General features: G+C 44.4%; 2 protein-coding genes across 2 annotated transcripts in view; one reads left to right on the top strand and one right to left on the bottom strand.

The window, feature by feature from the left end:
* LOC125449529 (serine protease FAM111A-like) overlaps positions 1 to 1,070 on the bottom strand; it is a 1,686-nt gene extending 616 nt beyond the window's left edge. The window contains 2 exon segments of the mRNA XM_048525348.2: positions 1 to 586; positions 588 to 1,070. The exon segment at positions 1 to 586 is cut by the window's left edge and continues 616 nt beyond it. Coding sequence (XP_048381305.2) covers positions 1 to 586; positions 588 to 1,006 — 1,005 coding nt within the window. The 5' untranslated portion in view covers positions 1,007 to 1,070.
* Positions 1,071 to 14,811: 13,741 nt separating this feature from the next.
* Positions 14,812 to 63,854, top strand: LOC125449576 (centromere protein Q-like). Its single transcript, XM_048525398.2, has 9 exons — positions 14,812 to 15,111; positions 42,133 to 42,281; positions 47,518 to 47,572; positions 48,725 to 48,833; positions 52,991 to 53,059; positions 54,418 to 54,547; positions 55,329 to 55,448; positions 59,976 to 60,044; positions 63,615 to 63,854. The coding sequence occupies exons 1-9, from the start codon at positions 15,078 to 15,080 to the stop codon at positions 63,756 to 63,758; spliced, it is 879 nt and encodes a 292-aa protein (XP_048381355.1). The 5' UTR covers positions 14,812 to 15,077; the 3' UTR covers positions 63,759 to 63,854.
* The last annotated feature ends 8,235 nt before the right edge of the window (positions 63,855 to 72,089 follow it).

Below are 72,089 nucleotides of genomic sequence, written 5' to 3'. Positions count from 1 at the left end.
TATAATGGTCTTCCAATCATTGTCAGGCACACCATCTCCTACCATCATCTTCACCACGTGGCAACATGTCAGAATGTAACTATTACCAAGGTAAAAGCAAGTGGCACAGCCTTGATTCCCGTTGTTATCCCATTTAACAAATCCAACAGACTCACTCAATCGCACTAGCATTTCATAGACTGTAATGGGAACTCCATCAGCTGTGATCTTCCCAAATTCTTTCTTGAGCAGATTCCATTTTTTAAGGACATGCTTCTTGCCTTTTTGCTTTCCTAAATATTCATCAACCTGCTTTCCCAGCTTACAATGCAGTGTATTCCCTTCTCCTGGCACACTGTTCTGCTCCTGTCTCTCCCTGGGGCCAGCATTTTCATTATTATCATCATTCTTGTTTCTTGCCTTATAGTTTTCATTGCTCACTTGAACTTCAAAACATTTATCATGGAGGTCATTGACAGTGAGTGTGAACTGCAAACATCTGTGCCCTTCGACAAGGCTCCATACATTCTGTTCAATGATGGATAAGAACCTCCCGTCCTTGCACAGAGCCTCTCGAATGGTCTCACCTTGAAAAGCATAAACGCACGTCATGTCCGTCTTTTCGCAGAGACCCACACTTGATGATACGTTTCGAACCTGTACGAAGTGGGCCTCCTGTCTTTCCAGTGCTCTTGACACAGAATACAACACACTGCTTGCCTGAAGAGTCCTCATCCCAATAGCATACCTCACCTTTAAGCCGGTAAAATATCACTTCGAAATGGGTCTTCTCTGGCAGACATTTACAAGGCATTCCTACATTGATGGCACCCATTAATTCCCTTTTCCCGATTAAATGGAATGTCTTGCCCTCACTTTTCTCTTTTTCTTTCTTGAAAACCGCAGTAGACATGAGAACGGAATAAACACTTTCATTGGGTTTCCCTGTTGCCACATGCTCGGTGCTATTACTCTGGAAGTTGAATGTGAATTCTTTGACTCTGCCCTCATCACTGTTCACTGGCATTCAAAGTCTCTCACCCACAATCGTCCATTTCCTCACTGACTGAACATCCACTGCTCTCTGAGGTAGAGAGGTCCAAAGATTCTCAGTCTCTTATCCTGAGAGTATTACCTTAGTTAGATTAGTGAATGTTTAACTTAGTTAAAATTCCTGACCCATGTTAGGTAGTTGTGGAGGGCTGGAAGGGAGTAGCCTCCCTACCTGTGACAATTTTATACATTTCAATTCGGTCATCTTCCATTCTATTCAACTACCAAAGATAGAGGCCGATTGTACTCTATCTTTCTTCATAGGGTAGCCTTTGCATCCCAGGAATACTATTAGTATTATCATAACTGATTCAGTCTCTTCATACGCCAGTCCTGCCATTCCCTGGAATCAAGCCGGTAAACTGTTGTTGCAGTCCCTCCAGAACAGCCTTCCTCAGATAAGGAGACCAAAACTGCACAAAATATTCCAGGTGCGGTCTCACTCGTGCCCTATAAAAATTCTAGCAAGACATCCCTGCTGCTATACTCAAATCCTCTCACTATGAAAGCGAATACACCATTTGCCTTTTTTACCACCTGCTCTCTTGCATTCTTACCCTCAGCGACTGCTATACATGGACACCCACTCCCATTGCACCTCCCCTTTTCCAATCTACCACCATTCAGCCAATAATCTGCCTTCCTGTTTTTGCTACCAAAGTAGAGAACCTCACATTTATCCACATTAGACTTCATCTACCATGTATTTACCCATGTACTCAAGTTGTTCAAATTTCATTAAAACATCTCTGAATCTTCCTCACAAATTCACCCACCCACCCTGCTTTGTGTCAACTGCGAACTTGGAAATGTTATATTTATTTCCCTCATCTAAAACATTAATATGTATTGTGAATAGCTGGGGTCCTAGCATTCAGCACCCCCCACCCCTCCACCACCCCAGAACAGCTTGCCACTTGCGAAAAGACCCTCTCACATTTTCACCACTGCCAATGCCAGGCTAACGAATATGTAATTCCCTGTTGTCTCTACTTCCTTTCTTTTAAAAGTAGTGGGGTCAGTTACATTAGCTAGCTTCCAATCCAAAGGATTTATTCTTATTTTGATTCCTCTGCCAACCAGTTCTCTATCTTTGTCAATACACTACTCCAGTTCCATGTGCTTTAATTCAGCATGCAAAGCCATTGTGTGGGACCTTATGGAATGCCTTCTGAATGTCCAAACAAACAACATCCACTGACTTCCCCTTATCAAATCTACTAGTTACATCCTCGAAAAAATCCAGTAGATTTGTAAAGCATGATTTCCCTTTCAGAAATCCAAGCTGACTCGGTCCAAACCTGTCACTGTTTTCCAAACAGTATGTTATTAAATCTTTCACAATAGACTGCAGCATTTCCCTACTACCAGTTCTGAGCAAGGGTCACCGGACCTGAAGCGTTAACTCTGTTTTTTCCTTCACAGGTGCGGCCAAACCTGCTGAGCTTTATCAGCAACTTTGCTTTTGATCCTGATTTACAGCATCTGCAGTTTTTCCCTACTACCAAATGTCAGGCTAACTGGTGTGTCACTCACTGTGTTCTCTCTACCTCCGTTTTAAAATCGTGAGGTTACGTTAGCTGACCTGCAATCTGTAGGAACTGCTTCAGGGTCTACAGAATCTTGAAAGGTGGCCACCAACAGATTAACTATTTCTAGGACCACATCTTTACATACTGTGTGCCAACCATAAAAAAACTCTAGTTTTTGATGGGATTGGAAAACAAAGATGAGAATTTTAAATGTGAAACTTTGCAAAACCAGTGAGCTATTTCCCATTTTCCAGCTTTTATTCTGCTACGTTGGTACTTCAATGAATATTCAGATTTCTCTCAATCCAATTAAAATTTCTGACTTTTCATTTTCAGGTTGAGAGGGTTCCTGAGCAGACCTATGCTGGAAAATATGCTTTTCAAATCCCCTCTAATCCTTTTGCCAATCACTTGGACTCGATTCCCTATGGCTTTGATCATCTTTGGATTGCATCAGTTTATCTGACTGCCCAAAGATGTGTAGGTTGGGTGGAATGACCATCCAAAACACTGTTCCCTGCATCCTAGAGCATTTCCTTCACTCATCAGCTATGGCTTCAATGATCCACATTGGCATCTGGTTCTGCAAAGCCTCACATTCAAGATTCTCATTGTTCTTTTCACATCTCAGCTTGGTCTTAACTCTCTTGATTTCTACATCCCATTCAAAACCCTCCAAATCCGCATGAACTCCAAATTCTATGAATCTCCCAGTCTTCTTGACCTACTGCAGCTCCTCATTATTTCTGCAACCTGTTCCATTCCTATAGCCCTCCCTAACTGCATATCCTCCTTGTGTGAGAAGTCTTGGGGTGCTTTACAATGTTAGAGCATGATATCGATGCCAGCTGTAACTGATAAAATAAGTTCATTTTTCCATATAACTCCACTGTTTTCTCATTGATAAGTTTGTTACCAATTTCACAACTAGTCTTTAATTAAATGTGCATATGCTCCCCAGCAGGCAGCTGTTTCTAAAGAGTGTTATATTTTTCAGATGCTTTCCTCTGCAGAATTTGTTACCAACTGATTAAAGTTTTCTGTATTATATGTGGGAGTGTCTTCTAAGTGGTCACTGTATAACAATCAGTCTTAAGTGGTTCACTACACCTAAATAGACCTGTACTTCCCTAAAAGCTAAAGATTATTAGTATTACATATGAAGAATACTAATTCTAGAATAATATTGGCAGATTATGTCGGAAAAATTTGATTAAACCTTCCTTAAACCAGAGGCCTGCTTTCTGATCACTTCCATTAATTTATTCAACATGATTGGTACGCAGCGGCACACAGCACGCGGGGGCCAATGTCCAGTTTGTCATGCATCTCTATCTGATTGACAGACAAGTCCAGTTTGTGGAAGTGACGGATCTGCATTGAGCTGCTCCACCCTGACAGGCCATTTCTCTCCCACGTTAGTTGCTGATGGGCTTAGTAGTGAACTGATCAGCAGAAAGGTGAGAGAGAATCATTGTGCGACTGAAGAAGCAGCAATCAGTGCTGCAGTGAACAGTTTCTTTAAGATGAGGCCTGGAGACAAGAGCTGGGCAGTGGATGGTAAAAGGCTCAAAGTTCGCAGGTAGGTGTGTAGAGGGACAAATGGTAGAATGGGCACCTAGGCCAGAGGGGCATGTCTCTGTCTGTGTGTATGTGAGAGTGAGAGAGGGCATATGCATGTGAGAAAAATGTGCAAGCGAGAGAGTGAGTTTGTATTTGAAAGCAGGAAACAACTTGTGTGAGAATGTGAGAGAAACCTCTCCCCACAGAGCTGGGAAAGGAGGAAAAATCAGGCTAAATAGCAATCATCTCAGGTATGAACTTTGCAAACACTAACTCGAAATGTGTTACACAGCAAGGCTGATGCTGATTGAACTAACTAGCATATGTCTGGTCTCTTGGCCCCTTATCCTGTGACCAGGACCTTGGATTTAGCCTCTCTCTCTCTCTCTCTCTCTCTCTCTCTCTGTCTCGCTCTGTCTATCTAGATCTCCTTTAGAGGCAAGGAAGGTTTTTTTCAGTTGGCGTTCCTGTTTGGTACATGTTAATGATCTTTTTAGTCAATTACTCTTTTTTTAGTGTTATTGATTCATTGCTTTGATTTTATTTTTGTTCAGCGAGAGGTTTGTTTGTTTCAAACTGCAACTTTTACTTTGAAATTCATGTTTAAGATTGTGCCAGTAATTTATCTTGCTGAATTCTCATTAGTTCTTTGAATGGAAAACAATTTGGAATATGGTCCCTCATGCAAAAAGGATGGAAAACAGAGTGTGGACAGTGAAAAGAGCAAGATCTACATGTTGAGCTAAATTTTAAAATCAGTGTAATAACTCTGACCTCAAAGAATGTATCCCAAAGTGACCTAGCAATTTCTGACATGATTTCCCCCTTTACCAATGGTGACCTCAATCTACTGTCGAGTCCAGAGGATGTCCAGCCATCCATCAGCAGTGATGTCAACAACTGAGGTAAGGAGGCTTTAATGGTTTCACAGGTATTTAAAAAAGTGTTTAACTGAATTTTACCAGGTGTTTGCCAATGGGCTGGGAAGTGGAAATGTGGGAAAAATGGTATTGGAATTTATCTGCTTGCATGTCCATCATCTTCTCACTTTCATGGAAGTCCTCCAATAACAGAGAAAGTTCTAGGCAGTCCATCAGTGAATCAGAAGCTGTATAGTTACTTTCTTCACTTTGTCGGTTCAGGTCTGGATCTTCGTTCATTTCTTTTCCCCCTCTGAATGATTCCTCAGTGAATTTGGGCTGTTCTGGTCGCAAGTCATGTGCATATTGTTGAACTGTTGTCTCATATTCAAATAAACTCTCAGTTGTCTTCACGCTATCACAAGACGTTGCTACAAATTCACCCTTAGCATTTGATCCGGAAGAGCCAGTGGAAAGCCAGCAGAAGTTATTTTCATTTCTCCACATGTGAGAATGATGCTTTTTTAACCAGTATTTGTGGTGAAACCATATAAGCCACGTTTACTGCATTTTCCAGTGTTTGCTTTGGTTTATTAGGGACTTGTGACTTTGGTTGATTTTGGTTTGTTTGCTTGGGATCTTCTGCTGTAGCAAGGAAAGCAGTATGGATGTCTGGCGTTATTTCTTCACTTAAATAGCCAATGATGTAAACAACTGCATCCTGAACTGTTTCACTGTGGCTTTCCAGAAGACCTGGTCTTATTGGGACATCCTCCAGCTCCTAAATAGCTTAGCCATGTTCTAGGGAACACTTCCAGCTGTTTCACTTTGTAACTTGAATGTGAAGAGATCGGGATTCATCGGTCTCAAATGTGACATTTGCTGTATTGCAGAATGCCTTGATACAATTTCTGTTGGTAACTTTATCCAACAGTCTTTGGGTAACACTGTAATATGTAAGGATAAAAGAATCTTCCAGTATGAAGCAAATTCCTCAACCATCTACAAAGTATATGCAACCAGTTGATGAACTCTTCTTCTGAAAGGTTTGTAATAGATCATCTGGGGTGAGGATTTTTCACGTGCTTGGTGTTCCATTTTCTGTTTTACCCTTCCTTCAAATTCAGAAACAATGCTTCATATGTGCGAGGGCACTTGCTTAGTTTCATCCAAGACTTTAATTCTAAAAACTATTTTCCAGACATGTTCACTTCAAGTACCCACAGTGCTGCTGATGTCAACTTGATCTAGACTTTGGTTCAACTATAAAAGGTGATTGTCTTTATTTTGTACTTTGGGAAGGAGGTGTCCTTCAAATTTCAAAGCATCACGTGTAATTTCTCCTCCAAAGCCCAAAATACAATAATTCCTCTGCCCCTGTGAGATCTCCTTGCAAGGCATTATATTTTAATTAGCGCCTCCTTCTGTTCTACTAGTTAGGTAGATGTAAAAGAAAATGGGATGCTTATCCTGTGTTTGCTCCATGTCATCTGTATCAATTTCTTTCTCACGGATTCTGCCTTTTGGATCTTTCAGAAATGACAGAAAAAGTTGAGCTCCTGCAGGTAGGAATTTACAGGGATTCAGGCTGCTGGTAATTCATTGAGGGGCATTCTCAGGAAGAGGAAAAGCTGCAGGAGATTTATTATCTTCTTCCACTGAATGGAGTTTATTTTCTTCTTTCAGTTTTACTTATAGATAAATTAAACACTCTATATTTCCAACTGACCTTGGAAGCAATGTATTTTCTTCTGGTTTCCCAAAGAACGATTTTCTGACTGATTTTTGTCACTGACTTTCATAACTATGAACGTGATGATTTGATCTTTTCCATTGTTGGTTTGATCATCTGTAGCTAGTTGCTGATGCTTCCGTCATCCCACCTATTGTTCTGTCCCCATCTCCGTTTTGGCTGCTTCAGTTTCACAGCTTCCACAGTGAGTGGGCAAAGAATGTCATTGGCAAGAAGTTTTAAAAACAAAAATTGCAGATTTGACATTTTGCTGCTGAAATCCTCGTCCATGCCTTGTGTTATTTAAAGATTTGGCAACTCAAATGTTGTCCTGTCCTTCCTGTCATTTTCTGGCCCTACAGAAACTTAAACTCATCGCAAACTGTTGCCAGAATCCCAACCTGCACAAAGTCTCAATCATAAATCACCCCCATGTGCTCACTCTCCTACACAGCAATGCCCCACTTTTAAGACTCTCGTTCTTGTCCTCTGCTCACTTCCCTCTATCACCTGTTCCTCTACAACTGCATTGAACTGCCAGAAACTAATCCACAAATCACAGCAGAAGATTCTTCAGCCTGATGCCAGGACTGATTGTGAGGAAACTGTGAACGCTGAGGATTATGAAAAGAAATGAGAGCTAGAAGTTTGAGGATTCTTCCCACACAGATTCAGTGCATTGGGAAAATCTTCAGTGGATCCGGTGCCAGCACTTACAGTTCACCTGTCATCATCCTTTGTGAAAGCGGTAGCTAATGACAACAAGAGGTGATGTTAGGAACGGTGATATATTTCCAAGTCAGGATGGTGAGTGGTTGGAGGGGAACTTCCAGGGGGTGGTGTTCCCATGTATCTGCTGCCCTTGTCTTTCTAGATGGAAGTGCTGTTTGAGGATCTTCAGTGAATTTCTGCATTGCATCTTGCCGATAATGCACACTGCTGCTGCTGAGCGTCAGTGGTGGAAGGAGTAGGTTTGTGGACGCGGTGCCAATCAAGGGGGCTGCTTTGACCTGGATGGGTGTCGAGCATCTTGAGTGTTGTTGGAGCTACATCCATCCAGGGCAAGTGAGGAGGATTCCATCCATTCCTGACTTGTACCTTGTAGATGGTGGGACAGGCTATGAGGAATCAGGAGATGAATGACTCTGTAATTCTGTTTATCCACTTGTCAGCCATATTCTGCAGGGCTAGAGGGGCAGCTTAACTGCCAGCCATCTCATATCTCTTAAATATGGGCATTCTTAACAGAGGTGATTTTAAAGATAGGATTTATAGATATTTAGAGAGGCAAACATTGATTAGGGATAGTCAGCATGGTTTTACGCGAGAAAAATCATGTCTGAAAAACTTGATTGAGTTTTTTGAGCAAGTTACTAAAATGATTGGCGAGGGCAGAGCAGTAGATATTGTTAACTTGAACTTTAGTAAAGCCTTCAACAAGGTTCTGCATGGTAGACTAATTATTAAATTTAAGTCACGTGGGATTCAGAATGAACTTGTCAATTCAGTGTATAATTGACTTAACGGCAGAAGACAAGAGGGTGGTGCTGGAGGGTTGTTTTTCAGTCTGGAGGCCTGTCACCAGCAGTGTTCCAAAGGGATCAGCTCTGGGTCCCAAGATAATAAAATGTGAGGCTGGATGAACACAGCAGGCCAAGCAGCATCTCAGGAGCACAAAAGCTGACGTTTCGGGCCTGGACCCTTCATCAGAGAGGTCCGAAACGTCAGCTTTTGTGCTCCTGAGATGCTGCTTGGCCTGCTGTGCTCATCCAGCCTCACATTTTATTATCTTGGAATTCTCCAGCATCTGCAGTTCCCATTATCTCTGATACTATTTTAGCTCTGGGTCCCCTTTTGTTTGTCATTTATATAAATGATTTGAATGGGAATATAGAAAGCATGGTTAGTGAGTTTTCAGATGACACCAAAGTTTGTGGCATAGTAGACAGTGAAAGAGGTTCAAAGATTTAAAGGGGATCATGATCATGTTAGGGATGCCCATGACTGAGCAGCACAAATTGTCTGTTGGCTGCCCATAGCTAATGCAGCAGAACATGGCCAACAGTCGTTCGAGAGCTTGGGAAAATATTAACATAGTCTTCACAAGAAGAACAAAAGTAGCTCTGTAGACCTAAGGTAACAGAACTGAAATAGAATATGCAGCTGCAGTTGTTTATATATAAGACATTGATGAGAACATTTTGCACTATGTTTAATTCGTTAATCTGTCTTGAATTATTTAATCAATCTGTTATAATATTAACATCCTTCAAATAATCATAGATATAGATTTCCCGTAATGAGGTTAATAAGGAATTTAAAAGGTCCTTAAGTGATAGGGCAAATATCTAATTAAATGCCAGTTAATATGATGCAGATAGCAAATGTCTGGGCAGGGATGTACTTGATTACAATGTCCCTTGTGAAAGGCCCCAAGAAGGTAGATAAGAGAGTTAGGAAACATCACGAGGCCATGGAAAACCAGGAGTTGACCACAAACCTAGTTTATTTCTAGCTATTCGGTGATATGATGTAATTAATTAATAATATGATTGGTTTGTAAATGTTAAAGGTGGGATGAAGCAGGTGTATAAAAATGTATGTTTTCCTTTGCTCTGAGAAGACTTCTCTGAATTTTCTTCGCACTGGTATAATTTCAATGAACTCTTTGATGTTGGAAGTGAACTCCTGGGTGTTGAGTGAATTATTTGGTCTTTCTACCCCAATAACAGTTAATGGGCTAAAGAAAATGGCGGATGGAGTTCAATGTGGATAAACGTGAAGTTTTGCATTTTGGTACAACAAACAAGGATAGGACTTCTACAATTAACGGTAGAATCTTGGGTAGTGCTGTAGAACAGTGGGACCTAGAAGTTCAGGTACATAATTCTTTAAATTTTACATCACATATAGACAGTGTGGTTAAAAAGGCGTTTAGCACACACCTTTGTTGCTCAGTCCTTTGAATATAGAAGTTGGGATGTCATGTTGAGGTTATACAGGACATTGGTGAGGCTAACTCTGAACACAGTTCTGGTCACCCAGTTATTGTAAGGATATTACGAAGCTGGAGAGGGTTCAAAAGTGATTTACCAGGATGTTGCTGGGTATGGAAGGTTTGAGTTTTAAAGAAAGATGGATAGGCTGTGGTTTTTTTTCACCGGAGCTTAGGAGGTTGAGAGGTGACCTTATAGAGGTTTATAAAACCATGACGGGTATAGATAGGATTAATAAGAGGTGTCTTTTCCCTAGAATGAGGGATTTCTAGATGTGAGGGGCAAAGTTTTTATTCAAAGGGTGATTCACATGTGGAATGAACATCCTGAGGAAGTGGTGGATGCGGGCACAATCGCAGCATTTAAAAGCATTTGAATAGATATGTGAATAGGAAAGGTTTGGAGAGATGTGGGCCAAGTGCAAGCAGGTGGACCTAGTTTAATTTGGAATTATGGTCAGCATGGAGTGGTTGGACCGAAGGGTTTTGTTTCCCACTCTATGGTTCTAAGTGGGGTCTAACCAGGGTTTTACTGGATTTGATTTGATTTATTATTGTGACATGTACCTAAGTACAGTGAAAAGTTTTGTTTTGTGTACAATACAGGCAATACACAACATACAAAGATGATTGGGAGATTGAACAGAGCGAGGAATACAAAGTTACAACTGCACATCAGTCAATGAAAGCAAGCATGCAGGTACAGCAGGCAGTGAAGAAAGCTAATGGCATGCTGGCCTTCATAACAAGAGAAATTGAGTACAGGAGCAAAGAGGTCCTTCTGCAGCTGTACAGGGCCCTGGTGAGACCACACCTGGAGTATTGTGTGCAGTTTTGGTCTCCAAATTTGAGGAAGGACATACTTGCTATTGATGGAGTGCAGCGTAGGTTCACAAGGCCAATTCCTGGAATGGTGGGACTATCATATGTCGAAAGATTGGAGCGACTGGGCTTGTATACGCTTGAGTTTAGAAGGATGAGAAGGGATCTGATTGAGACATATAAGATTATTAAGGGATTGGACACTCTGGAGGCAGGAAGCATGTTTCCGCTGATGGGTGAGTCCAGAACCAGAGGACACAGTTTAAAAATAAGGTGTAGGTCATTTAGAACAGAGTTGAGGAAAACCTTCTTCACCCAGAGAGTGGTGAATATATGGAATGCACTGCCCCAGAAGGCAACGGAGGCCAACCCTCTGGATATTTCAAGAAAGAGATGGATAGAGCTCTTAAAGATAGTGGAATCAAGGGTTATGGGGATAAGGCAGGAACAGGATGTTGATTGTGGATGATCAGCCATGATCGTAATGAATGGTGGTGCTGGCTCGAAGGTCCGAATGGCCTACTCCAGCACCTATTGTCTATTGTCAAAGAAGGTGCGCAACAAGCAAGATTCGCATTAGATTTGAAATTTAAGAGGCACATTCAGAAGACTAATAACAATGAGGAAGAAGCTGTTCTTGAACCTGTTGGTACGTGTGTTTAGTCTTATGTATCTTCTGCCTGACAGAAGAGGGAGGAAGAGATTATAATGGGGAAGGGAGGGGTCTTTGTTGATGGTGGCAGCTTTTTCATGGCAATGAGAAGTGTAGATGAAGACAACGGATGGGAGATTGGCTTCGGTGGCTGTCTGGACTGTGTTCAAAACTTTCTGCAGTTTCCTACTGTCCTGGGCAGAACAGTTCCTGGACCAAGCCAGAGTGCTTCGGTAAGAGGTGGTGAGGGTCCTTATGGACATGCCGAATTTCTTTATCTTCCTAAGGAGGAAGAGGTGTTGCTGTGCACTGTTGACAGACATATGAATGTGAGTTGTCCAGGACAGATTGATGGTTATTGTCACTCCTGGGAACTTGATGCTCTTCACCATCTCCACCTCAGCTCCATTGACGTAGAAAGGGATGTGTTCTCCTCCTTCCATCCTGAAGTCAATGACCAGCTCTTTAGTTTTTCTGATACTGATGTAGAGATGGTTATCTTTGCATCAAGCTCTCTATCTCAATCCTGCATGCAGTCTTATCATTGTTTGGTATCTGGCCTACAACAATGGTGTTGTCAGCGAACATGTAGCTGGAGTTTGCACCAAATTTGGCCACACAGTGTTGAGTGTACAGGAAGTACTGTAAGAGTCTTAGTATGCATCCTTGTGGGGCACCGGTGTTGAGGATTGTAGTGGAGGAGATTCTGTTGCCTATTCTCAGTGATTGTGGTATGTGGGTCAGTCAGGGGTCCAGTTGTGGGGTGTGGAGCGGAAACCTAGGTCTTGGAGTTTGGATTTTAGTTTGTTTGGGATTGTAGTGTTGACAGTGAGGCTGTGGTCAGTAAGATGAAGCCAGACATATAAGTAGAAACTCTCATATAACTGCAGGTCTCGACGCTGAATGCAATAACTTCAGAAACTGATCACATTATGTCTCCATTTTGATGACATTTTTACCCCTGCCCCCACCTTGTTGTGTCTGCGAAGCAAAAACAGAAATTGTTGGAAAAACAGCTCCAGCAGCATCTGGCCAGAAAGCTGATTTAACGTTTGTGTCCGGTGATCCTTCTTTAGAACAAGTACTGAGTTTGCCCCAGAGATAATGGGAACTGCAGATGCTGGAGAATCCAAGATAGTAAAATGTGAGGCTGGATGAACACAGCAGGCCAAGCAGCATCTCAGGAGCACAAAAGCTGACGTTTCGGGCCTAGACCCTTCATCAGAGAGCTTTTTATCAGAGAGAGGGATGGGGTGAGGGTTCTGGAATAAATAGGGAGAGAGGGGGAAGCGGACCGAAGATGGAGAGAAAAGAAGATAGGTGGAGAGGAGAGTATAGGTGGGGAGATAGGGAGGGGATAGGTCAGTCCAGGGAAGATGGACAGGTCAAGGAGGTGGGATGAGGTTAGTAGGTAGATGGGGGTGCGGCTTGGGGTGGGAGGAAGGGATGGGTGAGAGGAAGAACAGGTTAGGGAAGCAGAGACAGGTTGGACTGGTTTTGGGATGCAGTGGGTGGAGGGGAAGAGCTGGGCTGGTTGTGTGGTGCAGTGGGGGGAGGGGACGAACTGGGCTGGTTTAGGGATGCGGTGGGGGAAGGGGAGATTTTGAAACTGGTGAAGTCCACATTGATACCATTAGGCTGCAGGGTTCCCAGGCGGAATATGAGTTGCTGTTCCTGCAACCTTCGGGTGGCATCATTGTGGCACTGCAGGAGGCCCATGATGGACATGTCATCTAAAGAATGGGAGGGGGAGTGGAAATGGTTTGCGACTGGGAGGCGCACTTGTTTGTTGCGAACTGAGCGGAGGTGTTCTGCAAAGTGGTCCCCAAGCCTCCGCTTGGTTTCCCCAATGTAGAGAAAGCCGCACCGGGTACAGTGGATGCAGTATACCACATTGGCAGATGTGCAGGTGAACCTCTGCTTAATGTGGAATGTCATCTTGGGGCCTGGGAGAGGGGTGAGGGAGGAGGTGTGGGGGCAAGTGTAGCATTTCCTGCGGTTGCAGGGGAAGGTGCCGGGTGTGGTGGGGTTGGAGGGCAGTGAGGAGCGAACAAGGGAGTCACGGAGAGAGTGGTCTCGCCGGAAAGCAGACAGGGGTGGGGATGGAAAAATGTCTTGGGTGATGGGGTCGGATTGTAGTTGGCGGAAGTGTTGGAGGATGATGCGTTGTATCCGGAGGTTGGTGGGGTGGTGTGTGAGAATGAGGGGGATCCTCTTTTGGCGGTTGTGGCGGGGGCGGGGTGTGAGGGATGTGTTGGGGAAATACGGGGGACGCGGTCAAGGGCGTTCTCGATCACTGTGGGGGGAAAGTTGCGGTCCTTGAAGAACTTGGACATCTGGGATGTGCGGGAGTGGAATGTCTTGTCGTGGGTGCAGATGCGGCGGAGGCGGAGGAATTGGGAATAGGGGATGGAATTTTTGCAGGAGGGTGGGTGGGAGGAGGTGTATTCTAGGTAGCTGTGGGAGTCGGTGGGCTTGAAATGGACATCAGTTACAAGCTGGTTGCCTGAGATGGAGACAGAGAGGTCCAGGAAGGTGAGGGATGTGCTGGAGATGGCCCAGGTGAACTGAAGGTTGGGGTGGAAGGTGTTGGTGAAGTGGATGAACTGTTCGAGCTCCTCTGGGGAGCAAGAGGCGGCGCCGATACAGTCATCAATGTACCGGAGGAAGAGGTGGGGTTTGGGGCCTGTGTAGGTGCGGAAGAGGGACTGTTCCACGTAACCTACAAAGAGGCAGGCATAGCTGGGGCCCATGCGGGTGCCCATGGCCACCCCCTTAGTCTGTAGGAAGTGGGAGGAGTCAAAAGAGAAGTCGTTGAGGGTGAGGACGAGTTCGGCTAGGCGGATGAGGATGTCGGTGGAGGGGGACTGGTCGGGCCTGCGGGACAGGAAGAAGCGGAGGGCCTTGAGGCCATCTGCATGCGGAATGCAGGTGTATAGGGAATGGACGTCCATGGTGAATATGAGCTGTTGGGGGCCAGGGAATTGGAAGTCCTGGAGGAGGTCGAGGGCGTGGGTGGTGTCACGGATGTAGGTAGGGAGTTCCTGGACCAAAGGGGAGAAAATGGAGTCCAGATAGGTGGAGATGAGTTCGGTGGGGCAGGAGCAGGCTGAGACGATGGGTCGACCAGGGCAGGCAGGTTTGTGGATTTTGGGAAGGAGATAGAAACGGGCCGTGCGGGGTTGGGGAACAATGAGGTTGGAGGCTGTGGGTGGGAGGTCCCCTGAGGTGATGAGGTCATGAACGGTGTTGGAGATGATGGTTTGGTGCTCGGGTGTGGGGTCATGATCGAGGGGGCGGTAGGAGGTGGTGTCGGAGAGTTGGCGTCTGGCCTCAGCGATGTAGAGGTCAGTGCGCCATCTGTGATGAAGGGTCTAGGCCCGAAGCGTCAGCTTTTGTGCTCCTGAGATGCTGCTGGGCCTGCTGTGTTCATCCAGCCTCACATTTTACTGTGTTTGCCCCGTTTAGTTTGCTCTTAGTAAAGCAACGAACTTTCCCTTCCTTTCACACTTTAGTTTACACCCATTTTATATCTTTATTCCTCCCTCCACATGAATAACCAGTTCTGCTGTTTGCACTAGTTCCCCACACCTTCTGTCCTCTTGCTCCTCCTCTGCCTCTGTCAAAGTGTATTTTTTGAAAAAAAGACTTTACCACTCAGCTTCTGGAGAATTGTAGCGTATGTTTAACGTTTCTCCATCCATGCAGACCTGCCGGATTTCTCCAACATACTGTGTATTTGTTTCAGATTCCCAGCACCCTCACTATTTTGCCTTTATCCGAATGTTTTTGATGTAGAAGAGGCGGTTCAGTTCACTGTTTCTCCGCCCACTGTGTGTGCTATGGAGTGTGGATAGGACGAAACTCCGATTCATACCGCGAAGAGAAAATGAAGCGCCTGGGCTGTGCTGGTCCAAGGAAAGGTACGTTTCCTTCTCTTCGTTTTTCACATTTAGGCCTTCAGCTGCCGTGTGTGTGTCAGTCTGATTGTAAACTGTCTCCTTGCGCTGTTTGGAAACCTGTATCCGTCTCCAAAGTCTGTCCAAATGTACGTGCAGGCTGTACCCACTAGTGGTGCCTTGAACGTGGGCTGCTGTTGCAATAGGAGTCCCGGTTTCCTGCTGGTCGAGCCGGCCGTGAAAATCTGGACAGCACGGGTCTTTCTGAACGTGCAGTGGGAGTTGTTCTGACTTTACTTTCCTTAAAAAGGGAATTGTGCTTGCTCTGCGAGTTAGCTCGCACTGCTGAAACTGAAAATCTGGTCATTCGTGAGATTACAAGTTGTTGCTTGTGTGCAAAACGCTCGCCAAGATCATGCGAGACAATTTCCTCAACTTGCAAAATATTCCGCCCCTGCCTTGGCCTGTCACACAGGGAGCAGGAGGAGGCCGTTCAGTCCCTCCTGCAGCCTGTCACACAGGGAGCAGGAGGAGGCCGTTCAGCCGAACACCCACCAAGAACACACGATCAGGAAGGTTCAGTGCTGAGGGAGCGCCGCACTGTTGGAGGGTCGGTGCCGAGGGAGTGCCGCATTAGTTGAAGGCCAGTTCAGTATGCTGGCTGCATTTTTTTGCATAGTTGGTACCTTCAGACTGCTGCAGCATGCAAGGTGCAGTGCTGAAGAAACACTGCAAGGAGATACGTGCTGCAGTTTGAGACAGAACCAATGTTTAACTTCTGCCTTCTCAATTAAATATCCATCTGCAACCTGACTTGGAAATGTTTCACTATTTGTTCCTCGTCACCAGGTCAAAATCCTGGAATTCCCTTCCTTCTGGCATTGTGGTGTACCATAAAGCGAATGGCTATGGCTGGTCCAGCAAGCACCTCACCGCCTGATGGACAATATTTTGTGGCCCAACAGCAGTGCCCACCCCTCACGAGCGAATTTTGTTTTAATAAAAATTCCAGGGATGGTATTTCCAAGGAGGACAGCGGAGATCTCCACAGTCTCCTGAGATCTAATATTTATCTCTCAACTGATTTGATTAAAACTATTTGAAATTATTTGTTATGGGAGAATGCTTAGCTGCATTGCTGCCTAATGCATTCTTTTACATAACAATAAGTGAGTACAAATCATGACTACCTCATTAGTTGTAAAACCCTTGAGAGGGTCTGAGGCAATGTATAAAATGGAAGTTTTTATTCACAATGAAATAATTGAAAGCTGAGCCAGTGAGGAGGAAATCAGAAAGTACAAAGGGGATGGGTTTCAACTTCCAAGACTGAAAACTGAGATTTCTGTGGGGTTTTGCTGTTGAGGAATATGGAGCTGCGCTGAAAAACTGAGATTGATGCACTGGTCAGTCACTAGCTGGTTAAATGTTAGTACAGATTCGAATCTTCAATGGTCTTTTCCTGATCCTACGTGAATTATAGAATTATGCAGTATAGAAGAGGCCCTTAGCTCCATCAAGTTTGTATTGGCTTGATTCACAAAGTAATTGCGATAATGCCCAGTTTGTGACAATACAATGTTTGGAGGAACTGAATTTCGAAGCAGAAATGTTTTATCTGGCTTGTATTGAAGCTCATTTTTCTTGTAGTTTTTTTTTTCGTGGGTATCACAGGAAACCTGCATTAGTTTTCCCTTAATTGCTGTATGGGTTGAGTTCTGAGTGCTTTCAGAAGCAGGTAACCATACTACTGTGGACCTAGAGACATATGTATAGCCCTGACCAAGTGAGGATGGTAGCTTTCCTTTCCTGCATGACATGAATGAGCCTGATGGGTTTTTACAATATTTGCTGATAGTTTTGCAGTCACCATTGCTGAAACTAGATTTCTGTTTTGTATCTTATTAACTGAATTTTAAAATTCCATGGGCTGGCTTGATGGGATTTAAGCAGCAATGAGTGCGTTCACCTGGGTCAATGATTTTATTTTATTATTGCCACATGTACTGAGGTACGGTGAAAAGTATTGTTTTGCTTGCGTATCATACCATACATAAATATATCTGGGTAATAGAACAGAATGGAGAATATACATGCCGTTCCTGTGGCGTAATTAGTTAGTGTGATTATATGACAGTATAGAGGCACGTGCAATGCTGAGGTTGTGAGGTCAAGCCTCACCAGGAGCATATTTAGGAGTGGCACGGTGGCACAGTGGTTAACACTGCTGCCTCACAGTGCTAGGGACCCGAGATAGATTCCACCCTCGGGTGACTATCTGTGTGGCGTTTGCACATTCTCCCCGTGTCTGCGTGGGTTTCCTCCGGGTGCTCCGGTTTCCTCCCACAGGCCAAAGATGTGCAGGCTGGGTAAATTGGCTATGCTAAATTGCCCGTAGTGTTGAGGGATGTGTAGCTGAGGTGGGTTAGAGAGGATGGGTCTGGTTGAGATGCTCTGAGGGTCGCTGTGGGCTTGTTGGGCTGAAGGGCCTGTTTTCACACTGTAGGGATTCTATGGCCTATAGTGTTACAGCTACAGAGAAGGTGCAGACAAATCTCAACTTTAATATATGACAGATCCAGTCTAAAGGCTGAATATAACCAGGAAGAAGCTGTTCTGGAATTTGTCGGTATGTGTTTTCAAACTTTTGCGTCGTCTTTTTAAAGGAAGAGAGTGGAAAAGAGTACAGCTGGGATAGAGATAACAAAGTGTGGAGCTGGATGAGCACAGCAGGGCAAGCATGTTCATCCAGGTCCACACTTTGTTATCTTGGATTCTCCAGCGCCTGCAGTTCCCATTATCAGCTGGGATAGGAGGAGTCTTTGATGTTGACCGCTTTCCAGAGGGAGCAGGATGTGTAGTCAGAGTCAATGGAAGGAAGGCTGATTTGTTCACGACTTTCAGTAATTTTCTTTGAGGTCTTGAACAGGGCAGATGGCACTGGGGACATGCCCCGAATTTCCTTAGCCTTCTGAAGAAGTAGAAGCATTGGTGTGCTTTCTTTAACTGTAGCGTCGACATGGGTGGACCAGGACAGATTGGTGATCCTTACTTCCAGGAACTTGAAGCTCTTGACCATATTCACCTCAGCATCACTGATACAGGCAGTGTATGACTTTCACTCTGCTTCTTGAGGTTGCTGACCAGCTCCTTCATTTTTCTGACATTGAGGGAGAGATTGTTGTCTTTACACCATGCCACTCTACATCTGCATTTTTCCCGTCCTCTGTCTCATCCATGGATTGCTCGCGAGACGAGCATTGCTCCACCATCTCCCAGTGAGAGTGCAAGCAGACAGCTGCATTTCCATATTATCAAAAAGAAATAGAGGTTCTCGAGAGAGTGGAAAAAGGTTTTGTGCATAGATCGCAGAACTGAGAGCATAGATATTGAAACATAGAACAGCTGGGCATGTGGAGCTGGAGGAACACAGCAGGCCAGGCAGCATCAGAAGAACAGGAAAACTGATGTTTTGGATTGGAACTCTTCTTCAGAATTTTTTGTTCCCCTGAAAAAGGGTCTGGACCTGAAATGTCAGCTTTCCTGCTCTTCTGATGCTGCCTGGCCCACTGTGTTCCTCCAGCTCCACTCTTTGTTATCTCAGACTCCAGCATCTACATTTCTTGCTGTCACAAGACAAGACAACATCCTTTTATTGCCATATGTGCCCCATTAACAGAGCACAGTGAAAACCTGTGACAATGTCTGCCTTCTCGTGGCGACACTTTGGGTACAAATACAGAAAGATAGGTTACAGGTGGTGTACTGTGGGCAGTTCTGATCACCCTACAACAAGCAGGACATGATTGTACTGGGGAGGGTGCAGACCCAATTCACCAGGATGTTGCCTAAACTGGAGTAATTCAGTGATGAAGAGACTGGATTCGGCTGGATTTATTTTCTTCAGAGCAGAGAAGGTCAGAGGCGTGTGAGGGTGAACCTGATTGAGGTCATCAAAATTATGAGCACAGATACAAACACTTTCTTTCAATTAGTAGTTGGGTCAGTTACTAGTGGGCATAGATTTAAATGAAGGAGCAGAAATTTTACAGGGCATTTTGGGAGAATTTCTTTCCATGGAGAGGCTGTTGAGTATCTGGAACTCACTGGCCTGAAAAGATGGTAGTGGCAAGGGACCATAACAATGTTTAAGAAGAATTTTAATGAATGCATGAAAAGCTGTAGCATACAGAGTTACAAGGTCAAGTGCTGGAAAAATGGGATCGGAGTAGATGGGTGTGCTTGATGGACTGGTGTTGCCACAATGGGAAAAGGGCCTCTCCTAATACTGTCATATTGTATGAGTCAATATGTTGGGAAAAATTACACAGGCTGGGTCTCTCCGTTTTTTTTTCGCCTGGGCTGGGTGTTGGGGGGAGGGGGCTGGGTTGTGGTCGGTGACCTGATGGTGCCCATTAAAATTACAAAGCAGGTCGGGGAAGATGGGAAGGTGTTGTTTTCACTTGTAAGTAAATGTGAAACTAGAGGCTGTAAGTACAATATGCAAGTGACATCCAGATTTTAAATAAATGGTATGCTTGTTGAAACTAACAACTTGCGTTGAACCTTAGCGCACTTATTCAGGAATGTGCAGTTCCAAGCAGTGACATCAAAATGTAGACTTTATGTTGGACACAGTGTACAAATTTATGACTGGGATTGAGCAGGGAAGAGCGTGCAATTTTGAACTGGGCCTGAGTGAAGGGGAGAGGGTGTGCGAAAGGGAGGGTGGGAGGCCCTGGAGTACGATGATAAGAGAACAGCCAAGGAGCCACTTTGACCCCCCCCCCCCCACCAACCTCCAGCACCTTCTCTCTGAATTGCCCCATTCAATCCCCCTCCCTCCCACACCACTCCCAATCTTACACCACCTCCAAAACTCTTACCATCTCCTCCTGCTGCATTCCCCAGAAATCTGCACATATGAAAAGCACACTGACATCAGTGTCAGCGAATGGGTCCCAAAAACGATATAGTATTGCCACTGAAGGTTGTATAACAAAGGTTCAGCAGACTTGTTCCCAGGATGGTGGGACCGGCCAATGAAGATAGATTAGGCAAACTGTGACTTAGAGTTTCAAAGAATGAGAGGGAGTTGAGGAACAGGCAAAAGAGAGGAGTTGAGGCTGAGGGAAGATTAACTGTGAACTTACACAATAGTGGATCACTTGAGGGGGCAAATAACCTACTCCGGCTCTTATTTCTTGTGTGTGATTCCACAAAATGACTGTGAGAATTAAGAACAGTAAGCCATTTGGCCTATCGAGTCTGCCCCACCATTCAGTAGGAGCATGGCTGATGTGACATTCTTCACATCTACTTTTCTGCCCTTTCTCCATGGCCATATTCCCTGAATGATCAAGAATTTATCTTAGCCTTAAATGTCCACATGGACTCTGCCCCCACGGCATCCCGGTTGAAAGGAGTTACAAAGATTCTCAGCCCGCTGAGAGAAGAAATTCCTCCCCATCTTTTGGCTCTGTTTTTCGGTGTAACGGTGAGCATTGTAGGCTTTGAATCCAGCTATCCGTGTTTGAATCTCGGTGAGAACTCCAGCTGTTGTGTCCCAACAAGGTGTTTAATTTGGGGTGGCACGGTGGCTCAGTGGTTAGCACTGCTGCCTCATAGCGCCAGGGACCCGGGTTCGCTTCCACCCTCAGCCGACTGTCTGTGTGGAGATTGCACATTCTCCCTGTGCCTTCGTGGGTTTCCTCCGGGTGCTCTGGTTTCCTCTCACAGTCCAAAGATGTACAGGCTAGGGGAATTGTCCAAAGTGTTGAGGGATGTGTAGATTAGGTGGGTTTATAGGGGAATGGGCCTGGCTGGAATGCTCTGTGAGTCAGTGTGGACTTGTTGGGCTAAAGGGCCTGTTTCCACATTTTAGGGATTCTATGATTCTATCTCAGTCTTAAATTTGTGCCCCTTTATTATGAGACTGCCTTCTTGCCCTAGACTCTCCCATGAGGGAAATATCCTCTCAGCATTTATCTTGTCCAAGTTCCTTAAAAGTCTGATATGTTTCAATGAGATTATCTTTAATATTCTGTCCCAACCTGTTTAGCCTTTGCTCATTAGACAATCCCTCCATACCAGGAATCATCCTGGTGAACCTTCTCTAAATTCCTCTAATGAAATAATATCTTTCCTTCGATAAGGGGGTCAAAACTGCTCACAGTATTCGAGATGTGGTTTCACCAACATTTTGTACATTAGCAATCAGACTTCCCAACTTCCATTTCATAGTTCATTGAAAGTAGAGTTCCAGGTAAACTGGATTCTCCAGAAAGAGCCAACATAGACTTGATGGGCTGCAAAGAACCCAATCAATAAAGAAACTGGCAAACAAATCCACAGTGAACTGAGATTTCACTGCACAGCCAGTTAGTGGCAAGTGGAAGAAAAATGAAATGCAACTTTCACAGACACTTGGAAGGGAAGTATTTCCAGACCCATGGTGCAAGTGTAGGGAAGTCAGGCAAATCAGGCAGTTCTTTCAAAGAGCTGGTACAGGTACAATGGCCCAAAAGGCCTCTTTCTTTATTGGGCTCTGTGAAAACAAAATGCTGATACTGCTTAGATAGGCCTCAATTACTGAAATTGTTCCCATCCATGACCTTATCAGCTCTCACATTCCTTATTCTGTGATATCTACTTGAGACTCAGGCCTGGCAACTCCTTTGCCCCCTTCTCTGAATGTCTCTTTCTGAATGTTCATGCACTCAATTGCCATGACTTTTCCACCATCACTTTTCGCTGGCTGACCTTTGATCCCTTAAGAGACACTGGGGAACATACTGTTATACTGGTGAGCACTGCAAGTCCACTTTGTTATTTCACTGAATGATGTTTCATATTCAGACCATGTTCTTTAGTTTGTGTGTTCTCTGATGTAGGAAGTAGAGCACACAACAAGCACCAGTTCAGAACTGACAGTGAGACTGTCAGGGACAAACCCACAGTTCTGAACAATTTACATTGGCAGCGATGTTTCTTTCTATTTTTGAGAATATACTTCTTCATCAATCCTGTCCCTCGGGGATCAACTTGTAAAATCTCACTGAGTGCAGTTCACCCCATGACTGACCCCACGGTATCTTTAACAGAGTAAAATACAACAAGGTGCTTCACAGAACTGTGACCAAACAAGATCTGAATCTGAGTCACATCAGATTGAATTAGAACCGCAGTCTAAGAATAAGGGGATAAGCCATTCAGGACTGAGATGAGGAAGAATTTTTGTTCACTCTGAGAGTTGTGAACCCCTGGAATTCTCTCCCACAGGAAGCTGCTGGGGCCAGTTTGTTAGATATATTCGAGAGGGAGCTGAATGTGGTCCTTGAGGCTAAAGGGATCGAGGGGACTGGGGAGAGGGCAGGAATGGGATACTGTGATTGTATCATCAACCATGATCATGTTGAGTGATGGTGCAGGCTCGAGGGACTGAATGGCCTACTCCTGCATGCTTCTATCCAAAACCTTTATTCAAATGTTTGGTTATGAAGAGAGTTAGAAAAGACTGGTGAGAAGCAGAGGCATTCAGGAATTTCCAACGACTTGAACCAAAGTGGCTGAAGATAAAGTCACCAATGGTGGAGTGAAAAAAAGAAAGAAGGGTTAGTATTGGGTGAGTGCAGATAGCTTGGAGGGTTGTTCAGCTGGTCATATCTCAGAGGGATAGGATTCTATAAATAAGGATTGAAAACAAGTCACTGCCAAATCAGGGGAGAATGTAAAGAAGCATATAATCATATCATGCACCAAAAACGCTTTATGTTTACACTAATCCCACTTTCCTGCACTTGGCTCCTAACCTTGAAATTAATGACACTTTTAAGTGTTCATGCAAGTATGTTTTAAAGTTTCTGAGGTTTCCCACTTCAACTACCCTCTTAGGCAGTGCTTTCCACATGCCACCAAACTCTGCGTGAGAAAAGCTCTTCCCTCAATCCCCGCTAAACCTCCTGCCTTTCCTTTTAAAATTACATCCCCCTCGTCACTGACCCTTCAATTAAGGGGAACAGCTGTTTTCTATTCATCCTGTCCATGCCCCTAATCTTAAACACCTCTGCTCCATCCCTCCTCTCAACCTTTGCTCCAGCCTGTCTTTGTAGCTGAAATGCTCCATCCCAGGCAACATCCTGGTGAATCTCCTCTGCACCCGCTCCAGTGTAATCACATCCTTCTTATAGTGTGGGGACCTGAACTGCGCACAGTGCTCCAGCTGTGGCCTCACCAAAGTGCTGTACAATCCTGTTCGTTGCCTGTACAGGTGTGACGGGTATCCAGGACTTTGTGCATATTAGGATATCAGCACATGTGCTTATAAATATATAAACAAGAAACGATTAAGTAAATTTGCCCCTCGAGCCTATTCTGCCTATTAATCAGATTGTTACCACAAAACCCAACGTTCAACCAGCCTGATAACTTTTCGTCCCCATGCTTACCACAGATATAGGTGAGATCCGAAATGAATGAATGGAAGGAGTAACAGGAATGCAGAGTACTGGGCTAATGGTAAGATTCTTGGTAGTGTGGATGAGCAGAAAGATCTTAGTGCCCATGTACATAGATCCCTGAAAGTTGCCACCCAGGTTGATAGGGTTGTTAGGAAGGCAAACAGTGTGTTAGGTTTTATTGGTAGAGGGATTGTGTTTTGGAGCCATGAGGTCATGTTGAAGCTGTACAAATCTCTGGTGCAGCCACACTTGGAGTATTGCGTACAGTTCTGGTCTGCCGCATTAAGGAAGAATATGGAAGCATTGGAAAGGGTGCAGAGGAGATTTACCAGGATGTTGCCTGGTATGGAGGGAAGGCCTTATGAGGAAAGGCTGAGGGACTTGAGGCTGTTTTCATTAGACAGAAGAAGGTTAAGAGGTGATTTAATAGAGACATACAAGATGATCAGAGGATTAGATAGGATGGACAGTGAGAGCCTTTTTCCTCGGATAGTGATGGCTAACACGAGGGGACATAGCTTTAAATTGAGGGGTGATAGATATAGGACAGAAGTCAGAGGTAGATTCTTGACTCAGAGAGTAGTAACAGCATGGAATGCCCTGCCTGCAACAGTAGTAGACTTGCCAAGTTTCAGGGCATTTAAATGGTCATTGGATAAACAAATGGATGCTAACAGAATAGTGTAGGTTAGATGGGCTTCAGGTTAGTTTCACAGGTCGGTGCAACATCGAGGGCTGAAGGGCCTGTATTGCGCTGTAGTGTTCTATGTTCTATGTTCTAAACAGGATTGTGAGCAAGGTGTTGGTATGTTTGTCTTTCTTGGCCATTTCATTGCGTGGAGGAGTTGGGAAGTCATGTTTCAGCTATACAGGATGCTGGTTCGGCCACTTTTGGAATCCGGCATTCAATACTGGTCTCTCTGCTATGGGAAGGGTGTTGTGAAACTTGCAAGGGTTTAGAAAAGATTTACAAGAATGTTGCCAGGGTTGGAGGGTTGAAGAAGCTGAATAGGCTGGGGCTATTCTCCCTGGAACTTTTAAGGCTGAGGGGTGACCTTTATAGCAGTTTATAAAAGCATGAGGGGCATGGATAGATGAATAACCCTCGGCTAGGGGAGTCCAAAAGTAGAGGGCATAGGTCTAAGCTGAGAGGGGAGCAATTTAAAAGGGGCTTGAGGGGCAACTTTTATCGTGCAGAGGGTGCTGCATGTATGGAATGAGCTGTCAGAGAAAATGGTGGGGGCAGGTACAGTCACAACATTTAAAAGGCATCTGGATGGGGACATGAATAGGAAGGGTTTAGAGGGACATGGGCCAAATGCTGATAGATGCGACTAAATGAATTTTAGGGTGTGTGGTCGGCATGGTGCTGTATGACTGTAACCTCCTGTGAAATGGTGATCGGAATGGTACTGTGGCAGCGGTGTTGAGGAGTCTGCTGTCGGAGGTGGTGGGAAGCTGGACTCTGCTTCGGTTACCTTTCTTAAATCTTTTATTTTTTGAAGTTACAGGAAATAGCGCCAGGGCAAGGCGACAGTTTTTCTTCTGGCTGTATTTTGCAACAAATGCACATGGGAATAGATGGTTCGAATTCAGTGGGACTAATTGGGAGGGCATCTTCCAAAGGGGGGCTAGTGACACCATGACGGGCCGAACATCCGTGCGGCGCAGGTCACCTGGTGTCTGTTGACTTGCGAGCAACACAGTGAAGCAAAAAATGAACTGTGTTGACATGGGAACAAGCGCCGCCCCCCGCCGCTGCGCACGGTTTCAAAGCGCCCGCCCGCCGCCGTCTGCGGGACTTCGGCGTCACGTGATCTTGCCAGCTGCGTTTTCCAGACGCCCGCGTTTCTTTTGGGGCGGGGCTTCAGATTGCGGTTGCGCCCTTTCCCCGCTCATTTTCCCCTTTCGTTTTACCTTCGCCGCCCACGATGCATCACGTGCCCCGCCCTGGCCCCTGCTGCCCCCCCCCCCGCTATTTCGCCCCGCCCCCCTTTCCCCCAGCACGCGGACAGGGTTCCCGCCCACGCCCCCGGCGCGTGCCCCCTCCTCTTCCCCCTCCCCCTTCAGTTTCCAACTGCCGTTGGGGTGACGGTTGGAAGCGACCGTTCGTCTGCTCGATTAAAATGTGTTCATTCGAGTTCTTGGTGGTTCTGAGTGTCTGTTTGTGAGGAAAACTGTGCTGTGTGTGTTTACTTGCGTGTGCTCTTCTCCTCCCCTTCAGGTGGGAGACAGCTTCTTTTGGGTGGGGAGGGAAGGTTTGATAACCACCCTAGTGAGGGGGCAGCCGTAGTTTTCTTACAGCACCTCACACTTCCTTCACCTAACGCGCCACGACGCCAAGGAAGGAACCGTTTCGAGGCAAGCCTGGTGGGAGCGGCGCGCCGCTGCCCCGTTGACTCGTCGGGGAGGAGACACGGATGGAGGGGCCGGTGACTCGGGGATCGCCGTTCGAGGGCGAAGCCGTGTGTCGAAGGCCGCCATGTGACAGGGAGATTGTGGCATGTGACTGAACTGAACGCCATTTTCTTTTATAACCACCCCACTCCCCCTTCCCCCTTTTTGTTCTCTCTCTTTCCCTCCAGCATCGCCCAAAGATTATTTTCTCTGGCGGTGAAAAGTTGGCACTGCGCCGTCTCCATCCTGCTATCGTTGCCAAAACAAAAACTGCGGGAGCGGTGCAGGGAGCACGGAAGTGCAAAGCTGGCAGCAGCGGAGATGCAGAGAAGTGGCAAAGCAATCTGACCCTTCGCCACACCTTCTCCCAGATTAGCAACATAACAGAATTGAGGGTATCCTGATAGGTAAGCATACCTCCTCGCTAGCAACAAGAGGCCAAAGAAGAAACATAACTGAAGGACTGTCATCATCAAGACAGTAACTGTGACTAAGTGGCGACCACCAAGTGGGTCAAACATTTCAGAGACACTTTGGCAAGCCAGCTAGGACTGAAGAACTATCACCCAGAAGTCAACAAGATAGCCAGCTCACGGCGAGCAATGTAACTGACCTTTCCCGAACAGCCCAGTGAATGGGAGAACCCCTGTGCTTCTACTGTTCATCATAGTTCTTGAGCTTAAGAGGTGGCATCCACCATTCTTTAGCTGGCAAGAGGTGTGACTAAAATCTTCAGCAGCAGAGTGGCGCGGGCTCGACAAGGTACTGGCGCAGGTGCGCCATGTGGCGCTAAAGGGAGACGCCGACCAAAGATTTCGACAAGGCCCTTGTATGGACAAAGGAAGGCCTCCACTGGGGCAGGACGTCCAAAAGGGACTGCCCGTACAACAGCCACCAATCGAAGACCAGCTTCAAAAGCCCGCCGTCTTACAACTGGTGCCAGAGCATCTCGTCGGCAAGGTACTGCGCGTACAAGAGCAACTGCTCCGAGAAAGCGTGCTGGTACAAGAGTCTCTGCAAGACGAAGGGCTTCTCGCAAACGAAAGCCTGTAAGGCAAAAGGCTGCTCTTAAAAGAGCACCTTTTAAGCGTAAGATTGTTTGTACGAAAGGGCCAAACAGAAAGAAAATTTTGAGGAGAGCATCCCGTCAACAGGGTACTACTTCCAAAAAGTTACCTCATGCTTATTTGAGAACAACACGCCAACCACGGACAGCCATCTCCAAAAGAAAGAAAAATCAACTGACAATTGGTGCAAGAGCATCTTGTCAGAAAAAGACTGTTCTGTCATGTGCGTCTTGTCAGAGAGCATTGCCAGGTCGTCAAGCATTATATCAGCATAAAAATAAAGCTACTATAAGAAAAACACAGTGTCTTACAAAGAGTATTGTTGCAAAAGCATTTTGTGGCCCATTGTGTGGTCGCAGACAAGTACCACGTAAAGAGAACAATGTTGGTGCAGGGACTTCTGGACTTTCAAATTGGAACCAGCCTGCATTGTGGCCACTAGAACAAACTGATTTGAACTTGCAAAGAATTGAGTTCATCCCGCGGAGATACCCTCGCCGAGACATTCGTCCATTGCATAGATACCCTGAGTCTGATGTTCCATCAAATAAATCTACACCCGGTCCAAGAGAAGCTCAGAGACGGGTCCAAAATTTGCAGAATTACCCTTTGCATCAAAATCTAGCTTGTATACCGAGTCTATCGCGGAGTGGTAATATTGTGCCGCAAAGTGAATCTAGACTTCAGAGTACATGTAGAATTCCTATACGTAGTAACATAGTGTTACAGAGAGAGCATCAGAGCGAATACATTGTTTGGCCACAAATTCCTCTTCCTCAGAATGTAAGGTTGCAGAGAAATTTTGAGACTGATAATCCATTAGTGGGAACAAACCTGATCAGACCAAGATTTCTTGAAAGTGAGATTGCTGCTGGTTGGCCAGAGGAGACAGCACCACAAAATATTGAACTACAAAGGGGCTGTACTCCTGCTGAAACTGCATTACCTTGCAAAGAGCCGTCTGACAGTTGTATTTGGCCACAAAGCAAACCTCCTCTCCCTTTATTGCTGCCAAGTGATCTTGATCCTGTTGACCCTGTTGATCCGTTGTCTGATGACTGTAGGGTTGGGAACATTGTTCAGCAGCCAAGTGGTTTGGACACAGATAATATCAATAACAACAACAATTTGCTGCTGTGCGGCTCTGATGCACTGCCACAAAGAGGCCCCAATGCACAAGACATTAATTGCAATTTAAATGATGTTAATGCAGTTCTTGATCTTGGAAGAGTGATTCCTGATGCCCGACAGTGTGAAGCTTTTGGTTTTCCACAAGATGGAGTGCAGCAGAGAGCTCCTGTTCCCATTAATAGGCCTTTGACCAGAGATCTTCAACGTAGAAGTGTTGCATTTCCTCCAAACACACTGTCACAGAGGGACATTGTTCCTCAAAACATTGTGGCACAGAGTGACCCCCGACACAGAGGTGCAGCACGGCAAAGAGATCAGCCACCCCCAAACGCATTGTCACAGAGAGACCCAGCTACTGACATTAATAACTTAGCACTGCCAAGAGAGCCTCGGCGTGAGAGTGTTGTGTGGCCAAGAGAACAGCCACCCCCAAATGCATTGTTGCAGAGAGACCCAGCTACTGACATTAATAACTTAGCACTGCCAAGAGAGCCTCGGCGTGAGAGTGTTGTGTGGCCAAGAGAACAGCCACCCCCAAATGCATTGTTGCAGAGAGACCCAGCTACTGACATTAATAACTTAGCACTGCCAAGAGAGCCTCGGCGTGAGAGTGTTGTGTGGCCAAGAGAACAGCCACCCCCAAATGCATTGTTGCAGAGAGACCCAGCTACTGATGTTAATAATGTAGCATTGCCAAGAGAGCCTCGGCGTGAGAGTGTTGTGTGGCCAAGAGATCATCTGTCTCCTAATGCACTGGTACAGAGGGATCGTATTGTTCAAAACATAGCATCAACTGGGGGCCCTCGACGTGCAACCTGGCCAAGAGATCTTCCTCCCACTGCATCATTACAAAGGGTCCTTGATTCTGATATTAATGCCATAGCATTGCCAAGAGAACCTCGCCGTGAAAGTGTTTTGTGGCCAAGAGACACTTTCCCCCCAAATATAGTGATACAGAGAGGTCGCGCCCCTGATGATGTAGCTTTGTCTTTGGATCCACGCCGTAGAAGTATTATTTGGCCAAGAGACCAGTTTGTGCCAAACGCAGTATTGCAAAGGGACCATACACCAAATAACTTTGCATTGCCCAGAGAGCCCCGACGGGAAAGTGTATTGTGGCCAAGAGATGCTTTGCCTCAGAGCGCAGAGTCACAGAGGGCTCCAGTTCCTCAGGTAGTGCAGGAGGAAGACCCTGCACCTAATAACATAGCATTACAAAGAGAACCTTTTCGCGAAAGTGTTCTGTGGCCACGCGGTGCTTGCCAGACCACAGAACCCCAAAGGGGTCCAGTTCCTCACATGGTACAAGGTGAAGGCCCCAACCCTGATAACGCAGCTTTACGAGGTGGACCTCAACCTGATAGTGCACAGCCCCGAGATACAGGCACCCAGAGTGCACAGACACAGGCAGGTCCAGGTCCCCCCGCTGAGGGAGAAGGTGCAACGCCTGACAGCGCAGCTTTACAAAGAGAACCTCGTCGTGAGAGTGTTGTGTGGCCAAGGGAGCCTCTACCTTAGACTATTGATATCTTGCTGATGACTGCTTTGAAATCTGTGAAATCCAATTGTTTAAAAGGTGAATGCAAGTAAATACTTAATTTTTTCTATGATTATTGATATTTGGGAGCAAAATAGAATAAGATGTATACATATGTATTATGTAAGGATGTTACGTAAGGGTCATAGATTTAGATACAGATCAGTCAGAATATAACTAAATGGTGTGCAAGCTTGATGAGCTAAATGGCCTACTCCTGGTCCTACAAAGTGTGTTCATTTCTTGAGTCAATTCCAGCTACCATAACTCTCTTGGATTTTTTATGCTGTACCACTCCTCTCATGATGCAAGAAATCACAAAAGTTTAAAGGGAATTAAAAGTCCTTATTGTGGTTAAGTAGCAATAAACTTATTTCAAAAATAAGTTTGATTATGCAAAAACCGTTTGGTTTGCTAAGCTCTGAGGAAGGTTACTAAGGGAAAGATGGCAAATTGAATATGATGTGGGGAAATGTGAACTTATTAACTTGGTAGGAAGAATAAAGAAATCGAATTTAGTAAAAGACTAATGTTGGTGATAAGGGACACATTGCTCAGATCACAGAAAGTTAACATGCAAGTACATGAGGCAAACAAATGGCATGTAACTCTTTTATTGCAAGAGGTCTGAACATCTGAGGAAGAAAGCTTAGCTGGAATTATATTGAAGTTTAGTGCAATCACACTTGGAATCTGAATTTTTTTCCTTTTCTATACACTAGAAAGGATATCTAACCAAGAAAGAGACTGGAACAAAGATCACTAGATAGAACTCAGGAGTCAATAAGAAGTGATTGAGTGGGATGGACCCATTGTATCATAGATTTCAGAAGAATATGGGATGATCTTAGCAAAGCATATAACATTCCTAGACACTTCATGGAGTGGATGCTGAGAGCCGCTAATTAGTATAAAAAGGAAAGGACAGAAAAGATGGCTGGAAAGATGGTGGAGAATGAACAGCCAAAGATTGTAGGCCTGTTACGTCCTAAGCCTGTAACAGTGGGACTAGTCTTGACCAGGTGTATCCCAGCATGAAAACAAAGTGAACAAGAGATTTGTGACACAGATGGGAGTAGAGTAAGAATTGGTAAGGGAATAGGGGGATCAGACTAAGAGGGATGGTAGTGCTATCTGTTGATAGTGTCTAATATTAGGTTTACATGCAAAAACACAAAACTTTGACAGCTTACCATCTTTAGTTCTATGTAAATCGTTACATGAGAATGTGATGTCTTAAGGATAATGGAGATCTGCCTCAAAAGAAGATGTGGTACTAAATGTTAATGAATGCAAGGTTTTCAGGAAAGAGAAGGATGGAAAGAAGTGGGAGGGGTGTGGGGTGGAATGAAGGTATGGATTATGGAGTAGTACCAGAGAGACAGAGAGAGTGGTCACAGATGAAATCTATTTAGTGATTAAAAAGAAACACAGCTCTTTTGCACTGCTGGAAACATTCTTGGGTCACCCATCTAATAGGAAAGGTGCAGAGGACCAAATCTACAGGAAAATTGCAAAGGAATTCAAAAATTATAGAATGGTGATAACTGGAGAGGGCATAGGCTTACATGTTTCAGGGGAATGGGATGAATCAGCTGCCATTAGATATGTTTAGGGACCAGTGATTATAGTATTATAAGGCACATTTTGCTGAAGTATTTTGTTTTGCACTTATCGAGTCATTTCACAAGGACACAAATTCGAGGGATAAACCAACATTTATACTGCAGAAGAGGACGCTGATTGGTTGGCAAGTTGCCTCTGGTGAAGGTGTTGCCATGGATAATGCAGCCATTAATGCTGATTGATGGTTGGCTGCAAACTTTTTTTTAAATTTTAAACTAGATAGGTTGACTCTGGTCAAGGCATTGCCCTGAGAAAGGAGACAGCAAATGGTTGTCACCTTTTATTTTGTCACTTGAATTGGGTGTAGGGTATGTAAATACTCTTCCAGCCTGCAAATAAAAAGGGCCTTGTATACAAACATATGTAGCTTCTTGTGCACCACACCATAAGCCTGACTGAGTCCTAAACTGATGGTCAGCATAATTCGTTGCATGTTTAGGATTATCCGGCAAATATTGTCTGGTTGCAGAATTGCTTCAGTGTTAGACATGGCTTTGTGAGGTTTGCAAGTGTGGGCTTGTTGGGTGTAATCAGTACCTTGCTTGTTGCAAACAGCCAGAGGATCATGCGATCCAACCAATCTTTTGGACGTGCTGCCAACATACCTGGGATCACACTGGCACTGAAATTCGTACAGCACATTACTTATTTTTGAGATAGCAGAATATCTTTTTTATCTGATGACAGCATCTTGATGGTGGTGGACACCATTACTGCTGAGTTTGAACCTCTGTGCTGCAAACTATCCTACCAGAAAACATTATCCACCAAAGACAGTGATTCCTTGAAGGCAAGTCAAGGTAATCTCGTAGAAAGAAATTGTGGGATTCTGAATGATCTATCCACTTTTTGCATGCAATATGAATGTCTGAATTGCAAGGCGTCCAGGAAATGCTGGATATATATCAGTAAACTCGGTAGACGGACTAGAATAGTCATCTTCAGCAAATGGATCTGTATCAATAAAATGCATGCCATTCTCAATGACCGGTCCAAGTTAGCATGCATTGAACCTGCTGCTCAGCATGACCAACTGGCCTCATTCAAAAGCAAACTTAAAATCTCTTTTCCTGGACTTGTATAAGCTCCTGGCACATATCCCTCCAAAGCTTTCCTGTTCCTGTATTTATCCAAATGTCTTCGAAATGTAGTAGTGCCCACATCTACCACTTCGTCAGGAAGTTCATTCCACACGCGAACCACCCTCTGTGTGAATAAAATTCACACTTAATGTCTTTTTTAAACCTCTCTCCTCTCACTTTTAGAAATGTCTCCTAGGCTTGAAATCCCTTACCCGAGGGAAAAGACACCTACCAGTAACCCTATCTATAACCCTTACGATTTTATAAAACTCTGGAAGGTCACCTCTCAACTTCATTAAATTAAATAAACATGAATTCACTTTAACAAAACCATGTTGATTCTGCCTGATGACCCTGAACTTATCTGAGTGAGCTGTTATTATGCCTTTAATAATTACTTCTAACATTTTCTAACATCACCATTTAAGTAGGGGAACATGTTGGGAATAGTGACTATAATTCCTTAAATTTTCTGAGACTTATGAAGAAGGACAAGAGTGGACCTTGAATGAAGGTGTTAAATTGGGGGATGGCCAATTATAACTGAATTAGGCAAGAATTGGAGAATGTGGATTGTGACTGGCTATTTGAGTGTAAATCCAAATCTGACACATCTGAGTTTTTTAAAGACCAGTTGATTAGAATGCAGAGCAGGCATATTCCCATGAAAATGAATAACAAGATTTGAGAACCTTGAATGACCGGGGAAATGATCAGTTTACTCAAACTAAAAGGAAGCCGACCTAAAAATAGACAAAGTCCTTGAGGAATTTAGAGGAAGTAGGAAGGAGCTCAATCAGGGAGTTAGGAGGGCCAAAAGCGGCTATGAAATGTCCTTGGTCAGCAGGTTAAGGAGAATCCCAAGGTATAAGTTAGGAGCAAGAGAGTAGCTAGGGTAAGAGTAGGCCCACTCAAGGATAAAGGAAGGAGGTTATATGTGGAGCCAGAAGAAATGGGTGAGATCCTTAATGAGTACGTTACATTGGTACTCGCCAAAGAGAAGGATGTGAGAGATGTTAAAGTTAGGGAAAGGTATGTAAAATACTCTAAGGTAGGTCAGCATAAAGAAGGAGGAAGTGTTGGGTGTCTGGAAAAGCATTAGGTGGACACATTTCCAGAGCCAGATGGGATCAATCCTAGGATACTGTGGGAGGCAAGGGAGGGAATAGCTGGGGCCTTAACATATTTTATTGTATCTTCTTTGGCTTTAGACAAGGATCCAGAAGACTGGAGAATGGTCAATGTTATTCCTTTGTTTAAGAAGGGAAACATAGATAATCCAGGAATTTATAGGCTGGTGAGCCTGATGTTAGTGATGGGGAAACTGTTGGAGAAGATAATGAGAAAAAGGATTTATTCTCATTTGTAAGTATGTGGACTTGCTAGTGACAGGCAGCATGGGTTTGTGCGGGGAAGATGATGTCTCATCAATTTCATTGAGTTTTTTGAGGTGGGGTGAACAGTGATTGACAGAAGGGCAGTGGATGTCTTATACATGGACTGTAATAAGGCACTTGACAAGCTACCTCATGGAAGACTGGTACAAAAGTTAGAGTCTCATGGTATCTGAGTGAGCTGGCTGGATGGATACAAAACTGGCTTGGTCATGGAAGACACACAGTGGTGATAAAAGAATGCTTTTCGTAATGGAGGTCAAGAATTTCGTGGTGTTCTGCAACGACCAGTGCTGGGACCTTTGTTTGTCCTCCAAATCATTTATATATATTACAACGTAGATAGTTTGATTTAGTAAGAATGCGGATGACACCAAAATGGATGGAGTTACAGATAAAGAGGAGGATTGTCAAAAGATACAGCAAAATATAGATAGATTGCAAATTTGGGCAGAAAAAATGGCAGATGGAGTTTAACCAGGAAAAATGTGAGGTGATGCATTTTAGAAAATAAGACTTAAGTGCAAATTATACACCAAATGACATAACTCTTAGGAGCATTGTCATATAGAGGGATCTGGCTGTGCTGATCCCTGGAAGTGGCAACACAGGTGGATAAGGTGGTCAAAAAGTCACACAGCACGCTTGCCTTCCTCGGCCGAGTCATCAAATATAAAATTTGGCAGGTTGTGTTACAAGTGTATAAAACTTCAGTCAGGCCGCGTTTGGAATATTGCATGTTTTTCTGGTCACCACACTCCAAGAAGGATGAGGATGCTTTGAAGAAGGTGTGACAAGGTTGACCAGGATGTTGCCTGGACTGGAAGATTTTAGTTAGGAGGTTGTTTTTACTGGAAAGGTGCAAGCTGAGGGGTGCCCTGATAGAGGTCTACACAAGTATGAGAGGAACAGATAGGGTAGAAAGGTCACCTACAAGAAGGAACAGGTTCAAGGTGACAGGGAGAAAGTTTAGGGGAGAAATGTGAGGAAAATTTTTCACACCGAGGCTGGTGCCTGGAACACTCTGCCATTGCAGGTGGCGGAAAAAGGCACGTTAGCAATGTTTGAGGTGTGTCTTGATAGACACATGAACAAGAGGTGAACAGAGAGATACAAATTGTGCATGGGCAATAAGTAGAGGATCTAAATAAAGATTCGGGATTGGTGCAGCCTTGGTGGGCCGAAGGGCCTATTCTGTGCTGCACTGTATTTTCCCATTGACATGTTAAACTAACCAGCCTAGTTTCCTGACGAAGGATCATCAACTTGAAACGTTAACTTGGAATTCTCTTCACAGGTGCTTTCAGACCTGCTGAGCTTTTGCAGCAACTTCAGTTTTCCTTTCTGATTTGCAACATCTGCTATCTTGCGGTTTTTAATCAGCCTTGTTTTCTGCTCACTGTCTCCCTCTCTTGTTGAGAAAAGGAATTACATTAGCTGCTTTCCAATTTAAAGGAGACTTCACAAATCTAATCAGGATGTGCAATCTATCTCTAAATCATCAGACACTTCAATTCCAGTTCCCGCTCTGAAACATTGCTTACAGTCCACATCATTGGCCAAGGTTTTGTCATCCTCATTAATGTCTCCTTTGGCGAGGAGTCTGTTTTCTTCCTCTAAAGCACATTGAGATGTTTTCCTACACTAAAGGAACTTGTAAATGCAAGTCTTTGCGAGGCTCAAGACTTGGGTCAAGGACATGAAGCTTCTACCTGTCTCAGTTTTAAGTGTGAAGTTACACGACACTAGGTTATAGTCCAACAGGTTTATTTGGAATTGCAAGCTTTTGGGGTGCTACTGCAGCAGTGCTTCAAAAACTTGAGATTTCAGAATAACCTGTTGAACAATAACCTGGTGTTATGTGACTTCTGACTTTGTCTTCCCCAGTCCAACACCGGCACCGCCTCATCACAGTTTTAGGTGAGCACTTGTACTGGATATCTTATCTTACCCCTCAGTATAACCACCTATAGTCTCGCAGCCCTTAGGTCTCTGCTCCTCCAATTTTGGCAGTTAAGCATCTCCAATATTAAATACACCACCAAATACTACAGCATCTTCAGCTGCCTGACACAAAGCCCTGGGATTTCCTTCCTAAACCTTATCTCCCCGTCTCTCGTGCTCTTTCTTTAGGATGCTGTTTAAAGCCTACCTCTTTATCAAACTTTCGATCGAGATCAAAAAGGTGGCACTGTGGTTCGTGCTGCTGCCTCCAGTCTTTGGTGACTGTCTGTCTGTGTGGAGTTTGCACATTTCTCACCCCATCTGCGTAGATTTCCTCCAGGTGCTCCGATTTCCTGTCGTAGCCCAAAGATGTGCGGGTTAGGATTGGCTATGCTAAATTGCCTGTAGTATCCAAGAATATGCTGGCTACATAGATTAACCATGGGAAATACAGGGTTACAGGGATAGGGTAGGGTATGTGTTTGGGTGGGATGCTTCTTGGAGGGTTGGTGCAGACTCAGTGGTCTGAATGACCTCCTTTCACACTCTAGGCATTCTGTGATGATCACATATTCCTTAAGGTGATCCAGTGTCAAATTTTGTTTGACTACACTTCTGTGAAGTGCTGCAGGATGTTTCCTCAAAAGTTAAAGATGCTTTTCTTAAAACAAATTGTTGCTGTTCACGCGATTAGAAGGGTGGCGAATTAGCATCCAACATTCCTGCAACAATTGAATCGTCAGAGGAGATTGGTTCATCTTGTTCTGCTTTGCATGTGAGACTGGCTCCTTGTGAGAAATTGCACTTCAGAGGCAGACTTCAGGGCCAAAATTTACCACGTTGAGCTTTAGCTGTACACTGGGAGCATGAACCCTACCTAACAGTGAGCTTGAGCAAAGGGGTAGAATATAGTTTATTTTTCTAATCAAAATGCTCAGATATGTAATGTTTTAATGAAGACCTTTAGCTTGGGTTGCAGTTGGAGTTATTGATTGGTTTTCATGCTAACGTTTCGTCTCCTTTCTGGGTGACATTGTCATTGCTGTGTAGCCTCCGTTGAAGTGCTGTTGTTCTGTCCCGCTCTGAATTTATATGGTCCAGTCTGTTATGGTGGGCAGTCTTGTTTCTGGTTTTGTTTCATAGTGGGATGAAGATGGAGTCTATTTCAACATGTTTGTTAATTGCATCGGTGGTTAAATACCAGGCCTCTGGGAATTCGCTTGCCTGTCTCTGCCCCACTTGTCCCAGTGCTGTATCCCAGTCAATTTGATGTTGGCGTGTATTAAAATGAGGGAGAGTTGGTCATGCCGTTTTGCTGCGATTTGGTGTTTATGTATCCTTGATGTGGAGGTGGCAGTGTTGTACTGGGGTGGACAGTGTCAGAAATTGCATGACTCCAGGCTATAGTCCAGCAGGTTTATTTGAAAACATAATCTTTTGGAGCCTCTGTCCTTCTTCAGGTGTCAGTGACAGAGCAAGTATCAGACACAGAATTTATAAGTAAAAGATCGAAGGGTCACACCACTGAGCAGGACTTTGATCTAGTCTTTCAGAGTACCCTACGTAATCTCGTCCCACATACTTCCCATGTCGGAGACTTCTACTGCCTTTCAAAGATACGCAAAGCCAATGCACCTGGACGTCCCATCGTATCAGGCAATGGGACACTTTGTGAGAACCTCTTTGGCTATGTCGATGGCATCTTGAAACTCATTGTCGCTTCTGTCACGACACTACAAATTTCATATAGAAACTCTGCACCCACGGACCAGTCAAACTAGGAACGTTCTTTGTCATAGAATCTCCGATCAAAGTTATATGCGAGATACATTGACATTTTCTACCTTTGGACTCATGGCGAGGAATCACTGAAGCAACTACACAGGTGATATCAACAAGTTTCATCCCACCATCAGACTTACCATGGATGACTATTTAGAATTAGTCTCATTCTTGGACTCCCCCATCTCCATCAGGCATGGGCACCTCAACACCTCATTCTACTGCAAGCCCATGGATAACTTCATGATGCTGCACTTCTCTAGCTTCCACCCCAAACATATTAAAACAGCTATTTGCAATGGACAAGCCCTGTGCATGATGAGGAGGAATGAGATAGATACCTGAAGGTGTTACGGGACGCCCTCATAGGAACAGGATATAATGCTGAACTCTTCGATTGCCAGTTCCAACATGCCGCAGTGAGAAACTGTAATGACGTCCTGAAATGACAGACTTGGGATATGTTTGAAAGATACCCTTCATCGTCTAGTACTTCTGGGAGCGGAGAAACTACGCCACGTTCTTCACAGCATTCAACACATTAGCGATGATGATGAGCACCTCGCCAAGGTCTTCCCTATGCTTCCACTTCTCACCATCAAACAATCGCCAAACCTTAAACAGACCATTGTTCGCAACAAACTACCCAGTCTTTAGGACAGCATCAATCACAGCGCCATACAACCCTGTCATGGCAACATCTGTAAGACACGTCTGATCTTAGACATGGATACTACCATCACATGTGGAAACACCACCCATCACATACATAGCAGATGCTCATGTAACTCAGCCAATATTGGTTGTCTCATATACTGCAGGCAAAGATGGCCCGAGGCATGGTATTATTGGCAAAATCATGCAGATGCTACAACAATGGATGAATTGACACTGCACAACAATTGCTACGCAGGAATGCTCCCTCCCAGTGGGTGAACGCTTCAGCAGTGAAGGAGATTTGGTTCGGGTCTTCGAGTAAACATCCTCTAAGTTGGACTTTGGGAAACACAACAACGCAGAGTCGCTGAGCAGAGCCTGATAGCCATGTTCTGTATCCACGACGACAGCCTCAACCGGGATCTTGGGTTCATGTCGCACTACAAGTGACCCCACCGTACTACACACACTCACAGGCGCTCACTCACATAAGCTCTTTTACACACACTACACAGTCACACCTTCGCTCGCGCTCTCGCGCTCTCTCACACTCACACTTTCACACACTCACTCTCACTCGCTCACTCTCTCACACACACAACACACACACTCGTGAATCTGTGTGAGGTGAATTTGTATTTGCAGATATATTCTATTTTGTTCAAAAGACACACAATTTATAGATAGTCAGTCATGGTAGCATTCTATATATTCCTACTTTGGAAGTAAAACCAGTCTGAGTCCAAACCAAGACACAAACAGATTCTAAGCAAGGCTTCACGCCCAACATGCATTGTCTGACCTAAAATGTCATCTCTTCTTTACACTGATAAAACCTTTAGTTCTCACAGGACAGTGACTTCAAAGGAATCTGGGGACTTACATATACATATTAATCAATTAAAATCTTCCAACTGATTAAATATTCAACAGCGTCTTAGGTTTGTTTAGTAAATCCTCCTCAATGAAGTGACCCTTTGATCTTTTACTTATAAATGCTGTGTCTGAATCTACCGCTCTCACTAGCACCTCAGGAAGGTCTGAGGCTCCGAAAGCTTCTGTTTTCACATAAATCTGTTGGACTATAACCTGGTGTCATGTGACTTCTGACATTCATGTATCCTGGTGGTGAGTTTCCTGCCCACCTGTCCTCTGTAGTCTTGTTTGCAATTGCTGCATGGTATTTTACATATCATATTTGTCCTGCTCGTTATGGGTAATGGGGTCTTTTGTCTTTCAGAGTAACTGGTGAAGTGTGGTTGTTGGTTTGTGTGCTATCCTTATTCCAATAAGTTGTAGGAGTCATGTAGTCATTTCTGATGTGTTTCTAACATGTGGCCAGAGTCTTGGGGTGCGCAGTGTCATCTTGGTTTTGTTTGCTTACCAGGCATCAGTGGACGAAGCTGTTAGGGTTCCCATTGTTTGCAAATACTCTGTATAGGTGTTCCTGTTAGCTTTTATGCAGCTGTTGCAGAGAGTGATCGCTCAGTTAAACAGAGTCTTGACACATCTCAGTTTGTGGATGCTGGGGTGATCACTGTTGTAATTCAGGATTTGGTCTGTACAGAAAGACAATGCACACAGACCAAATAATGAATTACAACAGTGATCACCCCAGCATCCACAAACTGAGATGTGTCAAGACTCTGTTTAACTGAGCGATCACTCACTGCAACTCCCCGGAGCTGTGCAAAAATGAAGAGGAACACCTGTACAGAGTCTTTACAAACAATGGGTATCGTAACAAATTCGTCAGCCGATGCCTGGCAAAGAAACAACACCAAGATGACACAGTATGCCCCAAAACACTGGCCACCCTACCCTATGATAGAAACATATCAGAACTGACTACAAGATTTCTATGACCTCTTGGAATAAGGATAGCACACAAACCAACAGCCTCACATCACCAGTTACTCACAAAGACGAAAAGACCCCATACCCCCAATGAGTAGGATAAATGTGATATCTAAAATGCCACGCAGCAGCTGTGAGAAACACGACGTAGAACAGACGGGCAGGAAACTCGCCACCAGGATATATAAATGTCAACTCGCAGCAAAATGGCACAACCAGCTCTCCCTTGTTTCAATATGCTCCGACATAGAAAGGCATACATTTGACTAGGATAAAGTTACAGTACTAGAGCAAGCAAGACAGAGACTGGCACGAGAATTCCTGGTGGCCTGGTTTTCAACCACCAGTGCAATTAACAAACATGCTGAAATAGACCCCATTTACATCACACTGCGGTGCAAAACTGGGAAGAAGACTGCCAACCATGACAGACTGGACCATATAAATTCAAAGTGGAACTGAACTACAGCACTTCAACGGAGGCTACACAGCACTGACTATGTAACCCAGAAAGGAGACAAAACAGCTTGGTGAACCAACCAACAACTTGAATGTACAGTCATTTTATGATATGGATGTGAGTTTGCTCGCTGAGCTGGAAGGTTAGTTTTCAGACGTTTCGTCGCCATTCTAGGTAACATCATCAGTGAGCCTCCGACGAAGCGCTGGTGTTATGTCCCGCTTTCTATTTATCTGGTTAGGTTTCCTTGGGTTGGTGATGTCATTTCCTGTTCTTTTTCTCAGGGGATGGTAGATTGATTTGGAGCCAATATGTTTGTTGATGGAGTTCCGGTTGGAATGCCATGCCTCTAGGAATTCTTGTGCGTGTCTCTGTTTGTCTTGTCCTAGGATGGATGCGTTGTCCCAATCAAAGTGGTGTCCTTCCTCATCTGTATGTAAGGATACGAGTGATAGTGGGTCATGTCGTTTTGTGGCTAGTTGATGTTCATGTATCCTGGTGGCTAGCTTTCTGCCTGTTTGTCCAATGTAGTGTTTGTCACAGTTTTTGCAAGGTATTTTGTAGATGATGTTCATTTTGCTTGTTGTCTGTATAGGGTCTTTTAAGTTCATGAGCTGCTGTTTTAGTGTGTTGGTGGGTTTGTGTGCTACCCTGATGCCAAGTGGTCCGAGTAGTCTGGCAGTCATTTCGGAAATGCCCAGAAACCATAACCACTCTCCCCTACATCAAAGACATTTCCGAAATGACTGCCAGGCTACTCAGACCTCTTGGCATCAGGGTAGCCCACAAACCCACCAACACACAACAGCAGCTCATGAACTTAAAAGACCCTATACAGACAACAAGCAAAACGAACATCATCTACAAAATACCTTGCAAGAACTGTGACAAACACTACATTGGACAAACAGGCAGAAAGCTAGCCACCAGGATACATGAACATCAACTAGCCACAAAAAGACATGACCCACTATCACTCGTATTCTTACATACAGATGAGGAAGGACACCACTTTGATTGGGACAATGCATTCATCCTAGGACAAGCCAAACAGAGACACGCACACGAATTCCTAGAAACATGGCATTCCAACCGGAATTCCATCAACAAACGCATTGATTTGGAGCCAATCTACCATCCCCTGAGAAAAAGAACAGGAAATGACATCACCAACCCAAGGAAACCTAAACCGATAAATAGAAAGCGGGATATAACACCAGCGCTTCCTCGGAGGCTCACTGATGACGTTACTTAGAATGGTGACGAACGTCTGAAAACGAACCTTCCAGCTCAGCGAGCAAACTCACATCCAGAACCTCAACCTGAGCTACAAATCTTCTCAAAACTCACTAGCATTTTATGATATCTGTCAAGAACCTAAAACATCTAACTCAAAAACAGACACACTACCACTGGAACACGAGGGCCCCATTTTGAATAACACTTGGGTTACAAGCCCAGCAGAAATACCACTACGATGTCACTTCCCAAGGAGTTAAAATAGAACCTGGAGATTCCTGGTTCTTACAAAGAGCCCAGTCATATCTATTGCAAATGTCTGTAAGTCATGATGAGGTTTAGCTGTGCTTGATTGACAAAACAGACTGAAGCAAATTTGGCTCTAAATTGTGTCCAAAATTCTCTTTCTTCAGGAACTAAACGAATTGAAACCCAAGAATCGATTGCAGCTGGAAAACCAAAACACCGGAGAGCCAAGATTATGGAGCCAAGGAAGAAAGTATCTAAAACCACGTCAACGGGGGCTGCAGGGAAAAAGAATATTGAAATGGGGTACAAAGAGGTACGGAATTTCTCACCCTGATATCAAAGAGGAAACCGATAGGGACATTGCTTGGAAAGTAAAGAGAGAATGTTTATCAGACTGATTCCTGGGATGACAGGACTGACGCATGAAAAGAGACTGGATCAGTTAAGACTCTGTCTATAAGTCTGTATTCACTGGAGTTTGGAAGAATAAAGTGGGGGTGTGAGGGAAGTGGGGGAATCTCGCAGACACCTATAAAGTTCTAACCAGACTGGTCAGAGTAAACTCAGGAAGGATTGACTGGGGAGCTCAGAGCTAGTGGTCACTGTCTAAGGATAGAGGGTCAGCGATTTAGGACAGAGATGAGAAATTTGGTCACTCAGAGTGGTGACCTTGTGGAATTATCTGCCACAGAAAGCAGCTGAACCCAATGAGGGTGGGGTGGCACGGTGGCTTAGTGGTCAGCATTGCTGCCTCACCTCGCCATGGACCAGGGTTTGATTCCACCCTCGGGCTGCAGTTTGTATTGGAGTTTGCACATTCTCCCTGTGTCTGTGTGGGTTCCCTCGAGGTGTTCCGCTTTCCTCTCACAGTCCAAAAATCAGCAGGTTAGGTGGATTGGCGATGCTAAATTGCCTGTGGTGTTCAGGGATGTGCGCACCAGGTGGATTAGCCATGGGGAATGCAGGGTTACGGGATGGGGTGGGTCTCAGTAGAATGCTCCTCAGAATTATAAGGCAGACTTGATGGGCCAAATGGCCTCTTTCTGCACTGTAGGGATTCTGTGATTTGTCCTTGTTAATAATCCTTCAAAGAGAAGGGGTGGCACTGCTGCCTCACAGCACCAGGGACCCGGGTTCCATTCTAAAGCATTGAGTTTTTTTCAAGAAGGAGTTGAATGTAGTTCTTGGGATGAAAGGGATCAAAGGGTAAGGGGAGAAATCAGGGACAGGGTCTGAGTTGGAAGATCGGCCATGGTCACACTGAATGGCAGAACAGGCCTGAAGGGCTGAATGGCTTGCTCTGATTTTCTGTACTTTCATGTTGCAAGAGAGTGGGAGAGATTAGAAAATAGAATGAGAGAGGTAGGAAGGGAAGAGTGCTAGGAATAGCAGAGAGAATACCCCTAAAATATTTCTGTCCCTCTTCATGGTTTGGTTTATGCTCTTGACACGAATGTGGGTGAAATGAGGAAATGAGCAAGTTAAGTAGCCCAGTATGTGGACAGTCAGTCATCACATGCTGTTGTTACCAGGGTTTCAAAGCTGCTGTGGTTTTATATCTGGTTTTGCCACGCCTCCCTCTTGATCCTTCTCTCATTAACGTACGAGTTTCACAGCCGGACTCCAGTCTTACTGCCTCCCTGTGCTGTGTTAAAGGTTTCAGTGTTAACACTGGGTGGGAGAGCCAGGTGTCAGCCAGATGTGAAAGTCTGCAGATGATGTGAAATTTGCAATTATAGATTGTGACGGAGATAAATATAGACATCAAGAGAATGTAGAGCGGTCGGTGTAATGGGCAAGTGAATGGTAAATGAAAATTAATGTAGAAAAGTGAAATAATTCCATTTGGGAGGAACAACAAGAAGAGGAGATAAATGCTCAAAGGTGCAATTCTAAAAGAGGGATGCGGGAGCAGAATAATCATCGAAGGTCAGGAAGCAATTAATTAGCCATACAGGATCCAGGATTCGTAGTTTTTTACAAAATATACTTGCATGGGATGCCAGTGGAGATGCCAGCATTTATTGCCAATGCTTAAATGGACAATTAAGAGGAGTCAACCACATGGGTTTAGATCTGGAGTCATATTTATAAGCCAGCCCAGGTGAGGATGGCAGATTTCCTTCCCTGAAGGATGCTCATGGACCATTTGGTCTTTTATAAAAGTGACTGTAGGTTCATGGTCACTGTTAAGCTAGCTTTTAAATCCAGGTTTTATTGAGTTCAACTTACTGCCATTTGCTATGTTGAGATTCGAACCCACGACCCCAGAACATTGGCCTGTTCTTCTGAATTACTAGTCCAGTGATATTGCCACCGACGTCCTCAGGGTGCCCTTTTCATTTTCTCCTTTCAAAATATGGGTATGAACGTATCAGGAACTGACTAACCTACTGCCGAGATGACTCAACCTATCGCATACCAATCAGCTCACTCAGATATGTGAGGGCAAGTTTCTTGGCCTATTACAAGCCTCCTCTTTAGAGACGTGGGTCACTAGAAACTGCCAACCAATCACAGGCCGTCAACCTCTGGGTCCTAAAGATCGAGGCCATCCGGGGTTTCCAGTAGCAGGAAATCAAGTTGTTTTTATTCTGTCGCAAGGTGGGGTTCGTTGTGGGGAGGGAGGTTGAGAGGGGCTGGGATGATTTTCAGCTGCTAGCCCTTGACCTTCATCCGTGCCTCCAACTGGGGCAATTGTAGCAGCCCCCAAACAAATAGGCAGGTCAAGTCGGGAAACTATCCACCTTTCACAGGGTGGGGAATTGAGGCACAAGTGGCCATTAATTGACCATTTTAACTGCCTCAGCTGGTGGAGAACCGAGAGTGTCCCCAGTGGACCTTCCCAACATAAACTTAATTGGAAGAATGCTGGGAAATGGGAAAGTATCCCTCTGGGGCAGTCTTATCCAGTTATTTCCCCTTCTCGCCACCTCCAGACAGTAGAGAACTGCACTTTTGGTCCACATCTGAACTCCCAGGTTGGATGGCTGAAGTAGGGCAATTTCCTGACTTGATCATCCAACGTTGGTAAAATAAAACGTCCCAGTTGTACGATTTTCATCCAATATCGAGTTGGGCTGTTGACCCTAAAAGCAGGGTATAGAAACAGATTAGGCCATTTGGCCTTTGAGCCGGCACCATCATTCAATATGACCATGGCTGATCATGCTAACTCAAAATCCCATTCCCACTTTCTCTCTATACTCCTTGATCCCTTTAGCCACAAGGGTCACGTCCAGCTCCCTATTGAATATATCTAATGAGCTGGCCCCACCAGCTTCCTTTGGGAGAGAATTCCCCAAGTACCGAAGTCTCTGAGTGAAGAGATTCTTCCTCATCTCAGTCCTCAATGGCTTACCCCTTATTCTTAGACTGTGAACCCTAGTTCTAGACTCCCCCAACATCAGGAATATTCTTCCCACTTCTAACCTGCCCAGTCCCATCAAGAATTTATGTGTTACCATGAGATCCTCCAACCCAACCTCCCACTTCATTCTTCTAAATTCTGATGAGTATAAACCCAGTCGATCCAGTCTTTCCACATTTGTCAGTGCTGCCATCCCAGGAATCAGTCTGGTAAATCTTCACCGGACTCACTCAATGGCAAAAATGTCCATTTTCAAGCTAGGAGACCAAAACAGCACATAATACTCAAGGTATAGCCTCACCAAGGCCCTATATAATTGCAGCAAGGCATCCTTACTCTGGTGCGTGCCATTAACAATGTGACGCAGGCTGTTTGAAGATGCACCTCAGTTCTCTGGGGCTTTGTTGACCCATTTCAGACGCTGTTAGCCTCTTTTGCCCTCACTACTTGCATTTTCTCATCCTGCTAACCACATCATGGCCTCTCTTAATTCAATGCCATCTGCGTGCCAGTTCACTATTCCTGACCTAACTCGAGAAACTATCATTCCCTCAATGCCACAGCTATAATCACTCATGCAGTATCTACCATGGGCAGTCCGCAGAACCAATATGGGGATGACAAGTTTACACATCTCACAATCTGTATTTGCTCTTGGTCCTAAATACTCGAAGATCAAACACGTGCCATTCATAAAGCGCATTCAAAGCTTTTAAATTCCCTCGGGTGGTTAATCTCTTGTTTGAACATGAATTCAATTGCTCTGATACCCTCTCTTTTCCCATATGCTACAATGTTCATCCCTAGTGTGTAATGTTAAAAAAAATTAAATTTCTCATTTAATTTCTGCACATTTTGCCATTCATCTTAAAAGTGTCCCCCTGTGTTCTTGATCCTTCAACTGGAAATAGATCGTCCTCGTTTAATCTATCAAAACCTTTCATGATTTTAAACACCTCTATCGAATTGCTCCCTTCCTTTCTCTGCTTAAGTAATTGTAATCCTTCATCTTTCGAACCATTCTTGTAAATCACTCCTGCCCACTGTTCAAAGGTTTGTTTTTTTCCTAACATATAGTACCCATAATTGAAGGCAGCACTCCAGCTGAGGCCTATGCAATGGCTTATTCTGGTTTAGTGTGATAGTGTAAAGTACAGGGAAGACAAACCCTCTCAGAAGAGGATCTCCTGAAGCCTTTAGTCATCTAATAGCCTTAAATCCCTTTGTGGTTATGTCACTGAACTGAACATCTAGAGACCCAGCTAAATACTCGGGATAAGGGTTCAAATCCCATGATGACCCCTGAATTTGGAATTGAAAACTAGTCTCAGTGATGATGACTGTGAAGCTATTGATTATTATTTTAAAAATCAAAATTGTTGTTTGTTCACTAGTCAAAATTCTGGAACTCCGCCTCTAACAGCATTGTGGATGTTCCTTTGTGCTAAGGATGGCAGCAGCTCAAAAAGACAGCTCACCATCCCCATCTCAAGGGGCAACTCGGGATAGGCAAAAAATGATGACCCAGGAGGTAACACCACCTTCCGTGAATGAATGAAAAGCAAAAAAAATGTAGTTCTCAAACACCCTTTTGGGGAGAAAAACTACTGTCCTTACCCAGCATGACAAAGATGTGACTCCTGATTCTTAGTAATTGGGTTGACTCTTAACTTGACTCCAAAATTGACTCGCCAGTCATTCAGTTCAAAGGCTGTTAGAAAGAGGCTGCAAATGACCTCCCAAACAAGGCTCGCATTCTGTAAAAGAATAAAGATTAAAAAAAGTTAGTTCATTCGCTGTGAGGGATGACACATAGAGGCTTATAAAATCATGAGGGCACGGATGTGATGAATAGCCAAAGTCTTTTCCGTAGGGTCGGGGAGTCCAAAACTAAAGGGTGTAGGTTTAAGATGAGAGGGGAAAGATTTAAAAGGGACTTAAGGAACAGCATTTTCACACAGAGGGTGATGCGTGCATGGAATGAGCTACCAGAGGAAGTGGTGGTACAATTACAACATTTAAAAGGCATCTTAATGGGTATATGAATAAGAAGGGTTTAGAGGGATATGGGCCAAATACTGGCAAATGAATATCTGTTCGGCACGGACAAGTTGGACCGAAGCATCTGTTTCCATGCTGTACATCTCTGACTCTATTACTTGTCTGTTCTCCTTTACAGAATGAACTGCCTGCCAAAAAGAAGAGAAAAACCACAGACGCTTCCATTCAGATAAGTGAGCACTCTTGTGTTGTGTTTCAAACTAATTGTCATGTGTAGAAAGTGAAAATTGTCATCGATCGGTAAGGCAGGAATGAGGGCAGGGGATGAAAGGCGGATTGTGGAAGGACTGGATGAAAGGGCTGGAGGTGTCGTTGCCAAATTTGCTGATGTCACAAAGATGAAGAAGAAATTAGATTGTGAAGTTGAAATAAGGGGGCTAGAAAGAAGTTATAAATCTGGTAAATGGGGCATAATGTGGCAAAATTGTCCATTTTGGTAGGAAGAATAAAAAAGAAACGTAAGCAGTGAGAGCTTGCAGAGGAATCTGGGTATCCTCATGCATGAACTGTGAAAGTTTAGTGTTCAGGTACAACCAGGAATCAGGAAAGCTGAAAGAATATTCATGTTTATTGCAGGAGGAATTGAATGAACTGGTAGGGAGGTCATGCTTCAGTTGTATAGGGCATTGGCGAAAACACATCTGACGTACTGTGCACATTTTTGGGCTTCTTATCTGAAGAAGGATGTGAATGCATTGGAGGCAGTTCAGTGAAGGTTTATTGTATTTAGATCAGGGAATGGGCTTGGATGCCTCACAGGAAAAGTTTGCACAGCTTAGGCTTGTATCTGCTGCTGTTTAGAACAATAAGAGATGACTTACGGAAACTTATAAGACACCAAGGAGTCTTGACAGAATGGCTATGGAGTTAATGCTTCCTGTTTTGGAAGAATCTAGAATGAGGTGTCACCATTTCGAAATAAGATGTTCTCCACTTCAAACTGAGAAACTGCCTCTGAGGTTCACAAGTCATTTTAAGTGTCTGCCTCAGAAGCAGAACCCTTGAGGGCAGATGTTGACCAGTTCTGGAGAAGTGAAGGAGTAAAAGGTTATCAGGATGGTAGAGTCATCTGATGCGATATGATCTTATTGAATGACAGATGGTAGAATGGCTGTGTTGGCTGTGATTTAGTGCTCCTCTGTAGAAACTGCTGTGTTTATTGACATAACAGCTTCTACATGACCTGTGACAAAACAGAACTTTCTCAGTCATGTGCAGAATTGCGAGAATGTCTCACAAATCAGACATATTGCACTGATCCCCGCGAGCTTGTTCCAGGATGGCAGAGACCATTGCAATAACTTGCAATTTTTTTTTCTGTGCAGATCCCAAACAGAAGAAGGTGAAGGTGTCCACTGTTGATACTGCTCGATGGAAACCATTACCCCAGAGTACGAAAGACTACATCACTGCAGCAGTCGACATTGCTATATAGTATGTAGCTATCAAGCTGATTGTATAATGTTTCATTAATAGCTTCGATTTGTCTTGAGTGCAGAACTTTTAGTGATTGAGAACAGCCTGGTTTCAGTCTTTACCGGATCTTGAAGGAATTGAAGAAAGTGCATTTATAAGTGAGACACCAGTCTGGAGTATTGAACAGTCTGAGGCTTTTTCTTAAGACAAGGCGTGATGGAAGGGTGACTTGTAAAGTCCTTAGTAAAGTGGATGTGCCTACTTTTGGGAGAGACCAGAATTAGGGGCCACAAATATAATATGAATGGTCCAGCCGAAGCCACAGAGAACTTGAGGGCAGCCTCTTTTTCCCAGAGAGTAAAGCAGTGTGTATCTCACATTGTGTGTTAGTTAAGTCTTGCAAATGTGTTTAAGTGGAAGCTAGATATTAAGTAAATGAGAAAAGAATGGAAGGATAAATTGGTGCAGGCACTGATAAAGAAAGGGGTGGGAGAAGGCTTGTTTGAAGCACAAACATAGTAAAACAGACCCAGTCCACTTCACTGGGAACTCAGTGTCAATGTGAATCACTCCCAGGGGAGACACAGCTGGAAGCAGAGTAAAGATCCCTCTGTTCTTGCACCTTCACACAATCTTAATCCAGGGACAGTTTTTGGAAAGAAAAGCTCTCTCTACACTGTGCCTTCATAAAATCCTAGATCAGGGGACAGTGGTGTTACTGGCCTTGTAATGTGAAGGTTTGGATGCGTAAAACTGGCCGCTTGAAGATTTTTGTTCGGTTTAGAAAACTTTGGCATTAGATCCGAAACTGTCAAGTTAAAATGCTGATGAATGTTTTGGATGGGGTGACTAAAGAGAAATGATTTTGAGTGGTGACTGCGCTGATAAACAGAGGGCACAGAAATCAGGTGATTGGTTAAATAGGCAGAAGAGTTGTGTTGGATAAACAGAGTTTTGATCTGGAATGCACTGCTTAAAAGGGGAAAGTAGAAGCAGATTCACCCTAAACTTTTGAAAGGGAATTTGGATAGATAACTTTTAAAGGAGAAAAGTTGGAGAGCCCTGGGGAGGAGTCGGACTAATGGGAGCCTGCACAGACTAATCAGCATCTTCATGTAGCCTACGGTTCAATAAGTTTTAGAAAAAGAGAAGATAGGAGCAGGAGTAGGCCTTTTGACCTCTGGAGCCTGCTGTGCCAGTCATTCTGATCATGGTTGGTTATCGTGCTCAATACCCTAATCCTGCCATCCCACCCATAATCCCTTATTCCCTTTGGCCACAGGAGATATGTCTACTTTCTTCTTGAAAACAAATCATGTATTAGTCACAACCACTTTCTGTGATAGTGAACTCCATAGGCTCCCCAATCTGTGGATGAAGACCTGTATCCTCATCTGATCGTGAATAGTTTAGAAACTGTAGCATTATTGTAAAACAAGAGAACATCTTGGTTTACTGATGTCTCTGTAAGGAAGGAAACATGCTGCCTTTAGGCCATCTGGACCTAAATGTGACACAAGACTGACAGATCCTATTAAAAATTAATTCATGGGACATGGCATCATTTATTGCCCATCCCCAGCTGCTCCTTCAGAAGATGGTGGCAGGCTGCCTTCTTGAACTGCTGCAGATCATTTGGTCTAAATACACCCACAATGCTGTGAGGGCGGGAATTCTAGGATTTTGACCCAGTAACACTGAAGGAACTGTGATATATTTCCAAGTCAGGATAGTGAGTGTCTTGGAAGGATGGTGTTCCCGTGTTTCTGCTGCCCTAGTCCTTCCAGATGGTAGTGGTTGAGAGTTCGGGAGGTGCTGTCCAAAGAGCTTTGGTGAATTTCTTTTGATGAGAAGGTGCCGATGTTGGATTGGGGTGAACAAAGTCAGAGATCACATGACATCAGGTTATACTCCCAACAGGTTTATTTGAAAACGCAAGCTTTTGGAGCCTTGCCCCTTCTTCAGGTTTTAGTGTCTGAAGGAGCTGCAATCCAAAAACTTGTGTTTTCAAATAAGCCTATTGGACTATCATGTGGTGTTGTGGAATTTCTGAATTTCTTTTGGTGGATGCTTGCAGATGTGGTGCCAGTCAAGTATGGGGCTTGCTTTGTCCTGGATGGTGTTGAGCTTCTTGCGTGTTGTTGGAGTTGCCTCCATCCAGGGCAAGTGGGCACTATTCCATCACACTTCCGACTTGCACCTGTAGAAGGGCCTAGGCCCGAAACGTCAGCTTTCCTGCTCCTCTGATGCTGCTTGGCCCGCTGTGTTCATCCAGCTCCACACCTTGTTATCTCAGATTCTCCAGCATCTGCAGTTCCTACTTCCTGTATTTCTGACATTGTTGTTTGATGCTGACCGCATTCCAAGCATGACAAGTGTTCATGTACAAGCATTACTGCAAGTGCCTCAATGGTGTAAAGGGACGAGGGATATATAATAGAACCACAGCCTGTTCAAGTTAGTGAAGCTATAGGAGAGACAGTGGTATGGTGGGAATGTCACTGGGCTAATAACACAGAGGCCCCAGGCTAGTGCTTTGGGGACAAAGGTTTAAGTGTCCACAGCAATTGTTGGACTTTAAATACAATGAATAAGGCCGGAATTGAAAGTAGCCTTAGTCATGGTATCCCTGAAACTTTCATCGATTGTTGTAAAAATCCATCTGGCTCACTAATGCTCTTTAGGAAAGGAAATCTGTCATCCTTATCCACGCTGGCCTGATGTAACTCCAGACCAATATAGTTAACTATTCTCAGAAATCGCCAAGCAAGCCACTCAGTTAGGATTGGGCAACAAATGCTCAGTGACACCTACATCCCATAACAAGGATAAAGGAAAGAAAGAGAAACGGCTGTATAAACAGCAAATAATATTTTTATTTCTAGCAGAACAGAATTGAAAAGCAGCAAGGTTATTAGGATTTGTAGTCAGCAGATCTCCATATTGTTGAAAAGGCCAAAGAAATACTGAGAATGTGCTATACAGATATACAAAGCAGTACAGCTGTGATGCCAGAATTAAAAGATTACACCAAACAAATACCGAAAAGGGAAGCCTGAAGGATCATCTAATTACTGTCTTTGAAGTAAAGAAAGATTTTGATAGAGTAGATGTAGAAAAGATGTTCCCACTACACACCATAAGTACAAGAGAGTCACAAATTCATCCATTGTGGAATTCAGGAACTATCCTGACAATAGTGAGGATGTGGAACTTGCTCCCACAGGGAGTGGCTGACATGCTTTCTAAAGGGAAACTGGGTAAACAGATGAGGAATAGAGGGAGATGTTAATTGGGTGAGATAGAGGGAGGTTGGAGGAGGCTCATGTTGGGCACAAACTCTAGACCATAATCAGACCAGTAGGCCTGTTTCTTTACTGTATCCTTTGCAACACTCCTCATCTTTTGAGTACAAAACCTCTCCAATAATACCATCCTACTAAAGTTTTTCAATGTTGATGAACTAGCTGTTTTCTACTTATTGGTGTTTGACAGTTGAGAATCGTGGTTCTATGATCAGACTTCTTTGGTGCCCCACCTACGCAAGGTGAAACTCCTTGTGTTGGCATCTTGTTTATTTTATTCAGAGAGTGCATCCAGTGTCCTTACCCTCACTGACTTTTGTCAGAGGCCTCTGCTACTAAAACAGCTGTAGTTCTGAAGTAAAGGTGAAGGGATAATCACTCTACTCGTGTGCTCCTCCACACCTCTTAGCCATCCATCCTTGAGCCTTGCAGGAATAACAAGTCGCCACATGAGTAACAGCCTCTGACACTGGGTTCAGTGGTGCTTAGGGACTTCGTGTGTTGTCTGTGTGTCACCCTGCTCATCTCCCTCATCATATCCCTGTTCCAACTATTGTATCTTCCATGTCTCTGTTTTGCTCAGTTTGTGCCATCCAGCAGCCGATTTTAAAACATAAATAGAGATTGCTGGAAAAGCTCAACAGGTCTGGCAGCATCTATGGCCAGAAATCAAGAGTTAACAATTTCAGGTGCTGAGTTCTGAGTGTCACCCGATCTGAAACGTTACCTGGTTTCTCTCCACAGATGGTGCCAGATCTGCTGAGTTTTTTCAAGCAATTTCTATTTTTGTTTCTGATTTACAGCATCCACAGGTTCTTCTGGTTTGATTTAGGAGCCAATTTTAAAAACATGCGTTTTGACTCCCTACAGCAATGCTTTGCCACAGAAGGGTTCCAAGATGGAGGCCAGTCAGGAACACCTGAGCCAGTTAAGACACAGGTAATTGTGTGGGGCTGTGAATCTTATTTGTGCCGTGTAGAGGCAAGTGAGGTTTGCAAACTGATTTGACCAAATTGCAAAATCCACAGGTGCATTCAGCAGGCGTTTGAGCGTTTTAAGATTTCAAAACCCGCATAGAGGTATTGAGAGAGAACCAGGATACAGAGCTATTTGGTAGCAACTGATGGGTGTCTGTCAGAAATACCCAGCAGTTTGTTCTCAGTGTTAAACTAAAGTTAGCCACTAAGTCATTAACCCCTGAACCAGTACTAAAGAAGTACCATGAAAATGGAAGGTCAGTACTGACAGAGTGTAGGATTGTTGGACGATCGGCGCTGAGGGGGCGCGGCGCTGTCGGAGGGTCGGCGCTGAGGGGGCGCGGCGCTGTCGGAGGGTCGGCGCTGAGGGGGCGCGGCGCTGTCGGAGGGTCGGCGCTGAGGGGGCGCGGCGCTGTCGGAGGGTCGGCGCTGAGGGGGCGCGGCGCTGTCGGAGGGTCGGCGCTGAGGGGGCGCTGCAGTGTTGAGACTGAACACGGGAGGCGAAGTAGGCCATTCAGGCTGTTCAGACTGCTTCTGATAATCCTCAACTATACACCCTGCCTTTTCACCGTAACTTTTGATTCCCTCCTTGATTTAAAAATGTGTCAGCCTCAAATATACTTAATGTCCTTGTCTTGAAAACCCATTAAGAGAAGAAATTTCTCCTCGTTTCTATCTTAAATGGGTGACTGCTGATTGTGAGGCTGTGTTGCTTGGTCTTAGACCTTCCCACGTGGAAGAATAGCCTGCCCACATCACACCTGTCAATATCATTCTGGTCAATCTATGCTGAAGATCATTCTGTGTTTTAAGGTGTAGCTCCTAGAACTGAATACAGATGTGGTCTAACGTCTGATGGCTTGTAACAGAGGGCTGACTTGCAATGCTCTCTGTACTGACTTAACAAAACACTTCAGTTGGAGATGTAATTGCTGTATTCAGGAAGAAGACTCCGTACCGTTTGCCTGTGGTCAGTGGAAGGATGGGAACCTCCTGAGGACAGCTTTAAAGGAGGGACTGTTCAAAATTGCCTGGAGACAAAAGTTGATCTTGGTCAGTGATAATGGGAACTGCAGATGCTGGAGAATCCAAGATAACAAAGTGCGAAGCTGGATGAACACAGCAGGCTGTGGATGAAGGGTCTAGGCCTGAAATGTCAGCTTTTGTGCTCCTGAGATGCAGCTTGGCCTGCTTCACACTTTGTTATCTTGATCTTGGTCAGTGCCAGGGCTTTGAGCCCAGACTGGCACTCTCCAAATATTAAGGTTTCGAGGCATTTTCAGGCTAACCCAGTAATATTCCTGTCTTTGTTCTTTCCAGGTTTCTGGATCGATGTTCTTCCATTAAAGTACCTGTGAGCAAGCTGAGAGATTTAAAAAATGTCCAGAGGTCTTATGCATCCAAGAAAGAACACCTGAGAGAGGATGAAGCTTCCCTGCAAATCTTGCAGGTATTTCACTCCAACACAACTTGCACAGCCAATAATGTTACAGTAAAGGGTAGGGGATAAAGGATTTCCATCGTACTACATGTAGAAGCTTACAGTAGGCAAGGGAGGCCATTTGGCCCCTCCTGTTTGTGTTGGCTGTTCAGAGAACTCACCCACTACCTCAGACCCCTGAAAACTTGCCTGCCTGCCTCTATAAACCCGCTTCCCCTTTTGAAGCATTGAAATTAGGAGTAGGAGTAGGCCATTCAGTCCCCTTCCTACCTGTTCTGCATTTCAGTATGACCATAACTGATCCTCTCTTTCCAAGCTGTATTCACATATTCTCTCCATGACCTTGACACTTTTTAATACCTAAAAATGTATGTGTCTCTTTCTTGAATATACTCAGTGACCCGGCCTCCATCGCTTTCTGTGATAGAGAATTCCACAGGATGATCACTGTTTTTTCCACATCCCAGTTCTAAATGATGTACCATACATACTGAGACTGTGTCCCCGACTTGGTGAAGCTGGGCTCTGTGCTCTACTATCTGTTCTACGGGATGCACACTGAGACAAACATTTGACTGTGCCTGAAGGAGCCTCATCTTGGTGAAAGTCATTTTTTGGTCAGCCCGAAAATTGTTGTTCTTCCAGAGCAAGGAATTGACCTTGACTGAGTTTTGCAGACTGGCACTGGGTCCAGGACTCTGTGCTGAGGGATACACTAAAGCTTAAGACATTTCTGGCCCAACCCCGACTCAGTGTCAGCTGAATGACTTTGCCTCTTCTTGTGCTGCAGGACGAGTTGGATAAGATCCTCGCGACACTGGAACGGAATGGTGAAGAAGTGGACAAGCTGCAGAATGAGATCAGTAGTCTCAGAACATTTCTGGACGAGACTGAAAACAATGAATTCCAGGTGGGTGTCTCCGCTGCTCTGGCCACACATGCTCCGTGCATTGTACAACGTTCTCCGCAGCTTGATTGTCTCTTCCTATTGGTTAAAAATTTGTAAGGGGACATTGCCTCATTTTAAGATGTTCACCTGTCACTCTGTGTATCACAAGCAAAGCTGTGGTACAGTATTAACCCTGACCCTGTTCTTGCTGCATATCCATAGACAGCAAGCTTTCAGGTTGGGAGTCTGAGAATTATTTTCAGGGACGGTGGTATTCCCTCCATGACTACAGCCAGTAACCTATTCTTCCTCTTCCCGAGTCCTCTTATGTTAGGAATGGAGGGATGTGGACCAAGCGCAGGCAGAAGGGATTAGTTGAATTTGGCGTCATGTTCGGCACAACATCGTAGGCTGAAGGGTCCGTTCCTGTGCTGTACTGTTCTGTGTTCTCTGCCTGACTTTCACTGACACTCACACGGCTCTGATATTCATCACTGGTGGGCCAAAGAGGTAATGATGGATACCCCTTCAATTGGGGTTTAGTAAGAGTTCTCTTTACCTGTCCTGTTACGTTTAATGATCTGTTATGCAGATATACCTAGCTGCCTCGACTGCTGCATGACCCTTTAGCATCATATGCTAGAATCTTATACCCTTCTGAGGAAGGGTCAGTAGACCTGAAACATTAACTCTGATTTTTTCCTTCATAGATGCTGCCAGACCTGCTGAGTTTTCCCAGCAACTTCTGTTTTTGTTCCTTTAGAATTATATCCTTTATTTTGTACTGTCTGTCCATGTTCTTCTGAAATAGATCACCTCACACTGCTCCACACTGTACTTCAGCTGTCAATTGCCCACCCACTCTGCCAACTGGCTGTGTCACTTTTTAAAATTCATTCATGGGATCTGGTTAGACCAGCATTTATTGCCCATCCTTAATTGATCAGACAATGGTTAAGAGTTGACAACATTGCCTCCTCAGAGTTTACAATGCTCCCAAGTCTTGTATAAATCACAGACTTTGAAACTGCTCCCTGCGCACCAAGATCCAGATCGTTATATGTCAGAAAATGTTAGGATTTCAATATCAACCCCTGGGGAACTCCACTATAAACTTGATTTACAGCACCTGCAGTTCTTTCAGGAACAAAAACAGAAGTTGCTGGAAAGGCTCAGCAGGCCTGGCAGCATCTGGGAAGAAAAAGAGGCTGCCAGATCTGCTGAGCTTTTCCAGCAACTTCTGTTTTTGACCACTATAAACCTTCCTCCAGCCTGAAAAATACCCATGAACCCTTCTTCTCTGTTTCCCATCCCTCAGTCAATTTTGTATCCGCTTTGCTACTATCCCTTTTATCCCTCAACCTAAACCTTTCCTCACGGGTCTGCAGTGTGGTATTGTATTGAATACCCTCTGGAAATCCATGCACAGAACATCAACTGCATTACCCTCATCAACCTTCTCTGCTACCTCAGAGTGATAGAATCAAACAGCGCAGAAGCGCACACTTGAGCCCAACCAGTCTATGCTGACCGTGTTCCCAAACCAAACTAGCCCCACCTGCCTGCATTTGGCCCAATCCCTCCTATTCATGTACTTATTCATATATCTCTTAAATGTTGTAACTGTGTCTGCAAATGGAAGTTCATTCCACGTACTAACCACTCTGTGTAAAAAGGTTGTCCCTCATGTCCTTTTTAAATCTTTTTCCTCTCACCTTAAACATAACCTCCCCCAAGTTTTGAACTCTTCCACCCTAGGGAAAATGCCTTTGTGATTCATGTTGTCAATGCCCCTCACGATCTTTTAAACCTCTCTAAGGTTACCCCTCAACCTCCTACGCTCCAGTGAAATAAGTCCCAGCTTATCCAGCCGCTCCTTATAATTCAAACCTTCCATTCCTGGTAAATCTTTTCTGAACCTCTTAATAATATCCTTCTCTCACAACCATTTCCAAAACTCCAGACAGTCAGTTAGAGATGATTTTCCTTTAACAAATCCATGATGAATATTCCAAATTAACTTGTACTTTTCCACGGATCCAAAATTGACTGAGGGATGGGAAACAGAGAAGAATGGTTAATGGGTATTTTTCAGGCTGGAGGAAGGTTTATAGTGGTCAAGACAGAAGTTGCTGGAAAAGCTCAGCAGGTCTGGCAGCCTCTTTTTCTTCCCAGATGCTGTCAGACCTGCTGAGCGTTTCCAGCAACTTCTGTTTTTGTTCCTGATTTACAGCACCTGCAGTTCTTTCAAGTTTATAGTGGAGTTCCCCAGGGGTTGATATTGAAATCCTAACATTTTCTGACATATAACGATCTGGATCTTGGTGTGCAATTCCTATTCAGAATTATTGCTTCCAGACGATTCCAATCACCAATGTTAAGCTGACTGCTCTATAATTGCTGAGCCAACTTTTTTACAACTGTTTTCAAGCCAGAATGTAACATTGGCCATTCTCTCTGGTTCTCCGGCACTAGCCCCCAGACACCGTTTGTTTCAAATCCCTGTTGATAACTTTCGCTGAACCTTGTACTTACTTCATTTTAACTTATCATGATCTCTTCCTTGTGTGTCTCCTTGGGTTCTTGTGCCAGTTACCGTTGATCTGTCGAGACTTAGTAGGTCTGGTCTCCAGTATCCAAAGTTCTTTGTTGCATGATAAACCTGTGTTCTGTAATTCCTGATCCTCCTGCCACTGCAACCTGTTTTTCCTTCCTTGTATAGGGGAGACGATGGCCTCATGGTATTATCGCTGGACAGAGACTGAGATAACATTCTGGGGACCTGGGTTTGAAACCTGCCACTGCAGATGGTGGAATTTGAATTCAATAAATACTTGGGATTAAGAATCTAATGATGACTGTTAATCCATTTTTGATTGTTGGAAAAAGCCCATCTAGTTCATTAATGCCCTTTAGGGAAGGAAACTGCCATCCTTACCTGGTCTACATGTGACTCCAGACCCACAGCAATGTGATTGACTTTTAACTGTCCTCTGGGCAATTAGGGGTGGGCAATAAATGCTGCCTGGCCAGTTATGCTCTCATCATTTTTCATGACTTTAAATATCTCGATTAAATCGCCTTATTGGCTTCTCTGCTCATGGGAGAATTATCCCAGTTTCTCCATTCTCCCCACAGTCTGAGAAGTGATTGAAAGGTTTCAAGTGTGACTCACTGCAAAGCATTCAGGCATTTTTCAGTTTGCTGGAGGTTCATTAAACAATGGTATACAAATGTAACAAAAGAACAGGAGCAGCGTCCAAAGCCCACTCTGCCATTCTGATCTGATTGTCACCTCCCTCCACATCACTTTCGTTTATCACCAAGAAAAACCCCTTGGGACTGCAGTTAATCAAAAATCTAACTCAGTCCTGGATATATTCAGAGTTCCAATCCCTACTACTGCCTGTGGAAAAGGTGTCCCCAGGTTTATGGCCCTCTGAGAGAAGAAATTCCTCCGCATCTCTGTTTTAAACTTAAGACTCCTTATTCTGAAGTTTCGCCCAGTTCTAGACTCCCCATTGTTGGGAAGCACTATCAAGCTCTTTCAAATGTTCTCTTTCAGGAAGGTCACCTCTCATTCTCCTGAACTCCAACAAATACAGGTCCCAACTACTGAACCATTCCTCATGGCTGAAAACCTGAACTCACACTCCAGAGAACTGTGCACAGCCTCGTGGTCTCCCAGCCTATTCACCCTGTCCCTGCAGCTCAAACCCTCCAACCCTGGCAACATCCTTCTCAATCTTTTCTGAACTCTTTCTAGCCTCACAACATCCTTCCTATAGCAGGGAGACCAGAATAGCACACGGTATTCCAAAAGTGGCCTAACCAGTGTCCTCAACAGGACCTCCCAACTCGTATACTCAGTGCACTAACCAAAAAAAGGCAAGCGTACCAAATGCCTTCTTTATTATCCTGTCTACTTGGGACACCACTTTCAAGGAACTATCAACCTGCACCCCAAGGTCTCTTTGTTTGGCACTTCTCCCCAGGACCTTACCATTAAGTGTATACATCCTGCCCTGATTTGCCTTTCAAAAATGTAAGACCTCACATTTATCTAAGTTAAACTCCATCTGCCACTCCTCAGCCCATTGGCCCGTCTGATCAAGGTCCCCTTGTACTCTGAGGTAACCTTTTTTCACTGTCCACTACAACTCCAATTTTAGTGTTGCCTGCAAACTTGCTAACCATACCTTCTATGTTCTTGTTGGAAGGACAGGGGTGATCCCGCTGTTTGTATTCTGAAGAAGTGTTGGGAGATGCCTCTCGTGTCACGGCCAATATTCAGGTTAATTTTAAACAAAAAAAAATAGATGATCCAGTCCTTTTCACGCTTCTGTGTGCCAGAGTTTGCTGTGTGCAGATTGACTTTTGTATTTCCTGCATTACAAGCTGACTGATTGCAAGTCAGTTTGGGTCATCCAGAGGTCGGGAACGGTACTGTGTCAATGTCAGTCTTTTTTTGTTACTCCAGAGACCAGCTGGAATGAACCACTTCTCTCCTCGAGGCAGGACACTGACACCTTTTCCCTCTCTCCCCAGAATGTTGGTGTTGGGGTTCTAAACCTCCCAGAGCTCCCTGAAGCCAGTTTCCAGCAGACCACTCTTCAGGTAAGTGCCTGCAGTGCGGCCAAAAGGCACCAAGGGATGCAAGTGGCTGGAACCAGTGCTGAGAATGGGAAAATAACATGTAGGGGGATAAGCAGATTGGAGCAGCTGCGAACAGAGCCATAAGCAATTAATGGCTCAAATGAATGGATATCAATGCAGGCAGATGTGAGGTGCTCTACTTTTCACTTAAAAGGGATAGAATTCTTGGCTTCTAAGTAGTGACAGTCCAGAGAGACTAGATGTCCAGACTCTCCCTTTGGATGGTGCACTGAGGTAAGCTGGGGAGACTGGATTCTCTTTTTATTGTGATAGGAGCAAGAGTAGGCCATTTAACTCCTTGAGTCTGCAATGTCATTCAATAAGATCATGGCTGATCATTGCACTCAAAACTCTAATCTCTCCCTCCTGTAACCCCTGATCCTTTTAGCTGCAAGACCCCTCTCTACCTCCTTGAAAACACACAATGTTTTAGCCTTTGCCACTTTCTGTGACAGAGAATTCCAAAGGATCAGAACCCTCTGGGTGAGGACATTCCTCCTCATCTCAGCCCTGAAAGGTTTACCCCATTTGTCCTTAAACTATTCCTTGGTCACCATACTTTGAGTTGCATTGTTTGTCCAAATGTTTTGATTTCATCCTCAAGATGGCCAATTGTTTCCCTTTTATGATGTGATCCAGAATTAAGAAAAGGGCTTCCACCAAGTTTCTTTAATTAACTCAAAAATAATCCATTTATTGTAAAACATTGTAAAAAGACAAATGGTTAAGCTGATTGATGTCTGAAATATAATCCAGAGTTAGAACTGTGCTTCCTTTTAGTCTTAACACAAACACATCCACACAATGCAAGCGACAAAGACTCTGCAGAAATTACATTTAAAATGGACAGAAGAAAGATAGCAGCCTTATTGGCAAATGGTATGAAAACAAAGATAGATTTCGATGAATTCACATAGTCCACTGTTTTGTTTTTGTTTTCTTTTTCTTTTTGTTTCTTTTGTTCTTTTTATTTCATTTTAAATATATTTTTATATTTAGTGAGACAGAAAAAACCACAGTTATGAATTTATGATACTTACTTGATTCTGCCACCAGGAAAAGACACATGTGGCCAGTTGCATATTAACAAGCAAAACCTGTTGAGGGCAATGCTGACATCAAAAAGAAGGTGATGGGCATAGGCTAGGAAGTGAAGAAGAGGAGTAAATTATAATGGGGTTGGAGGGGGAAATAAAGCAGTGTATCCCCTCCAGGCCCACTTCTCCCTAAAGGCAGTGAGAGCACTGATGTTCACTGTGTGCTGCCTCACTAAAGCGCACCCAGGCTCGAAGGTAACCACAGAAGAAGTGTAGGCAGTCGACAAAGATGACCGACCCCTCCACAACCTGCTGCCTGTACCTGTTTATAGCCAGCTTGGCCAGGCCGGGGAGCACTAAGATTCTTGTTGATGGCATCGAATTGCTAAGAGCTGTCAACTAGTGGGAGATCTTCCAAATTTCTTCTTAAATAGAAATCGGTATAGATCCAAGTCTTTGGAAAGTGATCACAGATCATCTTTTTCAAGGATCACAAGGTTGTCAAAACACCGCGATTTGGAAATGTTTTCAGGTTGCCAATTAATTCAGCCAGAAAACAGGATAAAGAGACTTCCAGTTTTGGAGGTCTTTCTTCCTTCTGACTCCCTAGGTGTTTTAAACAAAAATCAATCCCTGAAAGGGTTACTGGGCAAATATTAGTGCAGGACCTCATAGCCTATTTCAGGTGTTCCAGCAGTTAAGGGCAATAAAACCCATTCCTTGTCTCCCTAAAAACTTTCCTTGTCTGTTTTTCCAAAAACTTTGTGTGATCACCAGGTGGCTTACAACCCATGTTACCTGTTGATTTAATTCCTCGCCAATGCCCTGTTTAATTGTTCAAAATCTTCCAGGCTTTTACTTCATCCATAAATATAGATGTGTAGAACTGGCTGTCACAATTGAATCCACTGCCTTCTACAGGCAACCTTTCCAGATCAGAACAACACAAAGGGGAAAAATATATCTTCCTTCATGTTGCCTCTGCTTCTTTACCTGAAGTAGAATAATTCCATTTTCTCCAGTCTGTCCAATTGACTGCTGTTCTCTTATCACTAGGACCATTCTGGACCAACTCTTCCAGATTACCTCTGCTCTAAAGAAGACCAGTGTAGCTTGTCCAGTATCTCCACTTTCCCCTGATAGAGTGGCAGTGCTACCAATTTAAGTTGCACACCAGAGGCCACACATTTAGTGTATTCCAGGTCATCTCTGTCCAAATGCCACTTTTCTTCTTTTTGGGATGTGAGTGCTGTTGGTATGATCAGTTTCGCCCATCTCGAATTGACCTTGAGAAGGTCAATTCCTCTTGAATGGCTGCAGCCACACCTACAGTGCTGGAAGGAAAGTTCTGGATTTTGACCCAGTGACAGTGATGTAGTTGTCAGGATAATGTGTGGCTACAGCAGCAGGTCAGGAGCAAGGAATTTCAGTATAACTCACCTTTGGACTCCTCAAAGCCTGTCCACCATTGACAAGGCGCAAGTCAGGAGGGTGATGGGATACTCCCCACTTCCCCGGATGAATGCAGCCCCAACAACACTCAAGAAGCTCGACACCATCCAGGATAAAGCAGCACCCCCCCGCTTGATTGGCACCACATCCACAAACATCCCACTCCCTCCACCCACCGATGCTCAGTTGCAGCAGTGTGTACTATCTACAAGGTGCACTACAGAGATTTGCCAAAGATCCTCAGACAGCATCTTCCAGACCCACGACCACTTCCATCTAGAAGGACAAGGGCAGCAGATAACTGGGAACACCACCCCTTGCAAGTTCCCACTGCACCCCCCCGCCCGCGCCGCGCCCCCCCCCCCCCCCCCCCCCCCAAGATGCACACCATCTAAACGTGGAAATAGATTGCTGTTCATTCAGTGTTCCTGGGTCAGAATTCCAGATTTCCTTCCCTAAGGGACATTGTGGGTTACACTGCAACAGTTCAAGAAGGCAGTTTACTTTCACCTCAAGGACAACCAGGGACAGGGCAATAAATGTTGGCCTGTGATTGATTGATTGATTAATATTTATTATTTATCCCATGAATGAGGTAAAAAAACCCAGACTGGTGGAGTGGCTTGGAGGGGAGCCTGGGTGACATTCCTATGTATCTGCTGCCCTTGTCCTTTGAGGTGGTGGAGATTTGGAAGGTCTGTCCAACGAGGTTTGGATGATGGTACACACTGTGCGTCAGGAGTGAATGTTTAAGATAGCAGGGGTCACAGTCAGGAATGTTCTTCCACTTCTGGTAGGAGCTCATTCCCAATTGAAGGCTGCTCAAGCTGATTACACTTGGGCACTGACATACCTGCATGCACGCGTGCACGCACACACGTGCAACACACACTTACACATGGACACTCTCACACAAGCGTACTTACACGTGCACACAAACATGTGCACACACCTCACTGTGATACACTGGGGCAGGGTCTTTCCCCATGTCGGGGGTGCTCTGTGCTATCTCCATGACTGCCTGTCTGTTGTCTGCCCCCAGGAGAAGCTGATGGCCATCGGAAATCATGACGCACTCCTTCAGGACCTTCAAACCATTCAACGTTGCCCTGCCGTGCAAAATCTGTTGACCTTCCTCGAACATGCCCACGCAGAAGCTGACACCGTCTCACCTATTGACCACTGAATTGATTTTGCTGTTAATTTTGTTATGTTCCTTACATTGGAGTTGTATGTTTCCAGAAGCAGGTCTATAATAAACTTAGTTTTGACCACGCCTTTACTCATGTCAGTCTTCCTTCTGCTATCTGCTTAAAGTTTCTTTTGAACAGGAGAGACGGTGTCCAACAGGAGGACAATACTCCCTCCCACTGCCAAAGATCATTTCACCGTTTACATTGCCCTCCAATTCCTCTTGTACACTTATTTTCTAATTAACCTGTGCAGAGATGTTACTATACACCTCTGGAGCTGGTGGGACTTGAACCCCGACCTCCTGGCTCCGAGGGAGGGACATTACCAGTACCCCACAAGCTCTCAGGTACCACTTAAAACCACCACTCACTCAACAAGTACAGTTTGCAATCACATCGTGCCCTTAACACAGTAAAATGTCCCAAGTGTTCACCTGGAAGTAACCAATCACCCAGTCTACACAAAGAGCTAACAGCTTCAGTGACCTGAAGTTTGATCAGTAATTGGAAATCTGAAACAGCGGCAGAAGTCTGGGCTGAGGTTTCAGAAAGAAAGGAAAACAGAGTGACAGAGAAGAGACAAGAGAGAGAAAGAAAAAAGTCAAAACTGGGAAGAGCAAGAGAGACAGACAGAAGAAAGACAAATGAACACATTTTTGCACAAATTTAATGAAACTAAAATGAACAAGAAAAGTCACCAACAGAAGCAGAAGCAACTAGAAAAGCTCACAGGTCTGACAGCATCTGTGAAGAAAAGAGATTGGGGTCAATGTTTCAGGTCAGGCGACCCTTCCTCAGAACTGGGACCCGAAAAGTTAACTCTGACATTTTCTTCAAAGATGCTGCCAGACCTGTTGAGCTTTTCCAGCAACTGAGATAATGGGTTCTGCAGATGCTGGAGAATCTGAGATAACAAAGTGTGGAGCTGCTCCACACTTTGTTATCCAGCAACTTCTGTTTTTGTTCCTGATTTACACTTTCCAGAGTTCTTGTTTTTAAGTCAACAAGCCGAATTGGCTGGAGATCTATGTCAATGATGATAATCTATTATACGGTTGAACACTTTATTTCCAATTCTACATCAATGAACGTTTATTTCAAAATTGGACAGAAGTGTGGATGGAATTGAACATAAGGTTATTAAACAATATTCATAGGAATATTTCAAGGCTGCCTGACTTTTTCATCGATAATTTGTCAGTGCTGGGAAGTAGCTGCTTGACACAAGTTGTGTTAGAGATGAATGCACGCACCATTCAACAACAGTAATCTCACTCTGCTGGGCTCTTCGAATATCACTCTGTTGCACTCAGACAGTCACAGCTTCATCCCCCTCTGCTGGCAAGTGTAAACTTATTACACACACACACACACACACACACGTGCGGATGCCCCCTCTGCTGGCAATTGTAAACATTACACACAGACAGAGAGAGACACACACGCACAGTCGCACCCTCTCTCTCACATTCGCGCGCACACACACCTGCACAAACACATTCACAGCATGATGCCCCCTCTACTGGCGATTGTAAACATTGCACACAGACAGATAGACACGCACACTCACCCTCTCACTCACTCTCACACATCCGTACACGCAAACAGTCACAGCATGATTCCCCCTCTGCTGGGGGCTGCTGGGCACTTAAACAATCTCCTGTTGTAACAACACTATGTTGCAATTCCCCCTGAAATGATTGTGATTCTGTCCCTCTTTTCCTCCTGCATTAAGAAGGCATACTGGACACATCTTCAGTCGATGTACAGATTCTAAGAGCGGGGAGGTAATGTTGGAGTTGTACAGGACTTTAGTGTGGCCCCAGCTGGAGTACTGTGTGCTGTTCTGGTCCCCATGCTATGGGAAGGTTGGGATTCTCCTGGATGGGGAGATTCACCAAAATGTTAATAAAATGTGAGGCTGGATGAACACAGCAGGCCAAGCAGCATCTCAGGAGCACAAAAGCTGACGTTTCGGGCCTAGACCCTTCTTCAGAGAGGGGGATGGGGAGAGGATTCTGCCTCCCCCTCTCTCCCTATTTATTCCAGCTCCCTCTCCCCATCCCCCTCTCTGATGAAGGGTCTAGGCCCGAAATGTCAGCTTTTGTGCTCCTGAGATGCTGCTTGGCCTGCTGTGTTCATCCAGCCTCACATTTTATTATCTTGGATTCTCCAGCATCTGCAGTTCCCATTATCACTTCACCAAAATGTTGCCTTGATTGGAGCATTTCAGTGATGGAGAGAGACTGGATCAGCTCAGTTTGGTTTCTTTGGAGTGCAGAAGGCTGAAGGAGGGGGCGCGGGGAGCTGACAGAGGTGCGAAAGGTTATGAGGGGCATGGGCAGGGTCGATAGGAAGCAGCTGTTCCCCTTAGTTGAAGGGTCAATAACAAGTGGCAACATTTTAAAGTGAAAAAGAAGAGGTTTAGAAGGGACTTGAGAGAAATCTTTTTTTACACAGAGGGTGGTGGGGCTCTGGAATACCCTGCCTGGGAGGCGAGTTGAGATGGGATACCTCAGAATCTCTAAAAGGTACCTGGATGGGCACTTGAATTGCAATAACGTTGGAGCCCTGTGACCAGAGGTTTGCTGCAAGGATCAGTGTTGGGTTCACTGCATTTTGTCATTCATAGAAATGATTTGCATGTATATAGTAGGTATAGTTGATAAGTTTACAGATGACACCAACATTGGTGGTGACGTGGAGAGCAAAGGGGGGTGTCTCAGAGTACAAGGGGATGTTGATCGGATGGGCCAATGGGCCAAGGAGTAGCAGATGGGGTTTAATTTAGACAAATGTGAGGTCTTGCATTTTAGAAAGGCAAATCAGGGCAGGACTTATATATTTAATGGTAAGGTCCTGGGGAGTGTTGCCAAACAAAGAGACCCTGGAGTGCAGATCCATGATTCCTTGAAGTGGACAGGATAGTGAAGAAGGCATTTGGTATGCTTGCCTTTATTGGTTAGTGCACTGAGTATAGGGAGTTGGGAGGGTCATTTTGCGGCTATACAGGGCATTGGTTAGGACACATTTGGAATACTGCATCCAACTCTGAGTCTCCTTGCTATGGGAAAGCTTGGCGCTATTTTCCCCAGCGTGCTGGAGGCTGAGGGGTGACCTTATAGAGGCTTATAAAATCATGGGTTGGGTGAATTGTCAAGGTCATTTCTTCAGGGGAAAGATTTAAAACGGACCTAAGGGGCAACTTTTTCACTCAGAGGGTGGTGCATGTATGGAAGGAGCTGCAGAATGAAGTGTTGGAGGCTGGTACAATTACATCATTTAAAAGACATCTGGATGGGTACATGAATAGGAAGGGTTTACAAAGATATGGGCCAAATGCTGGCAAATGGGAATAGGTCAATAAGGATATCTCGTTGGCATGGACAAGTTGCACTGAAGGGTCTGTTTCCTGTACAATTCTATGACTCTGTGGCCCTAGTGCAGGAAAGTGGGACTGTTGTAGGTAGTGGTGTGTTTTTGATGCTATAGACTCGATGGGCTGAAGGACCTCTTCTGTACTCACTGATTTTATTATTCAAAGCCATTTTAGTGGGACACTCATCATGAGAATAATGAAAAGTAGCCTTTCTTGCCAACCTGCCCTCATTATGAATAGATCATATACAATGCTTTACCTGCAGCAGTAATTCTTCTGTCCGTGGCATGAGTTCTGGTTGAGAAACTCATTCACTGCGTGGGGAACCACAGAGAAATGAACTGTGGGCAATAGGTGTCTAAATAGACAGAGATGTAATCATGCATCCATGGCATTCCACGTGTTAGTACTTTTGTGTGTGTGTGTGTGTGTGTGTGTGTGTGTGTGTGTGTGTGTGTGTGTGTGTGTGTGTGTGTGTGTGTGTGTGTGAGAGAGAGACCCAGCCTCAGTCAGGAACTAAGGTGAAACTGAATTCTAAGCCTTCAAAGGCAGCCTTGGCATGTATTTCTTTGGTTTAGAGAAAGCCTTAAAATCAGTGTCCATGAATCTTTAAGTGCCTTCTTCAGCTCTTCTCTAAATTTCTTCTGTGGGTCCAGGCAGGAACTGGAAAGCCTCAACATACTTCCGGTCTCAGTGGTGATGTATCCAGGATTGGTGTGATCAGCTCGGTAACAAGAGATATTTATTATTACAGTCATTGCAAAGCTAACGACTGCTGTCAGCCACAGCCGGATGAAGCTGCCCAATGCAGCGAAGAATGAAAGGATGGAATTTCTTTGGTTCCCCATCTCCGGGTCTTCATGATTCTTCCGGTGTGTATCTCTCAGTCCATGGTGGGCTCTGCTGCTGACCAGGATGCGTTTGATTGTCAGAGAGCTAAACAGTGTCATGAATATGAAGGGAAGACAGACAACCCAGGCAACATGAAACCAGGTGTAGGCTGCCCCCTGTTGGTGAGGGAAAGAGGCCTCCACTTGTCCTGCAAACCCAGTGCACCTTTTGATGATTTGCTGAGGTTCAAATGCAAAGAGAAATGGCATGTTTTTTATCCCAATCATGACAGAGATTTGTGTTATAATATGTGGTTCTCCTGGTGCAATGACTTGTTCTAAACACTTGGCAACAGAGAATTACAAACCTGTCAAAATGTGAAGGTGATAGTAAGCCAAGTGGACGAATCAATGATGACAGCGGTTCAGTGTAAAACTATCTTACATATGGGAGTGAGGGTCAGCAATGGAGATGGAAAGTTCAATTTGAAAATATGATACAACATCACATTGATGAGCATAATCGGTGGATCTGCTGTTGCCATGGCCACCATGTAGACAGCGATACACTTGGAAAGACCACAGTTTCACTTGGAAAGAAGCACAGTTGTCAACAAGTTTGTTGTAAAATAGAAACAGAGAGAGGAACACAATCCTTCAAATATCTCATTATAAATACCTAATAAATGGCATTATATAGGAAACTGGCAGCAATGAGTTAAAATTGCTCACTGGGAATACAAAAGGCAGCAGGAATCAGGCCGTAAATTGTGTTTATCTGAATAACTGGCTGTCCCATTTGCTGACAAGTAGTTAAATCTATTTGAGCTCTAATATTCTTGTGCAGATTTGTAGCTCAGATTGTGGATGCTGTGGTTGGTTGGTTGGCTCGCTGAGCTGGTTTATTAGTTTGCAGACGTTTCATTACCCTGCTGGGTAACATCATCAGTGCAGCCTCTGATGAAGTGTGTTTTCCCACTAGCTGGTTAAACTCTGAGATCCGTTGGAGTTGGTGAACTTATTTCCATTTTTGCTTTGCAGTGGTATGTATATAGGGTCTAATTCTGTGTGTTTCTTGATGGCCTTCTTGGTGGAGAACCAGGCCTCTAGGAATTCCTGTGCTTGTCTCTGTTTGGCCTGAGCTAGGATCCTGACATTGTCCCCCTCGAACTGGTGGTTCACCTTATCTGTGCGAATGGAGACGAGTGAGTATTGGTCATGTCTTTTTGTTGCTAGTTGGTGTGCATGTGTTCTCGTAGCCAGTTTCCTTCCTGTCTGTCCAATGTAATGTTTGTCGCAGTCCTTGCACTGGAATCTGGTATATCACGTTGGTTCTGTCCATAGTGGATAAGGGGGTCTTATATTGAGCAGGATGAGCAGCTATACACCATTTGCCATTAATTGTCACTTCTGCTGGGTTCTGTGTTCAATGCTGGAAGCACAGCAGAAAGAAGGAGCCCAGATCAAAGGTGTTCCTCACTTGACTTTTGAAAAAATGTTGTTATGAAGATGCCAATGTTTAGGCAATGTTTCTGAAATTGGGTAGTTTGGCCTGCTGGGCAATTTGCACCAAAACCATTGTGTTCAAAAGAGGCCAGTTCACCCAGCACAAGCCCCCTATTTCCCATTGGATGTCTGCATTTATGATGGAAGATCGAGGAAATGATGGTGTTGTGTATGCGTTCACTCACACCATTTTGAAGGATTTTATAGCTGCTGTACTTAAATCTCAAGAGACACCAGTAGGCCGAGTGAAATAAAACTACTTACTGGATGGAACGACTGCAACAAAAACAAATTTAAGTTTGTTTCACATTTTCTCATTGGCGTCTCATTACCAAACAGACTCTGTTTTATTGGGGTGTACTCCATTCTGAAACAGCCTTGATTGTACCGGGCTCGCTGAGGGAAAGATTCAGCAGCCGTGAGCGGAATTTGGCAAGTGAGAGAATCCAAAAACCATTCCTTGAGATATTGTGTTTAATTCTTGAATTCTTGCGACGCTGATGAAAGATGCCTTAACTCCAATGAAGACAGTAAGATTCACAAAGTGTCCTCCTAAAATGTTTGACTGTACGGCTCTCTGAAAGACGTTAGTGACGGTTCAGGAGATTGAGGAGCCAGATCTGGGCGTTTGTGGTAAGGAATATGAGGGAATCCCTCAGCTGGTAAAAGTGTAACATAAATATGAATTGCTGAGGTAATGCAACATTGTTCTTCAAGGGCATTACTCCCTGAATATCAGACAGAGCAGTCTCTGTCAACATTTTCAATCCTATCCCCTGTGAATTATTAATACTTTCTATTCTTAACAGGAATAGACCAGGCAATTTGGGAGTGACACGTTTGACTGCTATTCTGAAGAAAAATCATTGCAAAATACAGAGATTGTCATAAGTGATCATGTTTGAAATATCAAACAAAACAATGGGAGTTATTTGTCTGCATGGATTTTATATCCATATTAATAACTATCAGCAAATGTGACTTTTCTATTTCTATTGGTCTGTAATAAACTAGAGCAAAAGCATAGTACATAAAATTTGAACAACTGTTAGAATTTCACCACAATTGTTTACAAGTGGCATTTATTTTGACCTTTGTCCCTGTGTATGCGTCTGATGTTACTGTGAATGTTATAACCCTTTCCCTTCAATCAATGCAGTTTAAAATCCAACAATCTCACAGATGGCTGTGTGAGAATCCTAACCTCTGCTCTACGTGAAAATACTGACCTGTTAAAGCTGGACCTCAGCAATAATGACCCAAATGATGACCAAGCGAACTGGCTGACTGATAAACCTATTCCTGCCCTGTTCCAGTTCATTCAGAGTGTCGCACCAATGAAAGAAATCAACTGAGTTTGTTCTTAAATGTTCATCATTGAAATGTTCTTTGAAGAGAAAAAAATCCTTTTACATAGTTTATTTTCATGGGTTTGCAGAATAAAAAGGGATGAAACTATACCATTTTGACAGTAGTAAGTGAAGAATACCAGGGATAAAGACTTGGAGCTTTTTTTTTCAGACATCTCTGCCAACTCCAACACTTTTTACACCAAGTCATGTAACTAGTTAAAACTTTATGTCTGCTCCTTCACCAGAGGCTGATCAATCCCCAGGAGCCCTCTCACAAATAGCTACCGTCTAAACCACAATTAGGAAACATTAATGGCTTTAGACATGGAGTTGGACAGTCATGGAGTCATATTGTTGTACAGCATGGAAACAGTCCCTTTGGTCAAACTTGTCCATGCCGACCAGATATCCTAAATAAATCTACTCTCATTTGCCACTATTTCACCCATATTCCACGAAACCCTTCCTATTCATGTACCAATCCAGATGCCTTTTAAATGCTGTAACTGTACCGGCCCCCACCACTTCCTCTGGCAGCTCGTTCCATACGCGCACCACCCTCTGTGTGAAATAGTTACCCCTCAGGTCCCTTTTAAATCTTTCCCCTCTCACCTTCAGCCTGTGCTCCTCTAGTTTTGGATTTCCCACCCTGGGGGAAAAGACCATGTCTGTTCACCCTATCCATACGCTTCCATGATTTTATAAACCTCTACAAGGTCACCCCTCAGCCTCCGACACTCCAGGGAAAATAGCCCCAGGCTAGCCAGCCTCTCCCTGTAGCTCAAACCCTCCAACCCTGGCAACATCCTGGTAAATCTTTTCCGAACCCTTTTACAGTTTTACAGACTCCAGAATCATACAGAGTGGAAACAATTTGGCCCAATTAGGCCTCGCTGATCCAACACCCTAAACTAAACTAATCCTATTTGCCTGTATTTGGCCCATATCCCTTAAATCCTTTTTTAAAATCCATGTACCTGTCTAAATGTTTGTAAATGTTGCAATTTTACCCACCTTTCCCACTCCAGCAGCTCATTCCACGCAAGCACCACCCTCTGTGTGAAAAGGCTGCCCCTTGGGTCCTTTTAAAATCTTTCTCGTCTCACCTTCACGTCCAGTTTTGAATTCCCATACTTTGCCCTACTCATCTGTGACCTTCATGATTTCAGAAACCTCTGCCAGGTCATCCCTCAGCTTCCTACGCTGCAGGGACTAAAGTCCCAGCGTATTCAACCTCTTCTTATAACTCAAACCCGC

Source organism: Stegostoma tigrinum, chromosome 46 (assembly GCF_030684315.1).
Source record: "Stegostoma tigrinum isolate sSteTig4 chromosome 46, sSteTig4.hap1, whole genome shotgun sequence".
Taxonomy (NCBI): Eukaryota; Metazoa; Chordata; class Chondrichthyes; order Orectolobiformes; family Stegostomatidae; genus Stegostoma; species Stegostoma tigrinum.
Note: the sequence above shows the minus strand (reverse complement) of the source record. Positions and strands in the feature narration are given on the sequence as shown.

What these genes read in the sequence shown, in the direction of transcription:
- LOC125449576 (XM_048525398.2), top strand. Translation starts at nt 15,078, where the DNA reads ATGAAGCGCCTGGGCTGTGCTGGTCCAAGGAAAG. An exon ending in CTGAAAACAATGAATTCCAG is followed by an intron (nt 55,449 to 59,975) that starts GTGGGTGTCTCC and finishes CTCTCTCCCCAG; the next exon opens with AATGTTGGTGTTGGGGTTCT. An exon ending in TCCAGCAGACCACTCTTCAG is followed by an intron (nt 60,045 to 63,614) that starts GTAAGTGCCTGC and finishes GTCTGCCCCCAG; the next exon opens with GAGAAGCTGATGGCCATCGG.